This window comes from Rosa rugosa, chromosome 1, assembly GCF_958449725.1.
Source record: "Rosa rugosa chromosome 1, drRosRugo1.1, whole genome shotgun sequence".
Classification (NCBI taxonomy): domain Eukaryota; kingdom Viridiplantae; phylum Streptophyta; class Magnoliopsida; order Rosales; family Rosaceae; genus Rosa; species Rosa rugosa.
In genome coordinates this window covers 32,018,967-32,090,312 of record NC_084820.1, presented here as the reverse complement: position 1 = coordinate 32,090,312, position 71,346 = coordinate 32,018,967, and the positions used below count along the sequence as shown (strand labels likewise).

The window sequence follows — 71,346 nt, the reverse complement described above, 5'->3', positions numbered from 1 at the left end:
TTAATTTAATCTAGTTCCATACCTTAATGATCACCGATTTGACTGAAAATTTGCAGAGGTGATCTACACATCAGGACCTAAAAACTGAACGGTTAAGATTGTGAAATGTAATCGAAAAGTTTGTCTAATGTTATATCCCTAAAAAAGATCAAAAAAAGAATCCCTTAATGGAAGGGCCTTCGTATATATGTGTGTGTGTGTGTGATGCTTCTGTCCACTTTCATGTATTATCCCTGGCTGCTTTGACCAGGCAAAGAATATATACAATGACAACGTGTAAGTAGTTAAGTACACGATGTTTTATGTATCTGTTGAAACTTCTGGTCAATTGCAAAACCAATTGACTATATCAACTTTGTTACTTAATACATCTACATCATCTACTCAGAGTTATATACTACTAGCCTGCCTAATTAACCATGCTATGCAGATGTTACTGAAATGAAAGAGGTTTTTTTAATGGCGGAGAAATATAGTAAAATTATACAGGTGTACGTAAATCGATTTGCCGAATGAGGGAAATCTACACACACATATATATATATATATATATATATATATATATATATAGGTGTACGTAAATCGATTTGCCGAATGAGGGAAATCTACACACACACACACACACACACATATATATATATATATATATATATATATCTATCTGTTCTAGAGAGGTTCTCCTTACTTTAAGAATTTGAGAAATTTTACTATTTTACACTAATATATGACTTAATTTAATGAGTGATGTTTTTATTTTATATATTTCGTTACAATTAACTTTGTAATACATGGCTATGTAAAGCTAATAAGCAAAGAAAGGGAAAAGAAAGAACAAAAGACACTAATTGAAAAAAGTTCATTTATACTGACACATACCGAAGCTAGCAAATCTACTTTAAATGACACATATCACACATAATGCCAGTGTAAATTGATCCAGTAATCTCTACGGCATTAGTTATTTTAAACAACCAACAGCCACAACTTAAGAGCTAACACTCTTAAATACTTGGAGGTTTAGATTTATATCCACTACTCATGAATGAAAACGATAGGTGCAAGTGAAAAAGTGCCCCTCACATTCATGATTCATGTATTCATTGTTGTTGAGAGATTCCATGTATGGTCTATGTTGCATTTTTTGTTCTTGTATGGGTCATGCATTAGGCACATTGCTATCCTGTCCTCATATCTGATGTACTATCCGATTCAGGACAATCAAATTATATGTATTCACGAGCCTAGTAAAAGAGTAGTCTTGTGAAATTTGTCATTTTTCATTTCCAGGCCTGAAGAACTTAGGTCTTTATGCACGCAGTTAAGTGAGAAATGTAGGGTGTGTATATACCTACTCAATATGTTACGAAGAATTACTACGGAAGTATTAATGCATTAGTTACATGTCACACTTTCATCGACCAGTCAAGTACTTGATTGTTTCAGTGACATCTATCGAAGTGGCAGATTTGGTTGGCTTGTCTTCTCTGACCCGCGCCGTAAAATGAAAATGATCGAGTAACAGAATTTGAAGTGAGAGAATTGAAGTCAAGATTGTGTTTGATACGGAATGGAAGCCATATGCCTAGCGCCCTAGCTAGATATATAGTACAAAGTGAAATGAGACCAAAAAAAAAAAAAAAAAGATTAATTAGGCCTCATCAATTAGTTTCCAAAGCATGAAGCTAGGGAGCACTTAAAATGTATGTTGGTTCTTCATGTATTCTTCTGCCACAGATATTTAATAATTGTCACAAGAAGAATTGTCCATAACCAAAGGGGTGATTTAGTGGTCTATATACAACTTGATCTTTCTTAACTCATATTTATTCATTCGAAAATATCATGAAATCACAATATCACAACATAAAAGAAATTACAATAAACAGTTCAAAACCCATGAAAAAGAAGAAAGAAAATAAAACAATAATTATCTTGCCGTGATTCTTGTCTTCGATACACTACAATAAAAGTCCTCATTTCGGACGAAGATTTCCGACAGCAAAGAATTGCCTTCGCGCAAAAAAACTCCTTCCATGAACTCTCTGTAATTACCAAGTTGCAACCGGCAATCGAACAAGGCCAGCAGCTCGAGAGAGAGCTACTCGCGTTGCCAAGTAAACTGCTCCATACATACATCGCGGAATGAACGACGTATAATATCAGACAGCTCAGACAAATACCCTTCTTCAGATATTCAGTTCTTTCTATAGCATCAATCACAGGCGAGAGACGTATGAGTTATGGGGGAAGTGAGAAACTACTATGGGAGCTCTCGATGAGGACGATTTCAAAGATTTAATTTTTTTGGAATCCTTTGAGGAAGCGGCTTTAGCAATACTAGCATTTCCAGCACCATCGGAAACCTGTGAGGATGATGAAGGGATGAAGCAACTGAGAAGAGCTGAAAAAATGGCCACACTACAACAAATCTGGGCATTAATGACCTAATCATAGTGACCAACTATAAGTTGGTCATTAATAGAATAGAATTAGTGACCGACATTTTTCATTGGTCATTAAAATAGTTGCCGCTAGATTTTTCAGAACTCCCGCCCAATTATTATTTCGCAGTGACCAAATGCTTAATTAACAGTGACCAGCTTAGGTTTGGCCACTATAGGTTTTAATAACACTTGCACTTAGTGACCAACTACTTGCACTTGGTTTTAATAACACCACTAATGGCCATTAGTTGGTAATTTGAAGTACGTGGTTTTAGCTGATCGAGCAACTGAGCAACTAGTTTTGAATGAGCAGAAGATCGATATAACGGAAGACAATATATTTCTGAGAGGTAGATATTGATTTGATTGATGATGATCCGGCTGAAATATTTGGTTGGTAGCTAGCTAGCGATGTGGTTCATTTATTTATAGAGATGGATCCAGGGATTACCTGCTTGTTGATTACCTTGCAGGGCAAAGCTAAATCGAATTGAGCGCCGTGTGTTGTCATTATCCTTTGATTATATATCTGATGCTTCTTTCCACTTTCATGTAGCTATCCATGTCTGCTTTGACCAGGCAAAGAATTTATATTTTGACAACGTGTAACTACACAATGTTTCGTATATTATCTGTTGAAGTTTCTTGTCAATTAATTGGGATAATCAGTTTGACCATATCAACTTAGCTAGTGAATACATCATCTACGCAGAGTTATGTACCACTAGCCTGCAAAATTAACCATGCTAGCTATGCACCTGTTACTGAAATGAAAGAGTTTGTTAAATGGCGGAGAAATAGAGTAAGATTATATATACTAGTGTAAATCGATTTGGATTGAATAAGGGAAATCTGTTTCAACTTTTATTTTACCAAATATTATATGTTTCTACTGGTTTCTCCGGTGTAGCCTGATAGAATGCGGTACCCGCTGGCGGATAAGAAGATAACCCCGGGACCTTGTCAAAGGAAATACACAGTGTCAAAGGTATAGGCCGAACTGGTCGGTCTATGCCTCTTTGATGCTTAAGTAAGGCTATGTATGTAATTTGACAGAGTAACAATAAAGATGAGAAATTATTACTCTGAGTAAGGGGGAGGAGTTTCCCATTCCTTCGATGTGGGATGCAATTCCACAGTTTGCGACCAAATCTGCAATAAACATTTCGCCATAGGAAATTTTTGACTTTGTCTGTTGTGATAGCCAGCAGGGGTTCTGCTTCTACCCATTTGGTCTAGTAGTCAACTGCCATGATAGCATACTTGAACTACCCAGTTGTCGTAGGGAGATTACCGATGAGGTCCAGTCCCCATTGGCAGAAGGCCAAGGTGCAAGCAGAATGGAAAGGGCTATGGGTGGTGCCAGGGGAATATTGGCATACATCTGACATTTGTGGCAGGAGCTAGAGATCACTTCAGCCAATGCCAACATTGTTGGCCAGAAATATCCAGCCTCGAGGGCCTTGTGTGCTAGGGACTGAGCACTATCATGATTACTGCAGACCCCACCGTGAATGTCCTTCAGGATCTGGTGGCCTTCTGCCTCCATGACACACTTTAGATGGGGGAAAGAGTGACCTCTTTTATACAACTTCTCGATCAAGAGAGTGTACTGGCCAGATCTTAGTTGTAACCTTCGTGCTTCCACCTTGTCCTCAGGGTGAGACCATCAACCATGTACTTGAGTATTGGATCCATCCATGATGGGCCGGTCACCGTGGCAAATATCTCAGATATTGTCTTGGAAGTACTTGGCTTGTCCAGTATTTCCACTTTCGTGGCACTGTAGGATGTACTCGTTGGAGCTGCTGCCAGCTTGGCTAAAGCATCAGGCTTGTTATTCTTGGCCCTTAGTATCTGAGTGATTGTCACGTTGGTAAAGCGTTGCATTATTGGCTTCGCGAGGGCCTGATAAGATGACATTTGTGGCTCTTTAGCCTCAAAGTCCTCGTTGACCTGATTCACAACTAGCTGAGAATCGCTGAAGATGTGAAGGTGCTCGACACCTACCTCCAGAGAAATTTGTAGCCCGACGATGAGGGCCTCGTACTCAGCGACATTGTTAGATGCCCTGAATGCAAATTTCAGAGCATACTGATAAATTTGATCATCAGACTAACAAGCAAAATACTTGCCCCGCTAATCTTTCTGTTGGATGCCCCATCAATATAGAGTTGCCAGGTGCTCGGTCTATGTGAGCTTGGGGCCGGTGGTTCGATGTCATGAGCAGGTGTGTCTTGTTGAGGAATGATCTCATAAATAAAATCTACCGCTGCCTGGCCCTTGATGGCCGTCCGGGGCTTGTAATGAATATCAAACTCTCCCAGTTTGATGGCCCATTTCACAAGTCTACCTGAAGTTTCCGGCTTTCGCAATACCTTTCTCAATGGATGATTGGTGAAAACCGTGATAATGTGCTTGGAAATAGTGCCAGAGCTTCCTAGCAGAAACCAGGAGGGCCAAAGCTACCTTTTCAATGTCTGGGTACCTTGACTCTGCGCCTGTATAGCCCTCGCCTATGTAGTACACCGGGTACTCGCAGTCAGTGTCCCGTCTGATGAGTGTTGAGCTAACGGTTGTCCCAGATGTGGCTAAAGAGACGTACAACATCTCCCCCAGGATAGGCTTTAATAGCAGTGGTACTGCTGCCAAGTATGCTTTTATGCCTAGAAATGTTGTTTCATGCTTAGCGGTCCAGGTAATGTATTCAATTTGTTGTGTCTTCAGTAATTTAAAGAAAGGTGCACACTTATCGGTGAGTCGCGATACAAATCGTGAAAGGGCAGCGATCCTACCGGTAAGGGACTGGAGCTCGTTGGTGGAGGATGGGTGAGCTCAGATTCAGGATTGTCTGTACCTTCTCCGGGTTTGCCTCTATACCCATGTGGCTGATCATGTATCCAAGGAATTTCCCAACCTTGACTCCAAAGATGTATTTCTACGAGTTCAAGCACATACTGTTCCGTAGTATAATGGTGAACACGATTTCTAGGTTCTTGACATGGTCATCTGCTGTGAGACTTTTGACAAACATATCATCTACGTATACCTCCATAATCGCACCAATGACATCGGCAAACATGGAATTCACAAGCCTTTGATAAGTGGCTTCAGCGTTCTTCAATCCAAAAGTATGACTTGATAGTAATAGTCCTTTACCTATTGTGAAAGCAGTGTGCTCTTCATCTGCGACATTTATGATTATCTGGTTGTACCCACTGAAAGCGTCCATGAAACTCAGTAGTCTGTACCCGGGCGTGGAGTCAATCAGTTGATCGATCATTGGGAGATGGAACCTATCCTTGGGACAAGCTCGGTTGAGGTTTGTGTAATCAACACACATACGCTAAGCCCCCATTGACTTCTTAGGTACTATGACCACATTGGCCAGCCAGCATGCGTATGTTACCTCCCATATGAATTTAATGGCTTTTAGATTCTTCACTTCTGCCTGCATAGCTTTGTATTTGTCTTAATTGAAAGCTCTGCTTTTTTGTCTGACCGGGTCCGAGAAAGGGACGATGCTGAGGTTGTGCAAGGCCACATCAGTGAGGATCCCAGGCATATCCTCATACAACCAAGCGATTGCAAACGAGTTAGACTATCCTGGACAGTCACAGTTAACTTGGTACCGATTCGAACCGTCCTGTCCAGGTACTCTTCTGATAGTACGACCTCATCAATATCTTCTATGTCACCGGGCTGTTCTTCTTCAAAATCAGTGTCATCTCTGGGGTCCTCTTATCTATCAGATAGCAAGCGGTCTGTTGCTACTGATAGTATCTCGGTCTTTGCCTTGCCCCGGGGTTAGTACGCAGCAATGCCCGGCGATAGCTTAGTCCCCTCGTATCAGTACTACTCCCACCGAGGTTGGAATTTTTATCGTAAGCATGTGCCCGAAGATAAAAGTTTTTAGGCGCCATAGCACTAGGCAACTAAGTATGGCGTTGTATAATGAAACACAGTCGACCACGATGAACTCTGTTTTGATTGACAAGAAGTTTGAGCTTTCTCCCACCGTGATTGACAGATTGTCGGAACTGAGTGGCTAGACTATGTCACCTGAAAAATTGATAAGAGGCTCGTTGTTCTGAGAAAGCTTTGAGCATCCGCGCTTCAATGCCTTATACACATCTCGAAATCACACGCTGATAGAAGCACCGATGTCTATCAACACTCGTGATGTGATGTAATGATCAACCTGGAACGTGATGAGGAAGGGATCGTCATGAGGCATCTGAAGGTTTCCCTCTTCCTCCTCGAGGAACTTGATTGACTTCTATCCGGTAAAATAAGCCTGACCAGCTGGTTTGTGGAAGCCTTCGCTTCTTCTTGTGAGGTTGCTGGTCCTTTGGTCCCCCACCATGAATTGTTAGCATTCAGACCATATACGTCGATGGCGCCCACTTGTTTGGCCAGTAGATACCTTGTAAGCTTGTCATTCTGAATCAGTGACTCGATGGTGTTCTTCAAAGCCATTCAGAGATTGGTATTGTTTCCGGCGTCCTTGTGATAGGTACAATATTTGCCTCTGTCTAGCTGGGTAAGCTCTCTTTGGGAATTTCCAGGGTACGTGGAGGTCTGGGTATTTCATCCCTGTTCTCGATCCAGATTATTTTTACGAGGCATCCAAATTATTTCCAGTGAAGACCTCGTACCTTGGCGGGGTTATGGTTTTCGGATACTGCCGTTGTGACTTCTCCTCTCGGTGATAAGTTTTGTTGGAGTACTTGCTGGCCCCACTGGATGATTCTTTACTACACTTGCTTGCGGGATACGGATATCTGTTACCGTCCGAATTCTGTTCTCATTTCTTGGGCTCCTCCCTAGCCACCGGGGCCGGGTTTTGTATATTTTCCCTTTTCTCGGTCTTGGACTTACTGACGCTCCCGTACTCTTCAAACTCTGCCTTGATCGCGGTGGCCATCAACTCGTCATAATTGGCCCGAGGGTGGTGTGGTTGATCTCACAAAGAAAGTTTCATGGTCTGCAGTCTTGCCTGAATGCCATTTCAGCCAATTCTTTGTTGAGGTTTTTACAATAGGTTGTGACCGATTGCCACCTATTGACAAATGGCTTCAGTGTTTCACTTTGTTCTTGCTGTATTTTCAATAAACCCGTGGGTGTGTGGAATCCATCGATACGCAGAATAAACAAAGCTACGAACTTATCCGCCACCTCTTTGAAAGATCCTACTGAGCCAACCGGCAGTTCGTAGAACCAACTCAGAGCCTCCCTAGAGAATGTTTCTTGAAACATGTTGCAGCATACTTCGTTCGTATATCCCTTACCACCCGTTTGCGAGCGAAAAGCCTTCAAGTATTGATAAAGGTCACTGGTTTCGGTATAGTCAATTTTCAGCGACTTGGTGGCCTTCGAACGGACTGCATTCCGAACCACTGGCGTGAAAGGTCCCGGTCTATCCTCAAAAGTGGTTAGAGGACACCAGGCCTCTCAGTTCTCTCTAGCTTCAACTCTTGCTTGGAGGGCCGACCATGACTGGCTCATTTGTTTGAGAAGGGCAGTGTTGGGATTAGTTACCGGTGACTCGACTTCCTCCAATCTGGGTAGGGGTGGGGATGGCAACTCTCTTAGGCTCTCCAGGTAGAGATCAATATGCACATGTATCATCCACCGGCCTGTTGCGTTTATACGTGGCAGCCTTGCTTCGAGGGTCTTGGTAACTGCAGTTGTTGTCGACACCACTGCCTCTGATACAATTGGCTGTAATGCCTTGTGAGAGTTTGGGTAAAGGCCTCATTATGTTGGTGTCGCCTGTTTAGTGTGTGAGTCAGGGCCGTGTTTTCGTCTTCTAATTCTTGCAATCTTTGCTGCGAGAGGAGGTTTACCTCTCGGTCGATCTGATGTTGCTCTCGGTCAAGCCGACTCAGTTCTTGAAAAGCCACTATCTCAGCCCGCATAGCCTCTATTTCTGAGACTAGACAGAGCGGGTCACGGGCTGGTGACGAGTTGTTACCTTCCTCCGGGTTCAGAACTCCCCACCCGTGGGTCTCGATGGTAGCATTGAGAACTCTACACTGGAAGTTCCTGGTGTGAAGATAAGTTCCCAAGCGACACCTCTGGTGATGTTCGCTGCCTCATCCTGCTCAGCCATGGTACGGAGCGGGTGGAGTTACACGAGTTCCTACAGACAGCGCCAATGTTTCTGCTGGTTTCTCCGGTGTAGCCTGGCTGAATGAGGTACCCGCTAGCCGATAAGTAGATAACACTGGGACCTTGTTAAAAGAAATACACAGCATCAGAGGTATATGCCGAACTGGTCGGTCTATGCATCTCCGATGCTTAAGTAAGGCTATGTATGTAATTTAACAGAGTAACAATAAAGATGAGAAGTAAATTTAGTGAAACATTTTTTTTTATTTTCAGAGAAATAGCCAGTTCTTTGTATGCTAACTACCACACCACTATCGCTTGCCAATAAGGATCCTTCTACAAAAAAACCCCTACCGGTCTGATCTGGGAAGCACTACACTCCATCGAGAATCATGGTCGAGCAACCCATCTCAAGCCCTACCGGTACACCATCTTAAAGTCGCTCCCACCGTAGCCTCGCCGGACCACCCCCACACACTGCTGCCATCGAGAATGGAAAAGAAATCCTTCCCAGCACCGACCGAAATGGTAAGCCACAGAATTTCAACCTGTTGTGCAGACTTGCGATGCGCCCCCGTCGACCATCTTCCCCTTCAAACACACATGTTTGGGTATGATCCACTCAAAGAATTGGGTATGATCCCACCCCGATCGATTGACAACTTCGAACAATGATTATGATCCTAAAGATGGTTTCAGAAAGGTAACCCATCGAAAATGGGCGAAAATACTGGAGCAGCTAAGGCAAAGCCGGTGGACTCCCAACCCTAGCAAAGCTTTATTAGGTTTCAACATAATTTAGTGAAGCCTAAATATAATGTCAAATTTATGCCATTGCTTTATCTATACTAGCTAGCGTTATACCCGTGCAATGCCCGGAGTAATAACAAAAACTTTGATATGTTTTGGTCTCAAATTTCAGCTAGTAAAGAGAATAAAAGTTAAGAAACTACCTGCAACAATTTGTGGATTGAAATTGTGTTTCTAACATACTCTTTTCTTGTCAGGACCCACCCCGGAATTACCCTCCTAACTCCAAGATGGACCTGCGGGGCCCACTTTTCGGGAAAATTCGACAGAACTTCCCCTAAAAGTGGGCAACCCTAAACCTGCTGAAAACACTTCTAAGTATAAAAAACAATTTCAATGCTTGAAGCCACCCTGCTTCCTAGCAACAATCCGCAAATTTCCAAGTAAAAACACCATATTACACAAACATAACCACTTATATAAATTACAACCCAGCAATTCAAATCTTTCAACTTCCTCCAATATTATACAACTCCCATACACTCATAATTATACAAATGTATATATCCAACCTTTTAAGGTAATCAGAGCAATCTATAGAACACACTCTAAATATGATACATAAGGTAGGTTAATAGATAACCTACTGAGGATAGATGGCAAAGGTGGTGCTAGCCTCCACTCCTAAGCCGGTCAGCAACGCTGCGATCTGGGCAATTGAAACCAAAGGGCCCAGGGGGAAAGTACATAAAAACGTTAGCGTGAGTGGACAAAATAAATAAGCATAACGGAAGAAAAGTTTATACTTTCCCACAGATTTAAATTTATAAAATCTCGATGCATGCAACATTTATAAAACAAATCTCTTTAAACTCAAAACTCGTGAAAAACATACCAGCCCCGCTGGTTAAAAGAAATCGGACTAGCCCCGCTAGTCAAGTAACGATAAAATATGGGGAAGAAATTTCACCATACGAAAGAAGGGAGCCTCCCAGGCTCGGGTCGGAGTGTCCCACACTCTGGAGCATCCCATGCTCTGCTCTTACTCACCCACAAACACATAGTAAGCAGGGAGGAGTACTAATAGGCTAGCTAGCAATAAAATATGACGACCCAGGTATGGTGGGTAAAAACTATTCAAAACCAATAAATCTATAAGGCTTCCCCATGTCCCACAAATAAAGAAAAACACGGGTACGATTCCCAACCGTACCCAGAAATTCTCGTAAAACGTCGTATAAATCAACAGCGTGTCCCACACGCTAAGAAAATAATTAGATTAACAATAAGGCATTCCCAATGCCAAAACCGAAAGTCGATAAATAAATATGAAGATTTACTCCATCAAAAACTCAATTCGAAAATAAAGTCTCAAATCGACGAATATAAATATAATAAAAATAGTATAAATCCAGAAATCACATCGGAAATAATAATTCGTCGAATAGGATTATAAATCATAACCAACTTCAGAAACCAATAAATATCGAAAGTAATTATATGGGATAAAGCGAAATCAATCTTCGAAAATAAATCATATGCTTGAAATGTAATATGTCAATTAAATAGAGCATACAGTAATAAATAAGTGCATGCATCATTTATTTGAAAACAAAAGTCCACTCACAGTGTACGACTAAGCCTGCCGTCGATCCGAACCCTCCTCGAGGGAATCCTCCTCACGTCCTGTACAATATAATGTTCGTAAACCCATAATTACTGGATGGAAAACTAAATTACGATAAATAAAAACCAAACCCTAACATTGTCTTTATATGCCCAAAATCTCCCAAACTTCTTCACTAATGTCATTCCCTTAATGTATGGGCTTTAGGGCCGAATCAAGGAAATCCGGTGGATAGATTCCTCGTAATTCAATTAACAATTTCCACCCTTGAACAATATATCAAAATCCATACTCACACTTCTCCAAAATTCACCAAACTTCACATACAAGCTCTACAACATCTCTACAATTTAATGGGCTAAAAACTGAAATTAAAACACTGCCCTACACGCCTCCACGCGCCACCAACAGTGGCAGCGCGTGGGCCCCACTCGCCGGCGACCACCACCTCCGATGGCCATCAAATTCTGGCAGCACCACCTACTCAATAGACCCAACATTTTTCACAACTACAACAAGTTCCAATTTTACCTTGAAGGGCTCCAAACTGGCCGGTGAAGTTTTTTCCAGAAAAACCCAAGAACCCTAGATATTGCAATTGTCAATCCGGCCTCCAGACAGCAAATTGGAATGCAAGACCTTAGGGGAAATGATCCTTGGCAAAAACCCGACCTTCGATGTCCGTTTGGTGACCAGAGGTGGCCGGAATCGCCAGAAATCGACGAAAACTCCAAACTGGAGCTGTGAAGAATTTTGCTTCGATCCGAGGTTTCTTGGCCAAATCGTCACAACCCAAGGCCGCTAGGGTGCAGGGAGGAAGGAGGCGCTCTTGTGGTTGCCGGCTGTTCGCCGGTTGGTGGCCGGACGGTGAAAAATCGAGGGGGAGGCAGAGTGACAGAAAGGGAAAGAGAGAGTTCGGGGGAGAGGAGAGAGAAGAGGGTGGGTTTCCAGTTTTGGAAACCTACCACAGTAATTTCTTCTTTTATAACCAAATGTTACCATGAATAGTAATATTTACATTTCCGGCCATAACTTTCACATACTAAGTCCAAATTTTACGCACCACATATGCACGCGCTCGGTTTAAAGTCCTCTACAACTTTCATGAAGGAAATTTTCTCATAAACGGCCCCGAACAAAAGTCAACCTTTTAGGGCCACTAAAGTATCAATAAAAAGTAAAAATTGAAAGTAATCGACACTTACCGTCTAAATAGTGAGTAAATCGTTAATTCTAGGTTCGGGACGTAACATTTCTTCTATTCTGATATTCTTTTATTTGATTTTGATATTTTACCATAATAACATTTAGATGTGTTTATTTTATTCAAAGAGCATATATGTCAATTTAAATTTTGGTGAAGCCTTTGATACCAAAAGAATGGCTTCCATTTAGGCCCCGTTTGGATAGTAGAAAATCATGGTATGAAATTGAAATTAATGACAGGACCCGCCCCGGATTTCACCCTGAAATCCGAAGTGCCCTGCAGGGCCCACCTTAGAAGAAATTCTACAAAAAATTTGGCAGAACTTCCCCTAAAAATGGACTACCCAAAATCTGTAGAAAGACATTTACACTTCTAAGCAATCCATCCTTATTCTCCTGGAGCCACCCTGCTCTCCAAATCACAACATCTTCCAATTCACATTACACAAATCTCAACTTAATAACATTAATCCCACAGGTTATCAGAGCAATTCTAAAACAGAAGGTATAATAGAAATAAAAGTAAAGAGGGTGAAGGATCGATAGATCCTACAATGCGGAAGCAGTGACAACTATGCCTCAACTCCGTGTACGCCCGACCTCAACTAATTTCGCCTGCAAACTAGGCATTTGAAACGGAAGGGCCCCGAGGAAAGTATTGAAAAACACATTAGTGTAAGTGGACAAAAATAAATAATCAAGATAATTTAAAAGAAGCGACTTGAATACTTTCCCACGTATTTAAACTTATAAAACCTCGATGCATGCAACGTTTATAAAACGTATTTTTTTAAACTCAAAATCTCGTGAAAACATACCAGCCCCGCTGGTTAAGAGAAATCGGACTAGCCCCGCTAGTCAAGTAATAATAGGATATGGGGAAGAAATATCACCATATGGGTAAAGGAGCCCCTTAGGCTCTACCTACCCTCGACTGCCACTCACACATAGATTGTGTGAGTTGGAGAACTAATAACCTCGACTACCACTCACGTGAGGAGGAGAATAAATCACCTCGACTGCCACTCACAAACACAAAGTAAGTGAGGAGGAGACACAATCCGAACGACCCGAGTATGGTGAGGAAAACAATCGAAAACCAGTAAATCCGTAAAGCTTCCCCAATATCTCAAGAGAAAAATAAGTATATTCCAACGACGTGGCCCTGCACGCCAAAATATTCTCAAAATCATAACAAATAGGCGAGATCAAATTATAAATCGTAACTCAAAAACAAAACCAAATCCACAATCATCAATAAGGCATTCCCAATGCCACAACCGAAAGTCGATGAGTAAATAAGAAAAATATCTCCATCGAAATCCCATTTCGAAAATCTTTTAAAAAAAATCTCAAATCGATGAATAGAAATATAATATATAATTCCAGAAATCACATCGGAAAATAATTCGTCGAAAAATCATTATAAATCGTAAATTCAAATTCGAGCGTAGAAAACTCTCGTTCTAAAATCATGATGGAAAATCCGATCAATATTCCAAATATATACTCCAAAACCAAATAATATCCGAAACTAAAAATAATATGCTCGACAATATATTATGATAATTAAATAAAGCATTAATTCAAGAAACAACGCATGCATCAACATTTAAAACAAACCACGTGGTGTGGTGTGTTTGTCGAATCGCCTAGTCTGGAACCCCCAGGTCTAGCGTTTGAACCCTAGCTTCATCCCGTGGCCAGCAGATTTGAGAGACCCTTTGGCTTTCGCCGCAATGTCGGTGCAGGTGTCCTGGCGCTGTGATACCACTGCATGGGTGTGTGAGTTACTAACAACTAACCCGATCAAAAAAAAAAAAACATTTAAAACAAAAGTCCACTCACAATACTATTTAGGCGATCACGCATAAGGGCTTCTTCGCCAATTAGTAGTTTGATACGTCACCCTGTACAATTATAATCCGTAAACGAATAAATATAGGACTGAAATTTAATTTACGATAAATAGGAATTGAATTTCTAATCCTCTCCTCTACGTCCAAAGCCTTCGATTCTCGTTGGATTCCCACCAAATTTCACCAAAATCACGTCTATAAAATCTAAAACTCACAAGAAATTAATCTAGCTAAAAACAGAAATTAAATCACTGTTCACACACCGCAATCACTGTTCATGCACCGGCAACCTCCACCTCCGCCCACCAAATTTTGGCAGCAGCTTCGTCTCAACCATCCAAACATCTTCCTCAACTACCACAAGGTCAGAAAACACATGAAAATACCCGAAACTAAGCTCAAATACTAAAACCCGATTTCCAAATAGTACCCAGAAATTCAAACCTTCGATTCGTGCTCCACACTTTGAATCCGACCAAGAAACTTTAAGGGATGGTTGTATGATCCAAGTACTCCAAGACCCAATAAGAATCGTCGCCGGAGGTGGCCGGAAACTCAAGTGTCGACCAAAAACCCAAGAAAACAGCTACACCGCCCTCTTCTTCTCCTTGCTGCACCTTCCACAGTTCAAATTAAGCTACCAAAACATCCCAGAAATTAAGAGAATGAAGAGAGCTTTCCAACAATACCTTATGCGTCAAAATCTGTCGCCCGGTGAAGGAGTTATGGCCGGAAGAAGGTGAAGAGGTCGGAGAGGGAGAGAAAATCGGGGAGAGAGAAAGAGGGAGGAGAGAAAAATTCTGAGTTACCACAGGAACTCGTCCTATTTATAGAAAGTTATCATGAACAGTACATTTAGTATTTTGGCCATAACTTTCGTATACATACTCCGATTTTTACGTACCATATATGCACACGTTCGGTTTAACGTCCTCTACGACTTTCATGAAGAAAAGTTTCTCAAATTTTGACCCAAATAAAAAGTCATCTTTTAGAGCACCCTAAAAGTACCGAAACGACAGTAAAAGTGAAAGTAAAGGTCTTTTACAGTTCAAATGACTAGTAAATCGGTAAATTCAGGTTCGGGACGTTATAATTAATTCCATTTTCCATTCATATATGCCGTTTGCTTGAAATTATAGAGAATGAAAAGGAAATAAAAAATGAGATTTGACTGAAAATTGACCCCCCTCATAAGGCTTGAAAAGAAATACCTAGTCAAGGGTCGTATTTTAAGTCTATTTCCCATTATCAAAGGCAAAATTACATTAATTATCCCTCTCAAAAATTTATATTCCCCCACCAATATTCTTTATAATTAAGTTGATGTCATATCTGTACTTTAATTAGTAAAAGGGCGTTATTGAAAATTATAATTTTATATTGCATTCTTATGACTTACCAAACACTACAATAGGAATGGAAAATTAATTTCATAATTTAATTTCCAGTAATGTTTCAAACACCCACATGAAAATATCAAAACATATATATTCCATTCGATATCGATCTGGAAAGGAAATAAATCATTTTTCTATTTTGACATTCCTGCTAGCCAAACGGAGCCTTAAGTAGTAGAGAGATATATATATATTGGAGAGTCCAATTCAAACTTCTCATTTTACAATCCACACTCTTTTTTATTTTTTTTATTTTTTTTTTAGTTAGTTAAATTTAGTCTTTTTATAAATATTTCAACCAAAAGATGAAAGAAGTAGTGTGGATTGCAACTTGGACAGTGTGAATTTCATTTTCTTATATCTTTTAGGCAAAATAGCCAAATTACCCCCTAACTTTTCTCATGACTGCCGATTTACCCCCTGATATTGCAATTTTGATTATTTACACCCTCACTTTTCTAAATGTTGCCAATTTACACCCTATAGTTAAATTTTAGACTTTCCATCCAATTTCTCCGTTAATTTGGTTAGCATGTGAGGGGCCTTTTCATCTCTGCAATTGTCACCAAAAAAAAAAAAACAAGAAAAGAATACAAAATTACTTCGTCAAAAAATAAAATACTGCTATTCGTCTCCCACAACTGTTTTTTTTTTTTTCCCTCAGCCTCTCATCTTCTTCTCTATCTGTCTCGCAATTATCTTCTTCTCAGCATGACCGCTTCCTCTATGTTCCTTTTATCGAGATCAATATAAAACAATCCCAACTTGAATCAATCAAGATGACTTTCACATGCTTGCTGTAATTTTAATTTTCATATTCCATACATATAAATATTTTAGTTTGTTCGATGGCTTCTCAATCTTATACACAATACAAACCCCTCCAACTGGAAACATGGAAGATCAAATTCTCATATGAATGTTTGAAATATTAATCACCAGTCCGGCCTTCAAAGAAAAAGAAAACCAGAAACCTAAATGATCAAAGACCGTTTCTCCTTCAGTGATATGATTATCCAATCATTTGATGTGACTAGTAAATATTAATTAAGCGATCAGTTGCAAGCTAACGACTAATCTTGAAATAAAGCGAGTGAAGAAGAAGAAGAGATGGACAAGGAAGAAGTGACCAAGGGCAAGTTTTTTTGTTTTTTTTCCTTTTTTAACGAAGAACAGTTTTGTATATTTTTTTTTTATTTCTTTGACAATGTGTTGGTTTGTTTAATTTTTTTTTGGTGATAGTTGAAAAGACGAAAAAGCCCCTCACTTGCTAACCAAATTAATGGAAAATTGGATGGAAAGTCTAAAAAATAACGATAGGGTGTAAATTGGCAACAATTAGAAAAGTGAGGGTGTAGATAATCAAAATTAAAATATTAGGGGTTAAATCGGCAGCCATGAGAAAAGTCAGGGGGTAATTTGGTTATTTTGCCTATCTTTTATTACAATTAACTTAGTAATACATGGCTATGTATAGCTAATATGCAAAGAAAAGGAAAGGAATATCAACAAAGAAGGAAAATCTCTAATTGAAAAAAGTTCATTTATACTGACACATACCCATGGTAGCATATCAACATTACACTCTAGAAAACTCATAGGGGTCTTGACCATTTACCCTATTTGAGCCCAACAAATGCTCACTTACTCCATTAAAAGATTTGTGTGCCCACTTACCCAATTTAAATATAAAAATACAAGATTTCCCTTTAAATAATTAAAAAGTTATTTGAGACTTCACCGGACTCTGGTCACCGGCTACAGGAATCCAGTCACCAGCCACGGGAATCCGGTGACGATAGTCGGAATCTAGTCACAGTCACCAGCCGCCGGAATCCGATCACCGGTCGCCGGAGGTTTCCAAAGTGGTCGCGAAGACTTTTATTACCCCCCAATAAATTTTTGTAAAGTTTATTGGGTATTATTGGAGGGCAATAAAATAGAACACTGGACTCCAGTCACCGGTTCGGAGGTTGCCGAAAGTTCGCAAAGAGGTCGTCGGAGACTTTTATTACCCCTCAATAAATTTTTATTGGGGGACAATAAAAAGTTTATTAGGGGACAATAAAGTTTATTGGGGGGCAGTAGAAAATTTATTAGGGGCTAATAAAGTTTATTGAGGGGTAGTAAAAAGTTTATTGGGGGCAATAAAATCGGTCACTAGTCGTCGGATTCCAGCAGCCGGTCACCGGAGTCCAGTGAAGTATCTTTCTCCAAGTGACAAAAGGAGAGAGGGCAAAATTGTCCCCAAAAAAAAACAAAAGTTGATAAAAAATAACTTAATTGGGTATTAGGGCAAAAAATATGTAATTTGTTGGGTAAGTGGGCAATCTTATAAGATGTTTGGGTAAATGAAATTAGTGTAGCTCAAATTTGGGTAAATTGACATTTTCCCAAACTCATAAGAGCATCTTTAGCAGACTCTCTATTTTGGCTCTTTAACTATTTTGGAGATCATGTTTAGCTTTTTATCTATTTTAGCAGCTACACCAGACTCCTAAGTGACTCTCTATTATAACTTTTAGCTATCTCGCTCCTAAATATAGAGAGCCGGATGAGGCTCTCTATAATTTAAAACAGTCCTTTTAAGTTATTTTATGTAATTTATATATACATTTAAACTATTTAATCTTAATTTAAAAAATAATATAAATTCAAAACTAGCTATAATAGAGAGCATTGATGCAGACGTAATTCTAAATTGGCTAGCTAAAATAACTTTTTAGCTACTTTAGCTAAAATTTAACTCAAAAATGGCTAGCATTGCTAAAGATGCTCTAATAGTAGCTAAGTTGATCCCTAATCTCCACGATATTAGTTAAATTTAACCAATTTGTCAAAATATAGGCTAACACTATTAAATACATGAAAGTTAAGATTTGTATCCGCCACTAAACTTCAGATGCCAACACTGGCGGATCCAAGCATAGACTAGGACGGGCTTGAGCCCGTCCGAGATTTTGAAGCCCAAAAAAAAAATTAGATGTATGCATTTTTTTTTTTAATTGGGGTTTGTCCAGACAATAGAAGTCCGCAGTAGCCGACCCGAACTAACTCCCCACTCCACTCATCGACATCGACTACGGGTCATCTCCATTCTCCAGTGAATCATCTATCGTCTCTCACTCTCTCACAGAGTCACAGTCTCTGAGTCTCACTCAGTCACTCTCTCCCACTTCCTCCTCCTCTCACCTCCTGCGGCTCAGCCGGCTCTCCTGACTCCACTAGTCCACTCATCGACTACAGGTCTACGGCAATCGTCTCTCACAGTCTCACTCTCTCCCACTTCCTCCTCCTCTCGCCGCCTATGGCTCAGCCGGTTCTCTCTTCTCCACTTCTCTCAAAGAGTCAGAGATCAACTGATGAACTGATCAAGTTCAATTTTGTTTAATTTTGTAAGTTCATGCAATTTTGTTTAATTGAATCAATCCAATTTGGGGAAATTTTTAGGGTTAAGGATTGATGTGAAATTCAATTTCGTAGGTTGTATTGGATATTTGGATTGAAGCTTTCGTGGATTGAAGAATGAAGGTTGCAGACTGGAAATCAGGTAGGCTGTAGTCAGGATGATTCGTCTTGTGATTCGTCTTCGGTTTCAATTTCTTGGAATTTGAGTTAGATTTGTGGGCTGATTCGGTGACTTGAAGATTTGCACCTTTTCTACTTCAAGATTCGCTGCTTTCTTGGGATTTCTTTGTTTTAATTTCTTGTTCATGTAATCATGTGTGCATCTATGTATGATCTTGTGCAGGATCCATAATATATATATATATATATATATATATATATATATATATATATATATATATATATATACAGTCCGGCTACACTAAGGACGTCCTTACCTAGCCTTAGGTACGGATTTCCGGTTTTCACCCACTTTCCGATCACATTTTCACATCTTAACCGTTTTGTTTTTAGGTCCTAATGTATAGATCACCTCTGCAAAATTTCAGCCAATTTGGTGATCGTTAAGACATCCAAAACTGCAATTTACCATTATAAATACGAACGGTTCCGGTTCGACAGATTCGGTCTGTTCGTGTAAATTGCAGTTTTGGAAGCCTTAATGATCACCAATTTGGCTGAAATTTTGCAGAGGTGATCTATACATTAGGACCTAAAAACTGAACGGTTAAGATGTGAAAATGTGATCAGAAACTGGGTGAAAACACCAAATCCGTACCTAAACCTTAGGTAAGGACATCCTTACCTGAGAAAAATCCTATATATATATATATATATATAATTTTTTTTTTGTTTAAGAAATCCAGTCCGTCCAAGGTTCCAATCCTGGATCCGCCATTGGGTGCCAAGTGCCCCTCACATTCTTGATTCATGTATTCGTTAATGTTGAGAGATAACATGTCATGGATTAGCTACATTATCTATCCTGCCCTCATATCTGATGTACCATCCAATTCATGAAAATCAAATGACATGTACATGTGAGCCTAATAAAACATTACTCTTGTGAAATTGGTCATTTTTCATTTCCATGCCTGCAGAACTTAGGACTCTATGCACGCAGTTAAGTACTAATATCCTCAAAAACTTGCTGATTAGACTTAGGCAGGTGGCAGCATCCGCGGCTGTAATATCTGCAGTGGATGAGAAGAAGGCTGCTTCGCTACTGTACCTGAATAAAAATAAATGATTTTTCATTAATCAAGATACATGACATATTCTAACCCAAAAAGCTAATTCCAAAAGAATTATCGACACTTCCGTTATTCTTTTTTCCGAAATAAGTTACAGCAATATAGAACTACATTTAAACAACACAAACCCAGAATTTAAGCAATAAAAAATAAAGAATATTACATTTTTGCATAGTCAAGGTACACTATATCAACCATGCGTGCTACTTATACATATAATTTTACAGATTCCATTAAGCTATTATTCGATTAATTCTTGGCTGCAGGCGGCCGAGCAGACCAGCTTGAGCTCCGGTTGAGGCGTGAAATGAACTCCATACGGCCTTAAATCATGTTCATCATAGTACGGTCGGAATATGAGAAAACTCAGAGAAAGATTCTCTTCTGTCTGATAATCGGCCGGTATTCACTTTCTTTGTTGTAGTAAAACATGTAATCACAACTCACAAGCGAGAAATATATGAATTATGGGGAAAGTGAGAAACTACAATGGGAGCTCCTGACAGTGACGACTTTGAAGATTTGCTTTTGAAATTTGATTCCTTTGATGAATGAGGTGCTTTTGCATCATCGGATACCTGTGATGATGATGATGATAATGGAGCACACATGAAGCAATTGAGAAAAGCTGAGAAAATGGCCATTGCTACTGCTCGAAATGAAGAGTTTGATGTGGAAGCTATAGCTGAAGAAAGGTATAGAAATGGATGAGAGCAAGAAGAAAGTGATGAAAGTAAAAAGGCTGATCGAGTTGCTATTGGCTATTGCTATGGCTATGCAGCTCTCATCAATATATAGAGAAGACAGAATTGTTGATTGCTTTACTTGGAGACCAAGGAAGATTTGAAAGACCATGTCAATGTTCTCTGTCAACCTTCTTAGAACTACACGGTTCCTTTTGACCACAAATAAAATATGGGCAATGACAGAACTGTGATGAAATTCAGCCAATACGAAAGCTGGTTGATGTGTTGGACCAGACAAAATAGATGGAGCTTATTGATCAAAGTAAAAGAAATGCATCACTTATTCACTTTCAAGTTGACTAGACATACGAATATTCACCAAACAAATGCAAGGGATAATTATATGTTTATTATTTCATGTTTTAGGTCAGTTTTTATTCGTACATTAATTTCTTGTTTCGTCATACTTAAGCTTCAACATACTGTTTTATAGTACTAATACATTTACGCTGAACAATTTATTTTAATAATCAACCGATAACATATAAACGACACAACATGCACAATGATATTGTACTGCTCATTAGCTAGACACTTTGACCCTGATTAAAATTAAACTCTAGAAAGAGTTTAAAATGGTCGTAAACATGCTCAAGGAACTCTTGACGACTACACCTAAAAGTGGGTAGTATTTAATTGGGCCAATTATTTAATCCCGAAAAATTACACATGTAACACTTTTTTTTTTTTTGGCAAATGACGTTAATTATCCATGATTTAGAGAAATCACCTATTCTGACGACATGTTGGATAGTATGCATGTCCCACTTCGATCGATCAGTCTAGTAAATTAACGACACTTAATTTAATTGGTTTGAGTGGTCTCTACCTGTTGGTGACGAAAAATTCTAAAGAGAATTTTGACTCACCAATAAATGCGGACTGGAGCAGGAGCTGACCAGGAACAATCGAGAAGCTTCCTTGGATGATTGACTCGAAAGTTTGACCGTCGGCTCGAAGATAAGGGGGATACCTGCAGAAAACTCTCTGATGCCTAAGTCAGTACGTTTCTTAGTTTAGTGGAGTAGAAAGAGTCGGAATGGGATGGTTTACCTTGACGTCGGGCTGCCTTTATATAGGCAATGACTTACTTGGGAGACAAACCGCCTTTATTCCCGCTTTTATGGTTGCATTTGCTTACTCACTCATGATGATAATCATTGCTGCATTAACGACAGTTAATCATGACTCATTTATGACGGTCATTCATCGCGCATTCATAACCGTGATCATTGCGCGTAATTATTATCGTAGTGAAGGATGTAATAATCGCCATTTTTATGACCGACATTTATCGCCGTACTAATTGCGAAGTTAATTGCCTTAATTGCAGGTCTAGTGGTGGTTGACCACTCCCACAATGCCCCTAAATTTTCTCTTTGGGAATTCATCCCAAGAGAAAATTTCCAAAGCTCAAATTTCCTCTCTGTGCTCCACATATTTAAATTTCTCTTTGGGTACCCTTCTTTGAATTTCATTTAGGCCTTCCTTGCGTTGCAAGCATAGATGTGCTTCTATAAGAAGATCCTCGTTCCTTTTTCATAGCCTGCATCTTATCTCGTTGACGACGCCGATGCCGACATGCCCAAACCAGGACTTAGATCTGCGTTTGTCTTGCAGCCAGTCCAGTTTCGGGTCTTCACGTCCCGGACTCGTCTACTGGTGGCATCTCCAGCGGCGCACGCGGTGCCCCTGGTGAGCTGCCTTATTCTTGAACCGTGTCCCTAGCGCAACTCAAACCAGACGCCATGCATGAGGCACCGTGCTGTGAAACTCTCCCTCTTCTCCTTGTGGTTTTTTTTTTTGGCTTCTGACACCGTCATCGAGTACTGCCAACGCATGATACTGAATTTCTGTGGGATAGACGAGTCTGTCCTGCCATACTATGTGGGCTCCGACGGCGCCCCCTGACTTTGAAGCTTCTCGACCTCGAATGTTTTATTTTTCCTTTAATTTTAATGTTATGTCCATGTAAGAAGGTTGTGTGGGAGACGATTGCTTTGATTTCTTTCAATTTTCAGCTTTGAATGTTCTCCTTATGCTCAAATAATATAAGTTCTTTAATTCAAGTACAATAAAATTATGGGCTGACCTTCTGAACCGCTTAATCCCTTGAACGTTTGGTTTCTTTAGCCATGATTGTTAGTCCTGATGTCCATGATGCTTATGCCAACGACGGCGATGCTAATCTCGATGGTAACGCTGACCCTGATGTCAGTGACGCCTTTCTCGATGACGGCGTTGTCGGCCTCAATATTGGTGGCGCCTTCCTCAATGACAGCGAAGTCGACTCTGATGTCGGTGACACCTTTCACTATGACCCCGGCGCCGGCCCCGACGTCGGTGACGCCTTTCTCAATGACCACAACGCAGTCCCCGAAGTCGATGATGCCTCTCTCAATACGGCGACTCCTGCTTCGACGTCGATGACCTCATCGGTGTTTCCATGGCTGCGACGTATATTTCACTTCCTTATATGCCCCTTGTTTTTCTTTTCTGTGCGCGTTGTCTCTCAGAAAGATAAAACAAAACAAAAGCATAATGCAATGGGCAATTCGAAATTGAGAATCAATATCATGGGCGATAAGCAGTTAAAAAACAATGTATTGAAGAATTTGAAACCAAACTGCATAGGACGATTCTCTCTCCACGGACCGGTGCTTATCGTCTTCTGAGGACAGGATTGCCCCAATTCCCTAAGGGGCTCGGCTTCATTACCAATTTCATAACCTCCACGTCCTGCAAGGATAAAATCCATCACCGTGTCCCACCCTCGCCTGCAACGAGGGCGAGGTCCATCATCCCATTCCCGCCTACAGCGAGGGTGAGGCACGCCATCCCACTTCAGCCTGTAGCGAGGGTGTGGTCCATCATCCCACCCCCACTGCCGGCGAGGGTGAGGTCCAAAAGTCGCACAAGTTAAGCGAACAATATTTTAGTCATTCCGGCCACTGGCCTTAATTGCATTTTGAGATCAATTGTAAACCAAAATCATAGGAGTAACTGCTAAATGTTGATCGGTGTTACCTGGGTTGATGCCCATTTGCTAATTGGAATAGAGGCTTACCAACGTCCCTTTAGATTTCGGCTGCGAGCCCTCAGGACCGGCTTAGTTACAATAATTGATCATTTTCTTCAGTGCATGTCTTCTTCGATTGGCCTGTACTGGTTCCTCTAGTTATATATCCAGTCAGTTTGTCGCATGGCCCCTCGGCGAGAGGTTCGTCGAAACCCTCACTGGTGACGCTTTCTGCGTCCGTGTTTTGTTACCTTGTTGGTTTGGAAAGTGCCGCCACTGGCTTCGCCATGGCCTTAGCGAGGCAGGTCTGTTCGAGGGTTGGATTTCATCATTGCTTGTCCTCAGTGACAGAAATTGGATTCCTCAAGGTGCGGCTCCCGCCATCACTTTTTAGGAAAAAGCGCTTCCTACAGACGGCGCCACTTGTTGGTGACAAAAATTTCCGAAGAGGATTTTGACTCACCAATGAATGGGGACTGGAGTGGGAGCTGACTAGAAACAATCGAGAAGCTTCCTTGGGGGGTCGACTTGGAAATTTGACAGTCGGCTTGAAGAGGAGGGGGGTACCTGCAGAAAACCTTCTGATGCTTAAGTCAGTACGTTTCTTAGTCGAGTGGAGTAGAAAGAGTTGGTATGAGATGGTTTACCTTGATGTCGGGCCGCCTTTATATAGACAATGACTTACTTGGGAGACAAGCCGCCATTATTTCCACTTTTATGGTCGCATTTGCTTACTCACTCATGATGATAATCATTGCTGCATTAACGACGGTTAATCATGACTCATTTACGACGGTCATTCATCGCGCATTTAGAACCGTAATCATTGCGCGTAGTTATTATCGTAGTTAAGGCCATAATAATCGCCGCTTCTATGACCGACATTTATCACCATACTAACTGTGGAGTTAATTGCCTTAAATGTAGGTCTAATGGTAGTTGATCACTCCCACACTACCCAAGTTTGCTAATTGCAGGTTGGCCTTCCTTGGGATGAAACCAGCTGTCCCCAATTACACTATACACATTCTGTCCTATGCATTCATTGGTCCACAAAGAATAAAAAATGGAACAAAAGATTTTCTTAATCTTTGTGGATCAATGAATGCATGGGGACAGAATAGGAATAGTATATTGGAGACAGCTGATTTCATCCCGCCTTCCTTACCCGAAAATGAAAATCATCGAGTAACAGAACATGAAAATGAGAATGCTAGGTTAATTAGATACATAATATAAAGGGCTAAATACTAGTTAGTACCCTGTGGTTTAGGTTCAAAATCAATTCAGTCCCTGGACTTCTAATTTCATCAAAAACACCCCTGCACTTTCAATTTTGATCTAATAGGTCCAATTCATTAATATTCTTTCAAATAGTTGGATTATTTGTTGAAAAATATTTATTTTTAATAGTAGGACTCACTCCTAAATTGACAATGCAGACCATCTTGACACCGCATCATAAAACATAGGCCATATATGATCCACATTAACAAGTTAAATAACTCAATTGTCGGAAAACTAACAAATTGGACCTATTAGATCAAAATTGAAAGTGCAGGGGTGTTTTTGATGAAATTAGAAGTTCAGGGACTGAATTGATTTTGGACCTAAACCACAGGGTAGTCATTTGTGTTTAGCCCTAATATAAAGTGACGTGAAAGATGAAAGATCAATGAGAACTTCAAAATGTTTGGTGGTTCTCAATATACACAGCTTAATTAATACTGGCCACAACTCACAACAATAATAATTGTCCTAAACCAAATGGGTGATTCAGAAATTTGGTCCTTTATTTCAAGGAATATAGTACTCATGCAACTTGATTCAGAACATTCTTAATTTATTGGCTTGAAAAGATCATGAAACAACAATATCGCTACATTAAAGAATCTGAGACCCAAATTTTATAATAAACACAGTACTTGAAAACAGAACAATTAAATGAAATTAAACTATAATCCTCAATCTGTGATTCTTGTCTTCCGGCTTCATGGCTAGCTTCAGGCTTCAGTTCCATCCATAAACTCTGTAATTACATAGTTACAACAGGCGACAGAACAAGGCCAGCAGCTCGTGATTGAGAGAGCTGCCTCGAGCTGCTGGCCTTGTGAAGTAAACTATTCCATACATAAATGGCGATACAAAACGATCGACAGTCTCAGACAACTCAGAGAAACACACTCTTCAGGTATTCAGTTCTTTCACTAGCATCAATCACAGGCGAGAGATGTATGAGTTTTGGGGAAAGTGAGAAACTACTAGGGGAGCTTTCGACGAAGATTTACTTTTGCTGGAATGCTTTGAGGAATCAGGAGCTTTGGCAATACTAGCATTTCCTGCATCATCGGAAACCTGTGACGATGATGAAGGGATGAAGCACTCGAGAAGAGCTGAAAAAATGGCCATCAATTGGTACTGTGTACTGCGTGGTTTCTTAATATTTTCGCTGATTGATCGAGCAGGTGCTATTGAAATGAATAGGCCGAAGATATAGCAGAAGAGAAAAATACTGATGAAAGCGGAGAGGTAGATATGGATTTGATTGATGATTAGGCCGGGCTTCCCACTAATTTATAGAGGTGGAGAGAGATACCTGCTTGTTGATTAACTTGCGGGGCAGACAATCTAGAAATTGAGGACCATAATATCTTATAAGATCGATGCTTCTGTCCACTTTCATGTGTAACTATCCATGGCTGCTTTGACCAGGCATAGAAAATATACAACGACTAAGTCGCGTATGTACATGTTTCATCTATATGTGGAAAGGGAATGAGGGATCCCACGTTGAAGTTTGGTGTGTCATCAATCGCTAACACCAAATTTGTAAAAATAATTTGACTACATTAACTAATTAAACTAAATAATTGACATCGATCATCTACGCGCAGAGTTATATATTACTAGCGTGTATTACCATGCATTGCACGTGTTTCAATATTTATTTTGAATGGTATTATAGACATCATATAATTTGGTGAAGTCTATTATATTAAATTTCGTTTGCTACACTTCAGTTTGTGATAGCTTGTTAGCAAAGAAAACAAAAGGAAATTGCAGAAAAATCTAACAAAGAAGAAGAAAAACATTAAAGCGTATCTTTTGGAATTAACTTCCATTGTAACGGGAACGACTAGTACAGCACAGCATATGTTGAGGTACACCGCAGAGAGATCAAACTTTGGAAATGGAACTTGGATGATATTGGAGTTACATATCCATGTTAATAATGTTTCTTCAGAGCTCTAATCCTAAAATTTATCAATTGTGTCCCCTGATAGGTGAATTTGGCCAGTTTCGAAATACAAGCTTTGCAAAAGCATTACAAATTAGTGTTGGACAAATTTTGTGTAGAATGTTTTAGTGCAGTACACTCGTGTGCAAAAGTGAAATCAGCCCCAATATGATAATCTCCAGGTTTGAATTTTTCTTATTTCCGACCATATGGAAAGATCAATAAGCTTGCTAAATATTCTTGCAACGTTAACTCACCTTACTCATTTTGTTTCTTTAATGATTGGCTTGCAGCTTCAGAATGTTTCTCTAGTTAACTTGCAAATTTTTCTCCACCACTTGATGCTTCTAGCTAGGGACTTGTTATTCCCTCGTAATTGCTTGACTCTAGCTAGTGAAGGTACAAATGCAGAATTGGCTGTACGTCGAGCTTCCCATTACAAAGCCAAACTGGAGTGATCCGATAATAATTGATTGCACAAAAATGGGAGTTGAACCCAATATCATATCGCTACAAATTTTCCTATTTATAAGCTCTCATCTAACTCTCTTTCTCACTCGCTATGGGGTTTACAAAAACTGCTTCTACAAATAAGCAATGTGTATAGACAACTGAAACAGCCGATATATATATATGGGGCAAGAAGATCAGCTAAAAATAAGTGGAAGAAAATTGAAAAGGAGAACAAAATTTGAACGTGAGATCAAGCAAGCTGGAGAGCCATCTGCTGGAGAAGTGTTTTCTTCTGAGATGCATTAATGATGCCTTTACACTCGGCGTCTAATAAAACCTCCGTCATGATTGCAGCTGCATGCCCTCTCGGCTCCTCTGAAGCCCTCCTCAACATAAACACCTGAGAATAAAATGACAATACCCACAACTTTAGGTCTCCTTGAACATTTACTTTCGGTTTTCAGGTTGTGCTCATCCTGTTTTTCAATCAAAAGCTAGAGAGGGTAGCTAGATTTGGCAGAAAGAATGGGTGAATTAATATCTGATCAGCAAAAAATGAGAGAGTACACCTACTAAAGTTTAAGTTCTTTAAAGCTATTAAAAAAACCTATTAGTTTTGCTCTACATATATCTTTTATAGTTATTATCTCGTTTCCTTCGCATCTATCATCTCCCTTCATAGAATATCAAAGAATATATTAAAATTAATGCTATAAGAATACTCAGAAGACCATATGTACACCAGTATGTGCAGGGTCCAACCGTAAATAATCCAACAATTGTGTTTTCCCAACTCAAACCCACTAAAGACTGATTCTTAGCTCCAAACATGGAAGATAAGAACATCAATATAGCGAAACAAGCTCAAGATAAACCCAAACACTACAACTGAAATAGAATATCTTAGGGATAAAGATTATGGGAATAGTTTGGAGTTTTGAATAGATATAGAATGAAAGTGGTGTAACATAAGAGAGCAAAACCCAGATTGACTGATGGTTTTGGCTCGTTTACATTAGGAGGATGACATGGGGTATTGTGGTGGATACGCTCAGAACAATGCGATAACTCTAAAACTATATTACACATATTTGTAGGCCCTTCTTAGATTACACCTACATTTTTATCATGGGACTACATTGAGGGTGCGTCCCAACAATGTGATTCTTACTTTACTCAAAAAGCAGTCATAAGATGAATTCTATATACTGCTAACAGGTCTGTGTTCTGATATGGTAAATCATTGAAAAGCAAGTATTCCAAGCATGCTAAATTTACACAACTTTCTACCACATCCATAAAGAGTTATTGTATTACATTATCAGGCATATGAGTTTGACTTGAATTTAATAGATTGCATAGGGGAATTCAAATCATACCTGCCCATGATGTGTTATCTCTATACAGCCAGGTTGTTGTATATATGGCTCCCCATCTATTTGGACTGGAAAAGGACTAGATGCATGTATTCTTATGATATTCCCCTGGGCTAGTCTCCTAGCTTGTGATAGTCCAACCTGTACAGCAAATTACAAATTTGATTATTAAAGAACAGTTCCCCAGAGAAAGATGATAATTGTTTTTTGGGCTAAATACAAATTACTACCCTGTGGTTTAGGTCTAAAATCAATTCAGTCCCTGAACTTCTAATTTCATCAAAAACAACCCTGCACTTTCAATTTTGATCTAATAGGTCCAATTTGTTAGTTTTCCGACAATTGAGTTATTTAACTTGTTAATGTGGATCATATATGGTCTATGTTTTATGATGTGGTGTCGAGGTGGTCTACATTGTCAATTTAGGAGTGAGTCCTACTATTAAAAATAAATAGTTTTTCAACAAATAATCCAACTATTTGAAAGAATATTAACGAATTGGACCTATTAGATCAAAATTGAAAGTGCAGGGGTGTTTTTGATGAAATTAGAAGTCCAGGGATTGAAATGATTTTGGACCTAAACCACAGGGTACTAACTAGTATTTAGCCCTTGTTTTTTACTAAGATGCTAAATTGTCTTAACAATTAAAACATCAAAACATTCTGTTAATAACTTAACATCCACTTTGTATGTAGATTTTGTAAATAAATATTTTTTCTTCTTCTGATAATAGTAATAGAAAAGGCATCCTGTTAATAACATAATGAGGAGCATGGCTACAAAATCCACTAGTGACAGATACTACAGTTTTTCTAGACATAGACCAAAAACCATATCTGATAAAACTTTTTTTTTTTTTTTTCACTTAATCTAGTTCTAAGAAGTCAGGATACCACATGGTTATGGGGCTAAGGCCAAGTTTAGAAAAACAACGAATGCCTACAGCAGATCCAATGATGACAGATAAATAGTAAAATACTGGATTGAAAGTAAGTTAAGATCCACCCTTCCTGCTGTTAATTCTGCCAGCGGTGGCAGGGTGCTAAGTAACAGAGATGGAGGTTCTACATAAAAATTCAAACACAGTTAAATGAAGAAATAGAAGTTGTTTAAATGTCACAGACCTGTAGTTTGCCAAGGTGCCACGATCCACATATGCATACAACTTCAAGCATTTTATCATGCATTGACTGAAGACTAAAGTCATCATCATGATCAATATCATTTTGCCAAAGATCCACCCCACCCATGTAGCTGCCAATGTTGAGCACGATTAGACCCTCAGAATCCTGGGAAGCAGAAAAAGAGAAAACATAAGGAAAAGGCATCCCTTGATATATGAAAGAATTAACTTAAATCATAAAAAAGAATCAGTGACTGATGTATTACCTTTGGAATATCTATGTCTTTCCCATCAACTTCAAGCCAAACTTGCCATGGTAAGTCGGCACAAGTTCGGTCCATTATATCTCTAGCACCTTCTTTGGCATATCGCAGTTTATTCACAAACTGTTAATATAGCAATCATCAGTAAAGTGAAAATCAGAGAAGGAAAGCACAAGATTATTTCTTTCTCTGTAAAATTTTAATTACAACTTCTGCAAATTAGAAATTGCAATGTTTAACCAAAAGCATTTTAACAACTGTAACTACATAGCATATAGCTCTAACAGAAGAATTTCTTAATTTGGGTTTCTCTCACACATCTATCATCCCCTTCCTGCCCCTTAATAATTCCAATTCTACTCTTCTGTTATTCTCCAAATAAACAAGGTCTGTGTATTTAAAACTATTCTTTCGTGACCAAGATGTTGATGTTGTTCTTCTTTCTTTTGGGTGGGGGAACAAATAGAATTGAATGCTTTAGCTCCCGATACAATACGACTCAAAAATCCACACATAAAATTAAGTAGACCATGTACATATTAGTAAACAATTGAAAAAGGACCAGTGCCAGAAATATAATTATAAAACAATAAGGCAGTGCCACCCGAATATAAATACAGGTACCTGACTACTGAACTTCTCAGGATTTATTTCTCTCATCACATGAAATTCATAAGCAACCTTCGCATCACATCCAATACCTTTCAAAGTGCAATATTGAAATGTCAGACAGATCCTACAATCTCTAACCAGAAAATTGAAGCTTCAGAGATATACCTAAATAGTTCATCATAAACTTGGACTGCACTTTATTTGGATCAGCTTCTGATTTGATGTTTACCTTCCAGCGATCTAGCATTGTAACTGCAGCATGGTTAATGTCATGTAAAAGCGTGGTTAAGCCACCTTGTCCATCAACGATAGAGAAGCCTCTTCCCCATTGCAGAACCCTTGACAAATCATTTCCTGTGCCAAGGGGAATAATAGCAACAGGTGGGGGTGACTCGAATTTGTGCTTCTCAATCGCATCAAGGACCCATGCAACAGTGCCATCTCCACCACATACCAAAACTCTAAAGTATTGCACATCATTGAACAATTCCAAACCAACCTCAGGCCCTTGAGAAGAACTCAATTCAAAAACCTGCATTTTAAAGAAGAACTCAGCTGATTAAGAACATAATATGCAAAACGGAAAGCCATATATAGCATACCAATATCAATGGCTGCAAACAATTATCAGTTCTTGATGATGTAATATCCAGTAAATACTTATCACTTAAATACTAACCTACAAGATTTAAACAGCTAACTAATTGAAGAAAAATATTAAATGGCAACTACAATAATGCTAGCTTTAGACTCCAGCAAGGAGAGCAATTTTATCATTCTCCATACTTCTCCTTGATAAGTTTTGTTTTATTTTTTTTTTTTTGATAGGATCTTTTATGACTTTTAGAAATTAAAATAATGACTTTGAACAGGTCTAATTGGCCAAGATTGATGGTGCTAAGGCTAAAGGAATATTACCTGTGCAGGATTCAATTGCATGTTCAACCTCCTCCTTAAAGAAGCCCCATTTTGGCCTCCACTCCTGGCATTTATAAAAACCAAAAGAGGCCTTGCATCCTTTGGTAAATTAACCACTTTATATTTCTTAAATTGACCATAGGTGACGATTCCACCCTTTTTCTGCATAAAGCCATTATGGTTACCCTTAACGCTCAGTGCCCTGCCATCCTTCAAGTGGTCAAAACTCTTCTCACTACGGGATTTCTTCATACCAGTAAGCCCATTGAACAGATACTCCAGAGCATCATTGGATGGGTTACAATTAGCTGAATGACCACTACCATGTTTAGAACGATGACGCTTTCTTCTAAACTGGCCACGAACAGATGAAGTTATAAACTCATCTGTTATTGAACGCAGCACTCCACCTCCATTTAAGTGACCGACTTCTTTTACACATAAAGGAGAAAGGATGACCCTCCTAAGAGTACCAAGATCACAAACATCACCAGACTCTTTTGCCATTTTATTGTGACATCTGACATGTATGAGGTTCTGACACCATAGACAATGCCATGTTGGAGAAGCATCAAGGAAAGGAACACCACATGGCTCATCGCAATAGAAGCAGCAGGCAGAAATCTCAGGATTATCATCCATATTAACCCATTTTTCTGACCAGTGGTGTCGAACATGGGTAGAACCGGCTTGTGCCACACACTTGCAATCTTTTACTGCAAAATCAGAACAATAAGAATGAGCTGCCACACCACAAACTACACAACGATGGACAGAAGTGCGCGATGAAGCTTTAGTGCCTAGGTTCTGAAGAAACACCAAGGAAGTCAAGCAAACACAGCATGTAGATGGCTGTTCACCATTAGTAATATCTTCTATCCATGTATGGGTTGACAGAGGAGCTCTTAGCTTCTTCCAGACTTTCTTCTTTTCTCTAGCCGCAGCTTTAACCCAATCCAGAGATGTCCTTCTCTCCCATTTAAGAAATGCAAAGATGATAGCTAGAAGACCAAATGAACCGGTGACCAGCCATCCCAGAAGAAATGGACCATAACTGTCCGAGCTGGTCACAAATCTTGCAAGTGAGATGCCTAAATCGACCATCATGGTCTTAAAATTTTTTTTACATCAAATATAGTGCTTCTCCCAGATTACAGATTTGGAATTGCTCGGCAACATCTAGATTATGCATAGGAAACCTGGTTGTCAAAAGAAATCATAAAAAAAGAAACTAAATGATTAAAACGTAGAGACCAGATCGAGCAGATAGAAGGAAATAATTACACAGTGAAGACAAAATAATAGTCACCACTACTTCAAAGTGATAGAATGATGCAGCACTGTAACGTAAAGGCTGCAATCTACAATTCTAGCTCCAGATAAAAAAAAAGAAAAACAGAAAATGTCAAACTAAAAATCATACGGTCAATGTTTATGCTAAACTAAACTTTACAGTAAGAGCCGTAATAGATTAGCTTCCTAGTTCCAGTGTAAGCATCTATCTATCTATGTATCTTCTGAGTTCTACTCGGTACTCTACCAATTGCTGAACAGTCAAATGTGTGTGCAAAATCTCAAACTTATCAATCAATACTGAAACACTTCAAGTCCTTCGATTCACAAACTAGGCGAACGAATACGGTAATGTGCGCGGGAATTTCAAGTTTAGCTCTACCAAATTGAATGAAAATTATCAATACATGAGTTTCTACCTTTTTCCAAAAACAGTAACAACACATAATTCAAACCACAAATCTATAAGAAAAAAAATATAAAATATAAAAACACAGCACAAACGAAAACATAGAACGATCAATTCAAACCACAAATCTACAAGATAAAATTCCGACTATTCAGAAATCAAATGATCCTAGGCTGAATTAGCTCCGGAGATATGCGATCTGGAAATAGAAGATGCAATTGAACAGATCTAGAGAAACATACCTGGAGAGAGCGAAGGTGGAGATGAGAGAAACCCTAGGAATGGAGGAATGGGAGAACAAGGAGAGAGGATTTTTTTTTTTTTGGGGTGGAGAGAAAAGGAATTGAATTGGAGAGGAGGTTTCAATAAAAAAGTAATATATAAGGGAGGGGGCTTTTTTCACATCATGTTACGGGTAAAAGGAACAGAGAGAGAGAGAGAGAAAGAAAAGCGCGGGATTTTCATTTAACGCAGCCAACGAGCGAACCAACACGGCTTGCATGTTTTTGCCTTTTGGAATGTCCGTAGCAAATGCGCGTTGCCAAACTCACTAAGGTCTTGGAATTACCTTCCGCGATTTGGATTCTTTTACAACTAAAAATTAATGAGCTACATGACACACCGGGTGAGAGTTATGCTAGGATTAGCAATAAGAGGTTAAACGCGCGTTGGCTATTTCCAAGTACTGTAGTGTGCAAGAGAGGGCACGAGTACATGCGAGTACCGACCTGGTTTGGAAGAAATACTAGTGAGAGCGATCGGTGAGCCTCGAGTATGTCATGTGTGATGTGGTTGAGCCTTTGACCAGGAAGAAAAAAACATAGGCCGATTTTTTTGGATTAAGTGCTACAAGCTCTAAGTTGAAAGCTAAGGCCTATTCATAATTGTTGGAAGCTTAATACCAACACACCACAGCTCAATGGAAAAATATGCAATTAATTTAATATATGAACTGTTTAAGGAAAACTAAAAAACAAGAGTCGTACTTTAATTGATAATAGGGGCCCTCTTTATATAGAGGATTATAAGACATACAGAATCAGAGTTGTACAAGGAAAGATAATCGTACAATTAATCGGATATCTATGAATATCTCCGAGTATATCTCTAATTCTAAACCCTATTACAACTAGGTCAAGTAACCTAGAGTTTGGGCCAGACACATATTCTAGATTTACTTAAACACTCCCCCTTGTGTCACCCAAACGTGGTGCTCCTCTCGTTGCCTCATTAAAAACCTTACCGAGTAACAAAAACCCTGTGGGACAAAAATAACCTCGGTCGAAGGGGAAAAATAGCACAACACACCCTTCACGTTTCGAGACCATACATGTAGACATCTCCCCCTGATGTCAGCATCTCCCCCTGATGACTACGGTCATGGGAGTTTGGATAACTTCCGCAAACGATGCTACCAACATGTTTCTTGAAAGTGAAATTTAGGCAATGACTTAGGGAGCAAGCCTGCCAGACTGTCCTCAGATTAAACCTAGTTCACTTTGATCTTGAGAAGAGTCTGTTGTTGCTGATTATCCTTGGTGTTGTCGCTTTAGATGTAGCCTTGCTTCATTTGTTCAAAACAAGCAGCATTATCCTAAATGCTCGTAGGCTCATTTGTGGTAGACTTCAAACCACAATTTTTTTAACATGCGTAATTATGGATCCAATCCATATACATTCACGAACCACTTCGTGAAGAGCAATGATCTCTGCATTGTTCGAAGATATAGCGACTAGGGTCTGTTATGTATCATGGTCTTTACTCATGGTGAACACTTAACCAGTTTGGGAATGACCTTTGTGTGGGTCAGAGAGATACCCAATATCAGCAAAACCTTCCAAAACGCTTATCGTTTTGGGATGGGGATAGTGCACGCAGGTCAGTGTTGGCAGCGTTCCTGGTGTGTAATGGGTTCGAATCCATCATCTCTCTGTAGGGATAGAACAAGCCCATATCAATTATACATCTCAAGTATCAAAAGATATCTTTTACACCAATCTAATGGCGACGCATTGGCGCAAAGCTATACCCTAGCTAACAAGTTCACTGCAAATGAGATGTCTGGTCTTGTGCATTGAGCTAAGTACAATAATGCGCCTATTGTACTTAACTAGGGCATTTCTGCCCTTAGCGCATCTTCGTCATCATCCTTCGGACGAGGAGGATCCTTTTCAGAATCAAGACTATGGACGATCATGGGGGTGCTTGAAGGCTTGACCTTGTCAAAATGCCTAAGCATCTATCAACACGATGTTCAAGTTCCAAACCGAGACATAATTGTGTTCTCCCAAAATCCTTCATCTCAAAATCGGATTTCAAGTGTTCAGCGGTTGCCCTTAACTCTTTAAGGGCTTCTAATGAAGATCATGTCCAACATGAACAACGATAGAATCCGGAACTTGTTATGGAAACGCGCGGGCATATCCCTTCCCAATCAAGTAGTCACTTTAGTGAGCGTTTCAACCTTATTGTAAACGCGCTCCGTGGTCTAGAGCCACTTGACTTGGGTAGATGAAGTTCACCATAAACCTTCATGTATATTCCGTATCTAGATCCCCATAGAGATACGTAGTGACCACATTTGTAAGCTGCATGTTCAGTTATTCGAAAACTACCAAACTGACAGGGTAGTGGAGTGCAGTGACATCCATTACGAGAGAATATGTCTCATCGTAGTCGATTCCATGGCGATTGCCATCTCTTTTTCTCGTCACACTTTCTAACGAAGACCCATTAGTCAACAGGTTTTATGTCAGGAGGTGTTGGCATCACTGGCTTAAAAACCTTCCTCTTCGTTAGAGAATCCAACTTAACATGGATCGCATCTTTCCATTTATGCCAGATTTCTCTACGTTGGCATTCATTCATCAACGGAGCGTGGTTCGATATCATCTGACTCAACAAACTCATGCGCAACGAAATGCGCAACTACATCATCAATTATGATGGAGTTTCTATCCCACGTCTCATGTACACTAGTGTAATTTTCATAGAGCTCTATATTCTCAGGAATAGGTTCTGACATTGAGCCATCCCCCAACGATAACCATAATCCAGAAGATTCTCATGAGATGGATTTTGAGTCTTGATGATCAAAGGATTGGAATGTGCCAAAGTATCCTTCGACCCACGGGCCTCCCACGCATCTTAGCTGGGGATATGACCTATAACGCCAGAGTGCCACTCTCTTTGGCGTTGGCGCCATGCCTACCTCCGTGTAGGGTGGCGCTACGTCCTCTCGTAAGGACGTCCTTCCTTGTAGGCATATTTGCAGCAAATGTGTGATCTCGTCAGAGTTGTACAAGGAAAGATAATCGTACAATTAATCGGATATCTATGAATATCTCCGAGAATATCTCTAATTCTAAACCCTATTACAACTAGGTCAAGTAACCTAGAGTTTGGGCCAGACACATATTCTGGATTTACTTGAACACGTTATCAGCACGACGCCCAAACCCTAAAACCTAATAGCCAAAACCCTAAATCCGAATACAAAACCTTAAAACCCTTTCGGTCCTCACCACACATCTTGAAGCCCTCCATCCCAGGAGTCCAGAACCGGCAGCGCCACCCCAAGAATCGGCCGGAAACCTATCAAACTGGCCACCGGAAGCTCCAAACCATCCGCAGCAAATATTCCACTGGTTCACCACCTTTCAGACCTCCAATTGCTACCAAATTTTTTCACAAGCAGCGTCTCGATCCCAGAATCCGGGAACCGGAAAAATTTTCCCCTGAACCGGCATAAAAATTCCCGAACCGGCCCCGAATTTACCAAATTACTGAACTAGCAGAATAAATTTCAGAAAGGAAGAAATAAAAAAGAAGAAGCAGCCCAGCCCAGAAAGGGAAGGAGAAGCCCAGAAGGAAGAAGTCAAAGCCCAACCTGTAGGTCAACGGCCCAGAAGAAGTCAAAGTCCACTAACACAGGCCCACAACCACGTCATCAGCCACATCAGATCCACCATGTCAGCAGATTTCTGCCGCTACAGCAGCCACGTCAGCATATCTGCCACGCCAGCAACTCGGTCAACTCTAGTCAACACCGTCGGTGACTTTTCCGGTCACTTTCAGGCAACTTTCCGACCAAATTTTCCGGCGACCTATTTCAAGGTATTTTTTACTAAAAGTTTCCGTTTTTGAGTTTTTATTCATTTTCTCTTCTTTTTATCGGGGACTTGCAAACTCCCTTCTTCTACCCCCCTTTCTTAATCATAGGGGAGACCTAATTAAGTAGAACTGTGGGGGTTCGTGCTCGCTCCAAGCTTGGAGCTTATTGAGATCTCCAAACTTAAAGTTTGTAGAGAATTTATGATCGACCACTTACGTCATTGTTTCGATCTAATCCAATACCTCTTGGAATTGAATTTCTTGAAAGTGATTACGCTCATAAATTCCTAATTTCTTAGAAGCGATTACGCTAAAAAAATTTATATGTTTTCGTGGTAGCCTTTCACGCTCTGGAACTAACCCTAATTTCTTGTTCTCTTTCAGGATGAGTAACCTGAACAAATTGGACTTTGCTCAATTGGGAACAACTGGCTCTGGATATCACAGGTGGGTTCGTGAAGTCCGCCAGCATCTCAAGGCTGATGGAATCCTGGATACGATTCTTGAGCCTAGCCAGGACGTGCTAACTGTTGAACAAGCTTAAGCTTTGGAAGCAAATAGAGCAGTCTTAGAGGCAAATAAGGCAAAAACCATCCTCCTAATGACTCGTCATGTAACGTCCCGAACCCAAATTCACCGGTTTACTAGTCATTTGGACAGTAAACGGTAATTTGTTTTACTTTTACTCTTTTTCAGCAACTTTAGTGGCCCTAAAAGTTGATTTTTTGTTCGGGTCAAAATTTGGGAAAATGTTCTTCATGGAAGTTGTAGAGGACGTTAAACCGAGCGCGTGCATATGTGGTTCGTAAAAATCGGAGCTCGTATGCGATAGTTATAAGCGAAATAGTAAAGTTACTGTTTACGGTTACTGTTCATGGTAAGTTTCTATAAATAGCCAAGTTACTGTGGTAAGTTTCCATTTTTGGAAACTTACCCGGCCTTTTCTCTCTCTTCTCCCCCGACATTTTCTTCCTCTTCGGCCCGATTTCTTCTCCCTCCGGTTTCTTCCTTCTCCGGCCGACCCACGACGGAATCCGGGCACCGGCAGGTTCGCCTCCTCCTCCTTGTCACGCCTGGGGTGGTGTTTGGCGGTGGCTCGACCGGTGGAGCTCGGAATTGAGCTGTGAAGGTTACTGTAGCCGATCGGAACTTTCATCGATTTCCGGCGATTCCGGCCGTTTCCGGCCACGAAATTGGCATCGAAGGTTCGGTTTTCATCACTGATCATTTCCCCTATGGCCTTGTGTCACGATTTGTTGTGTAGAAGTCGAATTGATGAATTGAAATTTTAGGGTTCTTGAGAAATTTCTGGGCTTGTGTTCATCGGCCGAATTGGAGCTCTTTCAGGTAAAATTGGAACTTGTTGTAGTTGAATGAATGGTTGGGTGTGTTGAGTAGATGCTACTGTCCAAAGTTGGTGGCCATCGGAGGTGGTGGCCGCCGGCGCGTGGGGCCCACGCGCCGCCACTGTTGGTGGCGCGTGGAGGCGTGTAGGGCAGTGTTTTAATTCCAGTTTTTAGCCCATTAAATTCTATAAATGTTGTAGAGCTTGTATGTGAAGTTTGGTGATTTTTGGAGAAGCTTGGAATTAACTATGAATTTTTGAAGTTTAGGGTTTCGATTATCGAATTACGAGAATCCGACCGTCGGATATCTCTCGGTTCTGCTTTGGAACCTTTAAATTAACGAATTGGTATTAGTGGTATAATTTGGGCTGAATCCGAGGAGAATGGGAGATGTAAATTATGAGGAATTGAGTTTAGGAATTATATTAAATTGTTGAATAATTATTCACGGAATATAATCGTGTACAGGATGTCGTACCGAGCCCTGGCTCGATGAAGGAACTCGTATACGTGATCGTCGGAATAGTACTGTGAGTGGACTTTTGTTTTTAAGTAATTGATGCATGCATTATTTCTTAAAGTATGCTCTATTTATTCATCAATTTACATTTCGAGTATGAGATTATAAATTGATTTCGTATTATCTCATATAAATACTTTCATTATTGATTCGTTTCCAAAATTGCTTTTGATTTATAATCTTAATGGTGAATTATCTTATTTCCGAGGTTATTTCCGGAATTATTCTCTAATTATATTTTATTTCGATTTGGGACTTTTAAAGGAGTTTCGAAATGGGATTTCGATGGAATTATTTCTTGTTTATTTATTTGATCTTTGGTTTTGGCATTGGGAATGCCTTAGTAATGATTTCGGTTTGAGAATTGTGATTTTGTTTAATCTCGCTTTTCTGCTATTGATTTGGAGATACTTTTGGCGTGTGGGACACGTCGTTGGAAATTCTTTAACGAGAGATGGGGGAAGCCTTATGTATTTTGGATTTACTGGATTTTCGGTTATGTTTCCCTGTGCCATACTGAGGGGTGATTTTATCATGCTAGCATTGATTTTCCGCCTTTGTGGCGCGGTGATGGGATCACCGTAGCCCTTCCGCCTTTGTGTGGCAGGTTACTGTCTCTGTGACAGTAATTCTGTAGCCCAGTATCCTATCGCTACACTTAGTGGCGTAAGGGTATATTACGGGAGTTATGGGAGTTCTTTAGCCTGGGAGGCTATCACCCAACCAAGCCTGAGTGGCTTATTCGTATGGCTATCATCTTCCCCTACTTATACTATTTTTGACTAGCGGGGACTAGTCTGAGTTTTCTTAACCAGCGGGGCTGGACTTTTATTTTCGAGTATTGAAATTTCAATCTTTTACTCTGTCGTTGTGACTAGCGAGGCTAGTCGGTTTTCTGGAGTTCAACGTTTTTCGGATTATTTTCGTAAGTGTTTTATAAATGTTGCATGCATCCGGATTTTATATATATCGAAAAATGTGGGAAAGTATGAAGTTTTATTTTGTTTTATTCATATTAAATTATTTATTTTTGTCCACTCACGCTAACGTTTTTATGTACTTTCCCCTGGGCCCTTCGGTTTCAAATGCCCAGTGTGCAGGAGAAATTAGTTGAGGTCGGGCGTACATGGAGTCGAGGCATAGTCAACAGTATGGCTTCCGCAATTGCCTTGAATTAGGTTTTCCTCATTTACCTTTCTATTAGAATTGCTCTGATTACCTGCGGAATTAAGGTTATTAAGTCCAGATTTGTGTGTTGTGAATCTGGTTGATGTTGTTTGAGGGAGCAGGGTGGCTCCAGGAGAATAAGGATGGGTGATTTAGAAGTGTAAATTCTCTTTCTACAGGTTTTGGGTTGTCCACTTTAGGGGAAGTTCTGCCTAATTTTCGGTAGAATTTCTTCTAAGGTGGGCCCCGCAGGTCCACTTCGGATTTCAGGGTGAAATTCGGGGCGGGTCCTGTCACGTCATATGGATGATTCGCTCCAGTACGAGTGTATGAATGAAGAAGACCCCAGAAGGCTGTGGGTCTCACTCGAAGAAAGATTTGGCAACGTCCGTGACTCCCTGCTTCCTGACCTAGAAGTGAGATGACATAGCCTCCGCTTCTGTGATTTCAAGTCAGTTCTTGACTACAACTCGGAAGCACTTCGCATTAAATCTTTAATGGAATTCTGTGGTAAAGAGATCACAGATGCGATGTTGATTGAGAAGACTCTCTCTACCTTCCCCGTCTCTGCATTGATGGTTGCTAAGAACTATCGAATCGATGTTACTACAGGACGGATCACAAGGTTTCATGAGCTCATTGGAGCTATGAATGTAGCTGAAAAGCAAGACAACATCCTTGTGAAGAACTATAATTCGAGATCCGTAGAAACAGAGCTTATTCCGGAATCCAATTATAGTCGCGCCCCTAAGAGAGGGCGCCAAGAGCGAAACCCTAATCTTTGGGATACTTCTGGACGTTCTGCTCCATATAATCGCTCTACTTGGAAAAGTAACCGCCAAAATAGGCGAACACGAAACAGAAGAGGTCAACGTGGAAAGATAGAGGGAGGCAACGCCTCTGGCCATGTTGGTGCCGCCACCAACACTAAGAGCCATCTAAATGACGCTTTCAAAGCGCCTCAATCAATGGAGTCTGAGCAAAGAGATGTATGTTCTCGATGTGGAGTATCCGATCATTGGGCACACATTTGTAGAGCTCGTGAAGAAATTGTCACCGCCTACAAAGCATATTGTGAAGCAAGAGAAGCTCACTATGTGGAACAAGAAGATCAAGAAGATGATCTAGAGTGAAGGGTTGAAGACTACAAATCTGGCTGGGATCGATAGATCGACAATTCTATTTAAGTCTTTATTTTTCCAAGAGATGTAATAGGCAATTGCCATATACTTTGTAGTAAATGCCACTGGTTTCGTTTTTCTTCACATAGGCTCATCCAAAATGAGTACGATGTTTAGGAAGGTTTTGAGATAAGTGGTACTTAAGCGAGCTTTGCTCCATCGACATCTCTCTACTCACCTGGTCATATTTATTTTGGAGTTACCGAAAGAAGTCAAACGACTACCTTTGTTTTGCATTAGCTAGCATTTGGATTAGATTCTCCTAATGGTGAAGAGACAATGATGTACTCCGTTGGCTTGTGAATAAAATTTTGAGTTCTTTTCATTATGATTCCATTTTGATTCTGAGCATATTACTTTGTGACTACGATAGCTGGGCCATCAGTATTAATTCAAGGACATGGAATACCCCAAGTTCTTTTTGCCAAATGGCACCTTGATTACTGTCACATAAACTCTCTACGCTCCTAGGACAAATCGCACCTATGAATAGCCAACGGATTCCATGCGAAAACGCATGTAGAGAACGGAAATGAGTTCATTTGCAATGCCTATAACGATTGCGAACAAAGGCGCATCTTAGAGAAGTTTATGTGTCTCTCTAGTGGACTCTATGTCACTATTCGTGCTGATAACGTGTTTAAGGAAAACCAAAATTGAGAGAGAATTGAGTCGTACTTTCATTGATAATATATAGGGGCCTCTTTATATAGAGGATTACAAGACATAGAATCAGAGTTGTACAAGGAAAGATAATCGTACAATTAATCGGATATCTATGAATATCTCCGAGAATATCTCTAATTCTAAATCCTATTATAACTAGGTCAAGTAACTTAGAGTTTGGGCCAGACACATATTCTGGATTTACTTGAACATGAACAAATTTATTACTAATTATTGAAAAACTCTATGTAAAATAAGTCACTCAGGTTAACCCAAGTGATGATGAGGAGTTGAGAATTAGGTTAGAACTAGACTAGCGTAGCAGATTTTATCTCTTATCCAATGTAACGAAGAAAACAAAAAAACGTTACTTAAAATGTAAATTTTATGTGAACATTGTGATTTTTTCTGCAGGCCTAAAAATACTCAAAACCGGTCTTAAAGTCCTTGACAACTCAACAACTTTTCAAACCCTTGATTAGAAACCACTAGATTAGCTCCCCACTTCATTTTGAATTATATCCCCCAAGCTATTAAGCATGTCGACCACGCATCGACTAGTAGAAACTTTGCAATAAGATTTAAAGTAATAAACACCAAAGTCTGAGTAACAATAAATTTATTTTCAAATATCACGATCGATCAAACCACTTGTGAGTGCTTTAAAGAAAAACAAAAGTCTTGCAATTACGAATCGAACTACTCACCTAGGCATGCAATTGTGGTTGATTAGAAAAGAAACATAATGAAACTTATCAGACAATAGAGCAATCACCAGCATCCTACAGTATTGCTAGTAGAATTCATGTCGACAAAGAATGACCTCACAAAACTAAGCTCCTCTCTTGGATCCCAAACACGGGACCCTAAGAAGTATAGGCCAAACTGAGAAGCCCAGACCTGGCACCACCGAGTCCTCATATCCCCAAGAATACTTTGGCACCTAAAGAAGGGACAATCACTAAGAGAAGAAGATTATTCCAAATATGTCCGAAGAGGAAGGAAAACATACGATTAGCAATCCGAATACATTGTTTGATTGTTGTTTATATGTTTAGCATATAGATAACCAGTCAATAATGGAGGAGATCAAAGAAGGCTCTTCCTCCATTCAAACTGAGAACCGAGTAAATGACAATGCAGCTCTAGCTACATTATGAGTAGCTCCATGACAGACCCGTGCAGTGTAGATCCAACTACAGTACACAAGACTTGGCTAACTCTCTGATTTCGTCTAGGATCAAGCATTCATGCCTGAGGATGACTTCTGATTTGCCAATCACTTCAATTACTGCTTTAGCATCTCTACTTAACATGATTTAAGATACTCAAAAGTAGAAATCAAAATTGGCACCAGACCACCACAAAAACAAAGAAAGATTTGACCAGAAAATATTGACACCAACTTAGAAGGATCTCATTATCAGTATAGGATTGTGGCTGTCTCTATTACTATAGAAAAGATACAATGTATGAAAAAAAGACACTCAGAGTCAATGGTGAATGGTGATGATCCTTTTAATCATAGTGGACAGCAATAGGATCAAGAAATTCTGGAGTATCTGGTACTTGTACACAAGTAAACACAAAGTCAGCATTGATATTCCAAAGAATGATTATGTACACGTGCAGATTAATCTATACACTAGCATCATTTGCAGCACCAGCCCTCATCTTCATCAGCTATAGCTTTTCCAAAATGGATAGGCAGTACGCATGAATCTGAAACAGCTTTTTCAGGACATGACCCCAGAAGCGATCTCTCCCTCATTCATTCCAAGGGAAGTCAAAGCTGACAGTCTATAGAGGCTTTTCCCCAGCGTCTGATTGTATTTTCAATTTGAGAACAGGAGTTGCAAGATCTCTGGACAGAACAAAGTTTCCTTCCAGATCTGATCTTCCATGATTCAGTAAAACAGGACCTGTCACAATTTTGCACGGTCTCCATGTCTCGTCCATTAATTTGACACCATAATAAACTAAATGGTCTGAAATGCTGTCCCCTATCACTGACCTGCACAGACGTCTCAAAAATTGTAACATCGAAACTGACAATAAGATTGTATTTTCCAACTTTTGTATTATGTTACTCATCTAAGATTGTTCAAGGGAGCTATAATGTAGAAGAACATTTAAAAAAAAAAAAAAAACTGAGACGACAAATCTCCATGTTATCGCTGCACAAGAGGGGTTACCTGCTACAGGTTGGGTCCTCACCAGAGGCATCACATATTTTCTCAACCTGATAAACAAGACTTCGCAATCCAATGTTATAAAGCCACACCTACAATAAGAATAAGGCTCTCTCAATGGTATAAAAAAGAAAGACACTTGCTACAACACGATCATCAACACACATGTCAAAATTGAGCTCTCACAAGGGGTACAGGTAAGAGAAGGATTTGATTACATGGGTAATCCCCCCCCCCCCCCCCCCCCAAAAAAAAAAATTAATAATAATGTCAAAAAGTTTACAGAAATAAAACATTGAAACACTGAGATTGTGCATTTCATTTCATCACTACAGCAGACAATGTAGGGTTAGAACTCATAAACCATTCTAGTATTCTGTAAAACCAGAACTATTTATTCTCTTAGATTGGAGAGCACCATATACAATATGTCAACATTGCATGCATCAGGCGTGTACAACAGTTGATCAATAAACATACTAAATTCATCTTAAAGTGTCAACCCGACTCAGCTCAGGTATAATGTCACCCCTGTGGATTTCTAGAGTGCACATGCAAAACTAAAAAGTGCCGTGTGACAAGTATTCTTGAAAAAGATCAGGGACAAAGCATAAATATTTGTTTACATGTAACGTAAATTTATTTAGAAATCACTGATTACATATGATTAAGGAGCACAAAAACATTAACAGCTTGACCACAAAGAGAGATCAAAGGTTTAAAAGTAAATAAACACGTAATCCACCTCTGTGGGCTAAAAAATACCTCCGTTGGGAAGTGGTGGTATGTCTTCTGAGGAAAATAAGTGTAGTATGGAGGCATATGAGGCACAACATCATTTCCATTTGTTACTCGTATAGTCTGTGGCAGAATTTCGCTATAGTAAGTAGCAAAAATTGCATTACCGATTCGAGGTTGTCCAAATGTCATAACTTGAACATTATTCTCCTTTTGATTAACCTGGGAATTCGGAAAACAAAAAGAAAAGAGAAAAAGGATCCTTCGTTACAATGTCACTGGCTTGAAGAATATGCTTCCGGTGAAAACTACAATAAACATATAAAGAAATAACACGTACGCATCAGGCACAACAAAACCAACAAGCAGCGAAATGCAAATTACATTCAAAACTTCAAGTCAGGTAGGCTTCTGACATAAGTTTACACTCTTTTACACCATTCAAGAAATTTCATTTGACCCATGGAAGTATCTTGATCAGTAAAACTTCAAAAGCAACTAATTATATTTTCATCAAGTTCTATATCACTAATGTGACATAAGATATGACTGGCTCTGGCAGGATAAGATAACCATACCACTCAAGTGCTACTACGGCTAATGCATACTACCACTGACAGGACTTCTATTTCCCTGCCTACTAGAATATTATAAGTAACTTTTGTCCTGAAGAACTGTTACAAGTTATCATTTTATATACCATGTGGACATTTATGCCTTAGGCCATCATGTTCTGCCCACAAACTACTCCAGCAAAGACACATGACACTAGTCACCCAGTACACTCCCCTCCAGAAAGCTAACACAAATTGAGCCCCATTTCTCATCAATTCAAGATTATATGAAGTATGAAACAAAAATGATGGACTGAAACTAAGAAAGTTTGTATGATGAAACGTGCGTAATGGAGACTGGCTTAGTTATGATTACCCTTAAATCAAGAGCACAAAATGAAGCCATTGCCCCTCCCATTGAATGCCCTGTCACTATGATGCCAATATCTCCATAAAACTCTTTGGCTCTTGCAACAGCATTTAGAATTCCAGGTCGTATGGTTGTGTTGTGGTAAGCATTATAAAAACCATGGTGCACCTGAAACAACCAAAAAAGCATGAAAATCAAAACTTCACTGCAAGCAAACAAGTGGAGAAAACTTCACTGCAGTAAGTACCATTGCATCAGGCATGCCAGGGTAATCTATATCAAGTTGTTTCCAAAATAAGTCTTCGATCCAATTCTGTATACTGTACACACAAAATCATTATTAATCAACAAACAACTCTGGTCAAAGAACAGATCAGATAGATTGCCGGTGGAGATGCATATAATTCGAGAAAACCCACAACAAATACAACTGTTAGTTTGTAGCTAAGTTCTATAGAAGGCACCAAATATGTAATTGCCCACAATGGACCAGCACACAACCAATCAGCATGCTTCCTTCTACTGGTCAGTCAATAATTTGGGCTTAATAATAATGAAATTAGAAAAAAAAAAAAAAAAATCAAGCAGGAAGGATATAAGCAGTCAAGTATTCTACCTGTTTCCCTGAGTCCCTTTAAATGCAATTATAATAGCATTTGGATCTGTTGCCACCCCAACAAATGCCTGGTTAAGTAATGACAATGTGAAAATGAGGCAGCTAAGAGAAAAACAACAACAGTATAAAACCAGAGAGAAGTAAGAAATTGCACCTGTAAGCAATGCTGGACGTCCACAATTATCTCTATCATTTGAAAATCCTGTTTCCATCAAACGAAGGAATAAGGCCCACAACTTTTAGATAAAAGAAGTTTATTTTATCATCTAAATGTTAGTACCTTAATCAAGCCATCACATCTGTCGCATGTCCAAGAAAACAGCTCTGTCAAATCTGACAAATACACCTACAATAGCAGAAGTATAATTACAATTGCTACAGAACGTATAGCGGCTACGTACTAGTGATTGAAATCTTGACATCTAATCCAGCAAATGTCATAAGCTTTGTTTCCCATTTAAGAAAAAAGATTGAATACTCCACTAAATCAACCTCCCTCAGTCACATTTACAGCACTCCAGGAACCAATTATATCATGTAAATTTATAACGAACATAGTGATATGCTTAGAAACATACATCCCATGAAACTTACCGTAGAGGCATAGCGAACCAATATTGTGGCAAGCGTATGATTGTAGATGGCGCTCTGGCTATCAACCTTGTGCTTGAACTTCCATTCTGCGTTTGGAAGAAACATAACTTCACTATTAAACATGGGCCTAGAAGTTCAACAATAACAAAGACTTGGGATATAAATTCCAACACCCACAAAATACCCTCAATCTATATTCCGCCAATTTACATTGAGTATAATTCTCAACCTTTCACACCTCTCTTCTCCTAATTAAATGTTATGACCTTTCAAGTATCTATCACACTAAAATCACCAACATCCTTGAAGCAAATTCTAGTTAGGTAAACCCAACAACAACATTTTGTAGTGTACCAAATCAATCAATTACAGTATTACACTAGTGAACCTTGCCCATTGTGACTCTTGAACCAATTCTTCTCCAACCAATTACAGTTTCAATGTAAAGTGTCCCTAATTTGAACTTGACTATACTTAATGCAATAGAAAAGGAAGAAACTTTTAGTGGGTAAATTGAAATTTCACCTCTCCCAGCAGAAGAAGCAAAGAGGCAAGTAAGTAGTGCCAACAACAGCAACCATCTCCTTCCTCTCTCCACGATCATCTGCCCCAAATACAAAAATCAAATCTTTGTGGCAAAGTTTCTAACTTTCGGGAACAATTCACCAATAATCACAGGGGCGGATTTGAGGTGGGCAACTGCGCCAATTTTCAATTTTTCTACAGGAGCTTTCCGTGCAAAAATGGTCGACAAGCTGATGCGTGAGCAAGAAGAAGACCAAAAGAGTGAAAAGACGTCGTTTTGGCGTTAAACTCGTTAGCTCGTCCGCAAACGCCGTCGTTTTTGTCGAAGAAAAATAGTGGCAGCAAATAGAAAACAACAATCCCAAACAACAAACAAAAATCATTACAGCAAGTCAGCAACTCTCTCTCTCTCACACCCATTACCGGTTTCAGTCGTAGCTTGTTGGTTATTTGAAATAACTAATATCGTGGAGGTTACGGTTTAAAATTTGAATAATATCATGGAATGAGTGGGGTAGAAGAAAAAAAATTATCGATTCTACACACCAAAAATAAGCATTTGAACCCAAAATAAAATTTTGGAGGCCAAGATGGTACAATGTTCCCGGCAGCCTAAGTAATACGTAACCCAATGAACCTAACTCTTAGTCGAGGCTATGTCGTGAGCAACCCGGAATGTTTCAGGACGAAGTGGTGTTAGCTCAGTGGTTAGAGCGCCCACTACCTATGTACGAAGTCATGGGTTCGAGTCACCATGGGAGCAGGCTAAATGAAGCCTACGTACCTACTTGGAAATCAAGTAAGAATAAGGTAATTATGGCTATATAATCAAGACAATTATTAAGCATGAGGCTTATTAGATTTTTGGATGTGTATATATGCAGCCATGGCTTGGGAAATTTTCTCTTGTGTACACCAATTTTAAAAATTACTAGAGAGTGTGAAATTTAGAGGCAGGAAATATATACTTTTGTTTTTGTTTCTACAATTACACAAGAATAAAATAGGTCTCAACTCTCAAGTGGTCTCCTGGAAGTACTTCTTTGCTTGTACCAGTAAGATGATTAGGCCAATCTGGCCAAGTTATCACACACACACCTCATAGAAGGTCTTCTTTCAGGGGCTCTAGCAACACAAGCAAGAGCAATATTCATTACTGTAACAATTTCCTCTTCCATGTCTACATCCGGAGCTAAGAAACGGTCTAATACATCAATGACTGCCTTCCTTTCCTCAATGCTGATCTGGAACCATTCAACTAAATCAATTTCCACAGAACCAACTCTGCTGAATGGCATTTTTGCAGAAATCATCTCCAGCATAATCACCCCAAATGAGTAAACATCGCTTTTCTGGGATGGCTTGGCAACTTTGGAGGCTTCAGGAGCTTTATAGCAAGGCTCTGCTGCCGCTATCGAGCTTGCAGCCCTCTGCACATATGGAGAATTCTGAAGGGATGATGTGTCAGTTGTGATTTGTTCAAGTTGAAAGGATGAGGATTCTTCAGTTACTTTGGCGAGGCGGCCTAGTCCGAAATTGGAGATATGGGGTTCCATGTTTTGTCCAAGATGTACATTGCTAGGCCTCAAGTCACCGTGGACATATTTTCTTGGACTATATTCATGAATATAAGCCAAACCTTTTGCCAAGCCTATCATGATTCTGAGACGTACAGGCCAAGAAAGAGGTGTGAAAGATATCATGCCTGCTTTTCCTAGCAAAATCATATATTACATGTGTCAGAATAAGCATTGATAATCACAAAGAAAAATTTTAGTCTGTCTGAAGTTTGATTTTAGTAGGGCTTGGTTACCAACTTACCATGAATTGCAGTAGCAAGGTCACCGTTCGGAATGTAATCATATATGAGCAGCTTCTCATCTATGGACCAGCAATATGCCAGAAGAGTGGTGATATTTGGATGCTTCATCTTTCCAATTGCTTCAATTTCAGTTTGAAATTCCTTAAATCTTTGGGAACCTTCATCTCCAAGTCTTCTCACTGCCAAGGTTCGTCCATCTTCAAGAACAACTTTATACACAATCCCAGTTTTACTCTTACCAAGGAAGAAAGCAGAGGCTTTCAGCAGTTTGTCAAGATCTAAATTGACATGCAGGTCCAATTGCACAAATTGGTAATGCTCCGGATACTCTGAACCGTGTTTAGCAATGCAGAGAAAGTCCTTTGTGGGCGTCAGTGTCTGTTCAAAATGTTGACTGACTTTACAAGCACAGATCTTCTTATACCATTTGGAGAACAATAGACCAGAAAGACAAATCCCAATAATGATACCTGCAATGACAAAGACCACAGCACATGTACTAGAGTTGCTGCTCCGACCTGAATTACGAGGCGGATTGTGAAACAAGGATTGACAATTTGAGGCTTGAGTGCTTGAACAACATGAGGTCTTCAACGGCGGTCCACAAAGAAAAAGATTGCCTACAAAAGCTGTTGGTCCTAGATTGATAAGAGATCCAATCTGTGGAATTGGTCCGCTTAGATTGTTGTAACTGAGATCAATATAAACTCTCTGAGGAAGGTTTCCTAGGCTTGCTGGTATAGAACCATTAAACAAGTTGTGAGACATGTCGAGAGTTGCTCTCAAAGTCGACAAGTTGCTAATGCCCTTGGGGATGGAACCGCTGAGCCGGTTGAAGGAAATGTTGAGCTTTTGAAGACTTGCCAAGCTGGTGATACCATATGGAAGGGAACCAGAGAAATGGTTTTGAGCAAGGACAATACTCTTTAGTCTCCTGCACCGAGCTATAGATAAAGGTATGGAGTTATTGAATGAATTTTGTGAGAGATCTAGTGTATGTAGGGAACTGAGCATCTGTATCTCAGCTGGAACAGACCCGGATAATGAGTTTGCTGATAGTACCACACTCTGGAGCTCCTTTGCATGGAACAAATCTAATGGCAGTCTTCCCAAAAGCCTGTTGTTCCTGAGATTCAGACGGCGGAGGGCAGAGAGGTTCCCAAGAGCAGAAGGGAAAGTCCCGGAAAGATTTTTGTTTGGAAGACTGAGAGATACAACTTTCTCTTGTTTGCATGTGACTCCATCCCATGAACATGGGCTTTGGTCTGAAGAGTTCCAGTTATTCATAGAGCCTTCGGCATACTCAGTTAAGGATGCTTTGAACGAAAGTAGTGCTAAACCTTCCTCATTTACACAGCTTACAAATGCAAGAGAGTTGAATACAAGCAAAACCAGGAGAAGCACTCGCAAAACCATGGTACAAATAGGCAAACTTGACACAGTTCAAAATGGGGTTTGGTATGGAAAGCAGAAGATGGTGGAGGGAGAGACTCACAATATATGACAGGTCTGTACTTGCTGCTGGTTCTTCAATGACATGTAACTAAAACTTCTAATGAAGCTGATCGAATTACACCTTTTGGATAAATGAACTTCTTTTTTTTCTTTTTTTTCTTTTTTGAATAAATGGACTTCTTTTAAGATAAGCCTGAATGTATGATCAACTGGATTCATAAGTAGGCATGTAGTAAGTCAATTATGTAAAACCAAGGCACTTTAATTGATTGCTTAGCCATGAATAGGTCTTATTAAAGGTGTCAAATCTGGTCTGGACCATCCTTATCACTTGAACGCAATTGGAGGCGATGTATGTGTCTTGATTGGCGGTGAAAGGGCAATTAGATTATATTTGGTATGATGTGTTTGACCAGCAAATTGAGTCTCGCAAATGCCAGTTTTACTTGTGAAATATTCAGCAAGAGCTTCTGTTTTTTTTTTTTTGGGTATGGTTGCGGAAATTCGTGTATCACAATACAATGGAGCAGACCTTTGTTATGACTCATGTTTTGGAAGAGGAAAAGTTATATCGTACATCAAAATATAGACCAATTTTTTATGGTCATAGAGCAGTTCGAAATTAAGCTAAGTTAGTCTATTAATGTATAAAGCCAGTTTATTTTTATATCAATCTAGTCAAATTAATATACTGGACGAACAACACGTATGATGGTATCATCAATCTTCTACTCTGGTGGTATTCGATTAGATAGGACAAAATTTGCTAGGCATGCCGTATGCTTAATTAAGCATAGGAAACTTATATAAATATGTCGTATATAAATAATGTTGTATGATTAAAGTATATATGTGTTACTTTGTTCTTCTAACACAACCAACACGTAGACAATCAATGTGAAAAACAATCATTGCACTTACAGGACGAGAATGGACCCAATTGGAGACCTCACGATGATGTCTGGTAGCTGTCACTACATCCGCCACGAAGTTGGCTTCATGATGAACAGGGCTTAAAGAAACTGTTGTGCAGCACAAAACAAGATCAATTCGACCAAAAATTTAGTCCTCCAAGGAACTTGAATATGACCATTGACACTATCTAGAAGGGTATTTGAGTCTCCTTCAACTTGAATACTACGATACCCTTGAAATTAAAGATAGCTTGACGAAAACCTTCCCGAAGAACCAAGCCTTTATTAACTTGGTTCTAGAATGAACAGGCAAATCATTAGTTTGCCATAGAGAGGCTGATGAATTTAATAGAAAACCTGCCATTTCCAGCAGGAGTGCAGGACCCCAATTAAAAGGCGGTAGTAAAGCTATAGAAAAAAATCTTATGAACAAAATATCATTAGGTAAATAGATAGGAAGCTTAGGAACAATCCAGGCACCACTATATAATCACAAACTCTATCATTCAGATCAATTTGTGATCAGTAGTAGGAGACCCAATTAAAGTGCCAGTAGTAAATTTCAGTTCCACTACCCACAATCCATCTTATAACTTTAGTTAGCAAAGTTCTAGACTACTTCTAGCTTCTAGAATACAATCCATCTTATAACTTTTGTTAGCAAAGCTCTAACTTCTAGAATGCATTTCAAAGCAGAAGAAGCAGCATGTTTTCTTTAGTCAAGACTCAAGAGAAAAGAGCTATATATGCCTAAGATATTTAGCAGTGGTAACTTTAACCCACTAATTATCAGGTTCAGTAAGGAGTTTCCAACCATGTTTAGCTATGCTGCCTTATAAATCTATCTGTAGACCTTAGACCAAGTCCTCCTCTAGTTTTAGGTGAGCAAATGGCAGACCAAGCAAGATAGGAGGGTTTTTGGATCGTTGACACCAAAGAACTTCTTCAACAGTATGAATCTCATGAAGTTGATAAGAAATAGATCTCTCTAATGGTAGCAAGTTAAACCCCTTGGTAATGGTGTGCGTAGTCATATTGAACCTGCAGTAAATGCTCATGAAAAGAATTTTTTCCTTTGAAACAAGTTACCAAAGACTGTAAAGTTCCAGGTCTTAGCTAAATTTGTGTTTAATTAAACCTAGATAACTACACAAACGGAGAATTAGAGGTTGAAGAACGCGTGCTTGCTGTATGATTATGACTAGCATGCTTACAACTCTAATCTCTTGTATTACAGACATGAAACCTTCACAGCTATGGCATTATTGTACATGGATACTCTCTCACACACTACTAGATCATTCAGAGTACATATTTTTGGAAACCAAAAGCTTTATTGAGGAGCACTTACTAAAGTGGACTAGGCTTCGCATAAACTTGAAACAGCTCACACATCTTTTGCAATTCTCTTACCCCCAAAAAACTTGCCCAGATTAGGCATTACCTTCGTCTTTTTCTGAATGGGGAAATTATTCATATGCCGAGCTCCAGGAGAGGCAGATTTTCGGAACTTGGCTCGCCTTGATGGAGTTAAATTTCCATTAGTTCGCCGGTTTCCAGATGCTGCATTTCTGTCCCTCTTTTGTCTCCAAATTTGTAATTCTTGTCCCTCAAGCATCCTCTGTCCAGAAGGTTGTCTTTCAGGTCTAGAGGCCTTCGTTTCTTTCAGCTCTTTCTCAGCTAAGTCCATCTTTATCAATATTTCCTTCTCACTGGCCTTTATAGCTTCAACCCAAGCCTGAGCAGCTGCTACCTTTTTATCAGCAATTTCTTCAGCCCCAACTGCACGTCCAGTCAAGTACTCATATTCAAACTTGGATATGGTAATTGAAGAACTACTCTGAGCTGCAGAAGCTCTAGCTCTCATGGTATTCTCAATAAGTGTTTTGAGGTTTTCAAGAGCTACAGCCTCTGAAGATTTTACTGCTTCAAGCTCTTGCATTGCAGCCTCAAATTTTTCCTCAGCTATGTCTATATCCGATTCAATCTTGAGTATTTCCGACTTAATGGTTGCAGCTTCTTCACTGGAATGCTCCTTCTCTTTGTTTGCGGCATCAGCATCTTTCTTAAGCTGTTCAAGAGTGAGTGAGAGACTGGATTGAATTGATTTTGCTTTTTCTTCAGATGCAGTTACAGCTTCCAACTTGACTTTGGCTCTGAGAAGCTTTGAATTGAGATTTTGAACAGTTAAATCTGCTTTATCCTCTGCCTTCTTTATCCGAGCTGTCTGATCTGTGATATGCTTCATCTCGTTTCTTATAACATCCATGGAGGCCATGTACTGGAATCCTTCTTCCTTTACTGCAGCCAGTTCTTTCTTTGCCGCCTCTAGTTCTTCTGTGATTGAGTGTAACAAGGGTGAAGCTTCCGAGTCCTCTGCTCTTTGGAAACTGGTTTCCGAAAGCTGAAAGCTATCAGTCATTTGACTACTACTTTTGTTCATTCCTTTAACTAGCTTTAGTTCATTCTGTAACGCATCGACATTAGACAATGTGACAGACAATTTGGTTTCAACTTGTTTTGAGTGATCAATCTCTTCAGTAATATCTTTCACTTTTTTCCTGGTTTCCTCCACTGCAGATGAGAGTTGATTGGCTTCTTGTTGTCTCTGAGCTTCAATATCTCCAAATTCTTTCAAGGCTTCAATCTGAGCCAACTCAACTAGCACTTGCTCTTCATCAGCTTCCTCAATCTCCTTCCTGATAGCTTCCGCCGAGCTTGTATAAAACATCATCTTTTCATTTGCGGCTTCTGCTTGCTTCTCTGCCTGCGATTTCTCTTCCAAAACATTAGCCATATCGATCTTGAGCATGCTCAGTTCCTGTTTCAAAAGCTGCAATTCTCTCATGACTTGTTCATAATTTTTGTTATTCTCCACATGATCATTCCCAACAGGCAATAATACTCGATTATCTCCACGCCTTCTCGGTCTCCTTAGTGCTTCAATCTCTCTCGTGTGTCCTCTGGCCATCAAGTTTGATTCCTCAATTACTGAGGAGAGATCTTTGGCTATCTTCTTTGCATCATATAACTCAATTTGCGCCTGTTCTTTGACCGAGTCTGTGTCAGTTCTGGTTTCTCTGTATCGACCTATGTCCCTCCGTGCCATATGGAGTTCTCTTGCTCTTGAAGGGGACTTTGGTTGTAGACAAAAAAATGCAAATGTTTTACATACATTAAATACGGCATACTTACATTTACAATACAGACTAGTACATGAATGCAACTCAAATTAAGTCCGAAAGAAACTAGATATGAAAATGTGATTATACCTCTGGGGAATCAAATGGGGGCTGTTGTCTCTTGAGCAAAGGAGAAGGACTACCTTCAAGTGTTCTATCTCCATATACTAGACTGTTAGCAGATCGAACTGACCCAAATCTTCTTCTGCTCATCCTAACCTGTAAGTTCAACACAATTCTGTTAATTTCCACTAAAAGATTTAGCTCAAATTTGAATGTGGACGGAAACAAACATGAAACTGAATCCTTACTTGCAAATGTGCATGCGTTCAGGAAGAGCTAGCTGCTTGTTATCCGCAAGGAAGAGCTTGCCTGAGGCTTGATGCTGGTTCTTGTTCTTGGTTTTGTTTCTAATACAGACCGTTATATTATTCGTTTCCATTTGAGAAGGGAACAAATTAGGGCAGCTCATTCATTAACTGGGTCTGAAGAACTGATGATTGGCTTATATTGGAACTATCGCCAGCCACATATCTCCTCCCAATTCCCCATCATCTAGTCCGTTTTCATTTTATCCCTTTCCATTTAAATTATGACTTTTTCTTTGGTGTGAAGTGAGTGAGTGAATTCAAAAGGTCGTTTGGAAATACTGACTACTGGCTTTCTTTGTTGGTATTGCTATTGGTATTTCATTAAGAGAGGAATCAGAACGCACCATCTCCAACATGTCACGACCCACTGGCGATACAAATTTACAAGCTTAGCTAATGAACAGCCGTTATAAAGGTTAACTGTGTTGGAGTTTTAACACTGTAAAAATAGAAAGGAAATGAAATGGAGCCTCAATTTTGATCAAATGAAACAATAATATTATTACACACAATGAAACTGAAGTGGGTATAGACTAAAGACAAGTCACAGACGACGACAAATTTGGCAGGGAGTGAGAGAAAGGACACATTTTCAAGATTTGGAGGCATATGTGCCACGTTTTCAGAGGCCAAACCACCCAAGTAGCCAATAAATAATAGAAAAATAAAAAAGGCCAAACCACTATGAATCAAAGTATGAAGGTGTGCCTAAATGATGATATCAAGGCATTTACGAAGGATAATAGGAAGCATCGTTTTTTAATCTCATTATGACCGGAAGAGATTCTTTCTCGATCAGAATAGTGGTTCCTGGTGCTCATGTTAGTCATGTGTACCGAGAAGCAAATGGTATTACGCATAGACTTGCTCACCTTGTTAGTGGTGTTGATGAGGAGTACATGTGGTTGGGAGAGTCCTGATATCATTGGAGATGTACTTCTCGAGGACTATAATACTCTTCCCACGGGGTTTAGGCACCATGTCCCTTGGGTGTATGCTTTCAATTCACATGAATACACTATGCGGGAGCTCCACATACCTATTTTCAAAAACAAAACAAAAAAATATTAATAATAATAATAAATATGAAGGTGAACCACGTACAGTGAGAGACACAGAACTCCAATTTTGGTAAAATTTTCCTTTCATCTCATCAGAAATCTAACCTTTTCTCGTTGTAGTGATCTCAAATGGTCCAGCAAATCATTCTTTTCTTCCCCTACAAGTATTGCATTTGAAGTTCAGCATTTTTCCTTTTGACATCATGGAATTTCTTCAAGAAACGGAAAAAGAAGATGTGAGACGCCCTTGAAACACAAACAAAGCATCTGTTGTTGAGAAAATGGAGAAAATCTCAATCAATGCCACGTGAAAATGAACTTGAAAGTGAAAAACACTAAGAGCTTAAGCTTTCCCTAATCCCTAGAAAGAGTAACCATAGAACAACAAAAATCGTATATTGGATTGTAAACAAACCTGATTCAAATATTAAAAGTATTAATTACATGAATAAGATCCAATGCAAGTTGCCCTATTGCGTAATACGTTCAACTCTTTAGGAACCAGGCTTTGATCGCATCATAGAGCCTTTACTTTCCACTTTTCCTTATGTCATTTTTCTGAAAAACTTGTAGAACTGCAAACTACTTCCTTTCAGTGCAAGGATTGTAATGATTGAAAGAGAAGTAAAAGAAAAAAAAAAGAGAATTTATTTTATGTAAAATCCACCCAGGGGATAAGAAAATGTCCAAAGAATAAAAATTACAAAAGAAAGAGATAAATAAATGTAGCATCAATACTCCACAAATAAGAGGGAGATCTACCCAGTTCACATTTCCAGACATACGCAAACTTGAATCACAATCTACTTAGTCCCAACATCCTTGCAGAAAACTAAGTGGGTTGGGTTACGTTTCATAACATGAGTCACACACAACCAAAGTCTCAACCAGTTGGTTTCCTACTTCCTTGTACCCAATTATGTACAAAAATCTCCCCAACACCACACCTGTTACACCACTCAACATAAACCCTTGCAGGGTGTCATAATTACAGTGCATTTTATAGTAAAACTAAATACCATGTGGCAAGTTTTCCTAAAATTACCCTTTTAAATTTCAACTTAGAGAAGATATTAAGAGTGAACATTTTGAATGCTTAGGAGGTATTAAGAGTGAACATTTTGAATGCTTAGTTATGGCGAGTGAAAGCTAAGAAGATGTACTGAGAGTCATTTTAGGGGAAAGAGTCATCTTAGGGAAAGACAACAATTCATGTTGCGCGTGAATGGAAGAGAAAAAGGACATTTATGTATCCTTATAGACTGAAAAGGATTTTAACCATATTGAAACACATTATGAACACTCAAGTTGAAGGATAAGTGACAAACTGTGAGAATAGGGAAGAACTTTATTTGTAATGCAGTGGTCCCATCTAACATATGGACACAGTGACTTCTCGTTAATTATACATTTTATATAAACAAAATAGGGCACAATCATGAAAATCTTTAAATTTCACACAATTCAGGAATCCAATCAATCAGAAGGCAAAAGATTGAATGCATTTCAAAACAATGTCAATACATATACCTGATCATCAGAAATTTTTCAGAATGATTGACCCCAAACTCTCGGTCTTTCCCGGACTCTTCTCCTATGACTTCCTTTGCCATAGCCGACTCCGCCACTCATTGAAATTCAGCAATGTGGCAGCTCAGTAGGCACCCTCCGAGACTTCACCTGCATTATCATAAAAACATGAACCATCATTGCATCATTGGCAAGCAGGACATGACACAACAGATTTGAACCCTTTTGCTTGAAATTATATGATATCTCAGAATTCAGATCTGTCAAAAGGTTCTATCAATCATAATAAAGGAGTTTGGTTTGTATTGGGAAATTTTGAGCTTCTAAACAATGCAGAAGAAAATTTCACAACCAAAAGGGAAGATTCTGGTAAATTTACTCTCACCTTCACTTGGACATCACTTCCTACTTTTCCTACAGTGGAAGATTCCATATATGCTAGTGCATACCTTTTGATACAAGATAAATGAGCATGGAAATGGAGAATATATTTTGAACCTCAGGACACACTTTACCCAGGCCTCGAATCCCCAGATTCTCCAATGGGCATTCAGTAACTACTCCAGCTTTGGGTGAAACTCATCTTTTGAGGAGACTTTGAATATATTTGCACTTTTAAGCGACATCCTTGTAAGTCAACATCTGATGTTTTTGATGTTTATTTTTCAATTCTTTTTCTTTGCAAATGTCAAAACTGTGTTCTAGGCAAAGCCCTATATTCAGCATTCGTTGATGTATACCTGTGGCAAAAGAAGAAAAACCATACTATGATCAATAGACCTCCAAAGTGATATCGGTTAGTGGCGGGAAAAAAAAAAAGCATACTTTTAACATAAATGTCTCATAGTATGTCAATTGCTATCTTCATTTGTTTCACCAATCCATTTAGTATGCTACTTATACTTTCACTTTGAGAATGTGACGAGCATCCAACAAGAAATTCATGCACAACACCATTAATGCTGATCCAACTACAGCCAGGCTGCTTGGTCACTCCCTTTTCCCTCATAAACCGCCTCAGAGAAGAGACATCACCCCATCGATGATCAGACGCAAATGCGTTAGCCAGCATGACATAACCCCCGGTATTGTTGGGGTCAGATTGAACAAGTTTACGGGAAACATATTCAGCATAGTCTAATCTAGAGTGGAGCAGGCAACCTCCAAGCAGAGCACCCCACACAATACTGTTAGGCTCAAAAGGCATGGAAGTTACAACCTCGAGAGCTTCTTCAACTAGGCCTACTCGGGCAAGGAGATCAATATAGCAGGCATAATGTTCTAATTTAGGTGCAATAGAAAAGCCTGAGGTCATATCCTTGAATATTTGACGCCCTTCCTCTGAAAAACCTGAGTGGTTGCATGCACATAAAGCACCAAGGAAGGTACCAGCATTGGGTTGTAAACCAAAATCTTGGATTTTTGAGAATAGCCTGAGGGCTTCCTCTCCTTCACTGTTAACTGCAAGACCCATGATCATAGCATTGAATGAAACAATGTCTTTCGACACCATCTGATGAAAAACCTCTTTTGCCTTCTCCAAACTCCCACATTTGGAATACATGTCAATCAATGCAGTGGCTAGAATTCTGTTTGATCCAATCACACCTCTATTTCCTTTAGATTTCAAGTATTCATGAACCCACCTACCAAGCTCTAAATCGCCAACTTGAGCACAAGCTGAAAGCACACTGACCATAGTAACATGGTTAGGTTTACGAGTGGGATCTCCCACCATTACACGGAAAACACTTAAAGACTCCACAGGAAAACCATTCTGAACATATGCACCGATAATAGCATTCCAAGGCAGCACACTTCGCTTCCCACTGTCAGAAATTCCATCAAATGTTTCCCTGCTCTTCTCTATTTCCCCCCATTTCCCATACAGATATACCAGTACAGCGTTAACGGAGTCCGAACCAACATTCTTAGAATCCACATTGTCGAAAACTCGGGACAGAATCAAAACCCATTTCTCAATCTTTGACATGTCAAGATTCGAACAAGCTGATAAAACACTGACCATTGTATCATCCTCCGGCCGCAAATTTCCCTCAACCATCACCACGAATAACCGCAAAGCTTCCTCAGCCTTCCCTGACTGAGCATAACCCGCAATTAAAGACGTCCAACAGCAAACCACGCCCTTGTCAGGCATTTCATCAAACACCTGGCGTGCAGAACCCAAATCCCTGAGTCCCTTAGCATACACAGCAAGCAGGCCATTACAGACGAACTCGTTGCGAAGAAAGCCCATCTTCACAACATGGGTGTGAATTTGCTTGACATAAACAGAATCCCCGCAACGAAAGCTACACGACTTGAGAAGGAAAGAGAAGGTGAAGTCATTGGGCGAAGGGGAGCTCTGTTTCAGGGTTTTGAAGAGGGAGAAGGCATTGGAGAAGAGACCCTGTTCGGAGTAGACCCTGATGATGGCGTTGAAAGGGAACACATTGGGTTTTCGGAGGCCATGAAAGACACGGAGAGCAATGTGAGATGGGTAGTGGCCAATGAGACGAGTGGCTATCAAGTCGTTGTGGTGAGCACCAAGAACAAAGATTTGGGCATGGATTTGAAGGAGATGAGAGTGGGAGATACGACCTTGTAGCAGAGCAGCTAAGTCGGCAGAGATGTGAAGGGCAGAGTGAGATGAATAGCAGCAAGTCTTGAGCTTTTGAGATGAGAGAAACGAGTTCATGCTTTTTTTGGTGTATCCCCCAAGTTTGAAAAGCCATTGGTTATATTTGGGACATTTATGAGCAAAACTACGTCGTTTCATTCCGTCTTACCTATGACAGTTTGTGACTTTGTGTGTTTAAAAAGACACTGGTAGGTAATTTGCTATATTAATTTTCATTCTCATTAATGTATGGTAAAAACTGCGACCATATTCAATATGATCTGAAAATTTGGTATTGATATCTCGTGTGTTGCAGCTGTTGCTCAATTATTGTCTTTCTCGTCCCTAGATCTAGATTTGATTTTCGACTTGATTCTTGACCTTGATCGGACCCAAATCCACCACCTTCAATGAAATTCTTTGCCACAACTTTGTTTGTTTAGTCAACTCGTATGTTTCTTTGAGAAGGACTGAAGACATTTTTCTACTTCATATTTGACAATGTTCTACATGGCCAAGTCCAAAGGCTGCAAAGCCTATATATCTGGGCATGTTTTTTTCTTTCTGTTTTTGTTTAGAATGAAATTGATTCTTGGGTTAGATTTATTTTCTTTTTGTGTAGGTTTCTACGTTCTTTTTAAGAAAAAATAAGAAAGTGCCGTTTTGATGTATTAATTTACTTTTAGTATAGTAAGAATAATTATTAATAAAAAGAAAATATATGGTAAGAATAATTAGGTTGATTGTTTATCAAGTCAATACGGTATCAAGTGTACAGGAGTAGTTTGGTTTTCTTTCCTGGTTTGGTTCATTATGTGTGTTTTATTTATTTTTCTTCCGAGAGAGATAGAGGACAATTGGAACAAAATAAGATTGTTTCAATCTAGACTCGTCTTTTTGCTGAATTAATTAGGTCGATTGCTTGTCAAGCCAAGTAAAGCTGAATTGTAGGATTTAACTTTAATTCTTTTCTCTGCGCGCAGTCTTTGTTTTGCCGACCACCATGAGAGAGAGTACAATTGCTATTGATACCAAAAGAGTTTGCAGTAGTTCCCAATCGTCACTTGTAGCTGTACCCGTCTCTGATCATATTCATCACTCGAAAACAATAAAACGATCATCATCAATAGCAGTAGCAACAAGACCATCATCAATATTGATGAATAATACTACTAATATTGGTGATCTTCCGGAGGATGTGTTGGTTGAAATCCTGAGTCGACTTCCTCGCTATAAATATGTTTCTGAGTGCAAGTGTGTATCCAAGCGTTGGTGCAGTCTCATGTCTGATCCTAGTTTTATTGGTCGCTTTCTGTGTCTCCAAAGTGATCATAAACAGACACAAATAATACGTACTCTGATAAACAGAGACGGGGTGGAATTCCTTACTAGACTATCATCGTCGGGCAAGCCGCTAACCCCGATATTCGAAAGACTTGTGAGTTTTCACCATTTGAAAGAAGAGCCAATTGTGGTAGGTACGTATAATGACTTGGTTTTGTGCTGTGCCAGCAATTATTATCAACGTGATTACTACATCTGCAATCCATACACATGCCAATGGGTACCTCTTCCTCCCCCTCCTCAACTCTGCGAGTTCGCACCAGTGGGATTCATCTGCGATCTTCCCTACTACCAGTATAGGAAAGACGATGACAATCACGACCAGAAAAGACAATGCATCCAACTTAATGCTGATTTTAGGTACAGGGTTGTGAGATTAATTACTGATCGTAGAAATATATCCTGCAAATTCAAAGTACAGATCTTCTCTTCTGAGACCGGTGAATGGACTGAATCAATTGTATCAACCCAATCACTTGTCAGGTATGGTGACATCAATAGCCACATAAACTTTCCGTACAATGGGGTGTTGTATTGGATGAGTCATGATTGCACCTTTCTTATTGGGGTGGATCCATTCATGATCACCGACAGGAACAGTACTAGTTTACCTAGCACTAGCAGTTGTAGTACTCCTGATGATAGTATTGATCACTACAGATGTCGTTTCATTGAATTTGATAAGCGTGACAACAATTATGATCTTGAGTGTGTAGGTGTGAATAGAGGGTGTCTACAGATGTTAGATTATGACTGTGAAAACCATGTTTTGTCTGTTTTGGAGTTGAATGAAGAAGAAATCTCTGCAGGAGCCGGCAAATTTTGTTTGGATCAGAGGGTGAGGGATTATGCACTAGATTGGGAAATGGTTCCAGAAGATGATGATGCTGATCAGTACCTAGTTTTTCTTCTTCCTTTTGACCCTAATGATGATGGTACCTTGTACTTGCATATACGTGACAATTCAAGAATTGGACCGATTTTCACGTACAACATTCATACAGCAGAGTGGTCAAAAATAGTTGAAAAGATTTCACTCGAGCGCTATTGCTTCTACCCACTGGCGCTCCCCTGGTGGCCAACACCAGTTCCAAGTAGGGCTGGGATTGGGCCCGGCCCGTGTAAAATTTATAGAGCCCGGACCCGGACCGGAATTTTCGGGCCGGGCCTAAATAACATTTTTTCAGTTTTGGGACCGAGTTGGGCCCGGACCGTTTTTTTCGGGCCGGGTTTTCGGGTTTTTCGGGCCCAAAAGGCTTAAAAAAAAAAAAACTAAAAAAAAAAAAAAAATAGCCAGATCTGAGAACAGATCTGCTCCAAACCCAAATTCTTCTCAGATCTGCTCCAAACCCAAATTCCTCCGCCCCCCAAAGCCGCCTAACCACTACCATCCAAATTCCAAAGTCGGGTTTATCCGTATTGATCAGCAATTAGTATACAAAATAATCATTTTATAATTTTATTGCTTGATGTGAACAAGGGTTCTGAGACTGCTCAAGGAGGAGAATCCAAAAGCCAGGAGCAAGAAGAGAGATGGATGAAACCAGTTGAAAAGGAATCTCAACATATGCAAAGAGAAGGTGGCAGACCAAGTGAAAAAACCAGCCAACCATTCAATTACAAAGGGAGGGAGCGCGAGAGGGGTACTGGGTCTCTAATGATCTATAATTAATCTGATGGAGAATGAGGACTAGGAAGAGAAGGGAAAAGAAAAAGAAAAGAGAAAGGAGGCGTATGGGAAAAGAAGAAGAAGAAGATAAGAAGAGAGAAGAAAAAAATAAAAAAAGGGGGAGAAAGGGAACAAGAAGAGACATGATTCTCTTGAAAGAAGAGAAAGAAGAGAGAGAAGAGGAGAATGTCAGAACAGAGAAGAAAGAAGAGAGAAAAGAATAAAATAGTTGTAACAAAAAAAAAATGATAAAATAATCTATGCAATTATACATGATTCGGGCCTTTGGGCTTTTTTCTTCTTCTAAATCTAAGGCCCGAGCCCGGCCCGTTATATAATGATTTCGGGCCGGGTTTTATAAAACTGACAAAAAAAAATTTAAGGGCCCGGACCGTTCGGGCCGGTCCCGGGCCGGTTCCGGGTCGGGTTCCGGGTTTCCGGGCTAAAATCCCAGCCCTAGTTCCAAGACTACCAGTTCGGCTTTTGAGATGAGAGAAACAAGTTCATGCTTTTTTGGTATATCCCCGAGTTTGAAAAGCCAATGAGTATATTTGGGACATTTATGAGCAAAACTACGTCGTTTCATTCCGTCTTACCTATGACGTTTGTGTGGCGTACTTTATTGTCTTTCTCGTCCCTAGATCTAGATTTGTTTTTCTACTTGATTCTTGACCTTGATTGGATCCAACCACCTGCTTTGTGGTATTGGTTTCTTTAAGGTTTTAATGAAGCCGAACTGAAGACATTTTTCTACTTCTTTAATTATACTTGACTATGTTCTATGTACATGGTGTAAGAATACATGATGCACACAAGATCATATCACAAATCACATAACACACAACCTGCACAAGAACAAAACAATTTTGCAGCACACCAGAAGCTTTCCTAGTCCCAGTAGGAGTAATCACCTGGATTGACACTTTCAATCCCTGCAGCCACAGCTTGTCCAAGAGCATTCATCGAGGCAGACATCTTCTGAGATCACGAATGAGCAGCTGCACAATGGAAGAAAGTCTTCTATGTTTCAACACCAGATGCTTCAGAATGGGGCTGAGAATGTATGCAAAAATGCAGTGTTGAACATAGGGACTTTCTCCTCCTTATATATTGGCCAAAACCTTATCTCGGACTCATCCCATAAGGAGCCCTCGTTTTACTTCATGTTTATCAGTTTAGGAGACTTAAAACTTATCACAACACTTCATGTTAATCAGGTTATTAACAATGAGAGTCCTACTCCTATCAAGAGATATACATCTCGATAGGTGACTGGTATTAGAGTTATAATCACATATTTCTTGTTATTTATTTAGCTAGATCAATTGTTCTATTTACTTAATGCTTTTAGATAATGTTGAGTCCACTTAATTCCAACATTCTCCCACTTGGACTAACATTGTCTATTTGCAGAACAATTCAACTAATAACTTGAATTAAACAACAACTGAAGTGTGCACTTGAAACATGTAAAAACTCAGATCTCATTCAGCTCGGCCAAATACAGAAACTAATGCAGAATTCAGAACCAACTAAGTTTGGAACAAACACATTGGTTAAAAATCACTAACATCAGCTACTGTATTCACATGAGCTCTAAGTGATAACAAGAGAGCTATATGGCAAGTATATCTACCTGTAATGCCATTCTGCTCACAGTCCATCAGAATGATTTTGATAAAACAAAATCTTGACAACAACCTCTAAACACCAGTGAACTTGTAGTTGTCTTCTGTAACTGTAAATCTATGCAAGCATAGCAGTTCACTTGATAACACACAGATATTCAAAATGAAATAACTAAAATAAATGCCTCACACAAGTTAACTATCAATGAAACAATTTCTTTCTGGAATACCTCAATTTTATTGATAAATTGCAGATGCAAAATACAAGTGTCTGAAAAATTCAAAAACTGTGATGGAATTATTACACAGAAATAAAAATTCAAAAAATGACTCAACACTCCCACTGAACTCAAGATCTCAAATAAGGTAATACTCCCATGTTCTCAGTATGTCTCTTAAAATTCACAACTGATAAAGCCTTGGTAAATGGATCTGCAAGTTGAGATTCTGTGTCAATATTCAAAACAGTGACTTCACCATGCTTCACTCTCTCTCTCACACTATAGTACTTCAAATCAATATGCTTGGAGTTGTTGGATCTCTTACTGTTCTTGCCAAAAAATATTGCAGCTTCATTATCACAGTAAATCTTAAGTGCATCTGACACAATCGAACTTAAAACTTTGGTCTGCATTAAAAAGTTTTTAATCCATAACCCTTCACACATTCCTTCATAAATGGCTATGAATTCAGCCTGCATAGTGGAGGTAGAGACTAATGACTGTTTCATGGTTTTCCATGCCACAGCCCCTCCTGCAAGCATGAACACATAACCAGATGTTGATTCTTTGAATCTGGATAATTTCCTGCAAAGTCTGAGTCAGTATAGCCAACTAGTTCCAACTGTTTGACTTGCCTATATACCAACATGTGGGATTTGGTCCTCTGCAAGTATCTAAGTACCTTTTTTCCTGCAGTCCAATGTTCTTAAGTAGGGTTTGATTGAAATCTAGACAAAATTCCAACTGCAAAAGCTAAATCAGGTCGAGTACAGACCTGTGCATACATGAGGCTGCCTATTAGTCTAGCATAAGGCTTGCTATCCATATCAGACATCTTCCCCCCATTTTTGTAATTTTTATTCTTTGACAGTTTGTCTCCTTTTGTCATAGGAGCTTCACCTGATGCACAAGTTTCCATCCCAAATCTCTTTAAAACTTTTAAAATGTAGTTTTGTTGAGATAAGCCTAATAAACCATGTGCCCTGTCTCTCTTGATTTCAATACCTAGAACATAAGAGGCTTCTCCTAAATCTTTCATGTCAAAATTATTTGACAGAAAGATTTTGGTGTCTTTAAGCAACTTAATGTTGCTGCTAGCCAAAAGAATATCATCCACATACAGTATGAGAAAAATAAAATTATTTCCAACTGTTTTCATGTACACACATTCATCAACTATATTTTCTGTAAAACCAAATGATGAAATCACATAGTCAAACTTCTTATACCATTGCCTAGAAGCTTGTTTAAGTCCATAAATGGATTTCTTTCGTCTGCATACATGGTTTTCTTTTCCAGATTTCACAAAACCCTCAGGCTGCTTCATATAAACGACTTCATCTAATTCCCCATTTAAAAATGCTGTTTTAACATCCATTCGGTGCAATTCCATATTATAATGTGCCACTAAATCCATTATAATTATGAATGAATCTTTTGTGGATACAGGAGAAAAAGTTTCAGTATAGTCTATGCCTTCCTTTTGTGTGAAACCCTTGGCTACTAATCTAGCTTTATGCCTCTCTATGTTACCATTAACATCCCTTTTTGTCTTGAACACCCATTTGCATCCTATGGCTTTCTGGTTTGGATCAGGTTTAACTAGCTCCCATACTTTGTTTTGACTCATGGATGAAATCTCAGCTTCCATAGCTTTCTGCCATTCTTCAACTTCACTGCTTTCTAATGCATGTTTAAAACTCAATGGATCATTGTCTTCTGCAAGGACATCAATTTCTTGCAAGTAAACTGCATAAACTGGTCTTCTTTCTCTCTGGGATCACCTAAGCTGAGGGTTAACATTTTCTAATTGCATATTTTGAGCCATATCAGGTGCTTGATCATCTAAGGCTACTGGTTCTACTGAATTTTGATTTTCAACTTCATTTTCTGAACAAACAGTTTGCATTTCATCTTCACATATTAAGGGTGAAAAATTTTCTAAAGTCTCATTATCTATAATTTCTTCAAATTTTGAAGATAAATCTTCAAAACTTGTATTACAGACCACTTCATCTAAGAACTTTGCTTGATTTGTTTCAAAAGTCCTGGTTGTATGATGAGCTGAATAAAATTTATATCCCTTTGATTTTTCACAATATCCTATGAAATAGCAACTCACTATTTTTGGATCTAACTTCTGTGTTAAGGCATTAGGTGTTTTAGCCTCAGCTTTTCATCCCCAAACATGACAGTGATGCAAACTTGGCTGTTTTCCACACCAAAGCTCATAAGGTGTCTTTTCTACAGATTTACTAGGTGATCTATTGCAAATGTAATTTGCAGTCTTAAGAGCCTCACCCCATAAATATTTTGGCAGACCTGAAGTACACATCATACTCCTCACCATGTTTAACAAGGTTCTATTTTTTCTTTCTGCTGTTCCATTTTGTTGAGGGTTGTAGGGAGTTGTATACTGAGCCTTAATGCCATTTTCTTGTAAATAAAGTGCAAAAGGTCCCTTTTGCTGGCCTGTTTCAGTATGTCTACCATAGAACTCACCTCCTCTATCATATCTCACTACTTTAATTTTCTTTTCAAGTTGCAATTCAACTTCAGTTTTGTATATTTTGAATGCATCAAGAGCTTGTGATTTTTCTGATAACAAGTAAATATAGCAGTATCTAGAGAAGTCGTCTATAAATGTGATGAAATAAAAATTTGGGCTAAATACAAATTACTACCCTGTGGTTTAGGTCCAAAATCAATTCAGTCCCTGAACTTCTAATTTCATCAAAAACACCCCTGCACTTTCAATTTTGATCTAATAGGTCCAATTTGTTAGTTTTCCGACAATTGAGTTATTTAACTTGTTAATGTGGCTCATATATGGCCTATGTTTTATGATGTGGTGTCGAGGTGGTCTGCATAGTCAATTTAGGAGTGAGTTCTACTATTAAAAATAAATAGTTTTTCAACAAATAATCCAACTATAACTTGAACCCATAACAGAATATTAACGAATTGGACCTATTAGATCAAAATTGAAAGTGCAGGGGTGTTTTTGATGAAATATGAAGTCCAGGGACTGAATTGATTTTGGACCTAAACCACAGGGTACTAACTAGTATTTAGCCCTAAAAATTTCCACAGAGTGTCTTATATTTGAATGGACCACATATATCTGTATGAATGAGTTCGAAGAGATTTTGACTTCTTAAAGCCTTTTTCTTTCTGCAGTTTGTCAATTTTCCCTTAAAACATTCAATGCAATCATTCAAGTCTGTATAATCCAATGCAAGCAAAAACTTATTTTTCTCAAGTGTTTTAAGTCTTTCTTTAGATATATGGCCTAGTCTCCTGTGCCATAACTTTGCAGACTTATTATTGAATAGAGTTCTTTTAGTACCTGTAATGTTGTTATCTGCATTCATGTTTTCATTGTTCTCAATTAAAAGAATTTCCTGTTTAATAACAGAACAATCCAATCTCAAATAATTATTTGAAAACATTCCACAACCAATGTATTCAGAACCCTGAAATAATTTTATTCCACTAAAATCAATAATGAGTTTGCATCCAATACTAACTAAAAGACCTACTGAAATAAGATTCCTTTTTGAAGAAGGAATATAATAAACATTGTCCAGAAAAATAAATTTGCCTAATCCTAAATCGATCTTCAGAGTTCCAATAGCCTTAACTGCTACCCTTGTTCCATTTCCCACACAGACCTGCTGCTCACTTTTCCTTGGTGCCCTCCTCTTTGTTATACCCTGCAGTGAGGTGGTAATATGAATAGGTGAGCCTGAATCTAACCAATAAGTGTGTGAATCTACATTTATAAAATTAACTTCTAGGAAAAGACTGAATTAGGAAATGACTCACCCTTCTTGATCATCCAAGCTTTAAAGCCACTGCAGTCCCTCTTCATGTGCCCTATCTTTTTACAGAAATAGCACTTATACTTAAAGACTTTTCCAGTTCTAGCTTCTACAGGTTTCCCAGCTACTTTAGTGATGGTGGTCTTCTTAGGCGTAAGTTTATTCTGCTTTTTCCACTTTGGTTTCTCAACCAGATTAACTGTAGTGGTTGGTACTCCCTCTCTCTTAATTCTTTCCTCCTCATCCACACAGATCGAGATTAGCTTGTTCAGGTTCCATTTGGTCTCTAAGGCATTATAGGAAGTTCTCAGGTTGCTGTAGGTGTTTGGCAGAGAATGACGTGCCACATGCACCACCTGTTCATCTTTAACTCCCATGTCTAGGTCTATGAGCCTAGAGTTAATGTCAATTAGCTGCATAATGTGCTCCCTCACACTGCCCTTACCAGAGAAACTCAGTTCATTAAATTTCCTAGACAACCTAGCTGCTTTAGCCTTGTCACTCTCTCTATATTTGTCTGCAATTTCTTCCAGAAAGTCCATGGCTAACTCGGGCTCCACTATAGACCCTTTCACTGTGTCTGACATAGTGCACCTAATCACATTTTTGGCTTTCCTGTTGCTGCTATACCACTCCTTATAATGCCTCCTATCCTCATTGGTACTTTCAGAATCTAGTTCAGAAGGCTGATCCTCTATAAGGCAAAGATCCATGTTTTGATGCATGGACAGATAAAATTCCACCTGATTTCTCCACTTCTTATAGTTCCACCCATTAAGCATCTCAACCTGACCTAAGGTTACAACAAGAGGTCCTAGACAAAAGAAAAATAAAAAACATGTAAGTTACTGCAGTATTTCATTTTCTGTGTGTTAAGACTGTATTTTAAATTTTATGTGTTTCATGCATAAGTTCAAAAGTAGGCAAACATCACAGAAACACAATCACAAACAATAACCCCATAAACTGCAGTAATATCAAGTAATGCCTTTGTGGCATAAAATTTAACATTCTTAAGGTTCTAAATCATCATGCTATATCCTACATATACCAGTTATTAGTTGAAACAGTCATACCTTTAGATAAGAAAAGTTTCAAAAAATCAATATAGGTATTTGTGTTTATACATGATGCTGTACCATAATCAAGATTACACAGTGAACATCTTCTTTGGAAGAACAAAATATAAGTGTAATTTTAAAAATAGCAACACAAGTGTTAATTTGTTTAATCTTTAAGAATTTCTCTGAAAAAGATGGATTGCTTTGTGCAACATGATCAAACCGTAACCAGAAATTCACAAATCAAAAGTTAATAATGTGTTTTGCCTAATTGTTCACAGTTTATTAACTATATTCTGCATATATGATCATGAGAACATAACAAGATTGCAAAAATTTACATACTGGGAGATTTGTATTGAATTCTTGTTAGTTTCAAAATCATATTCAACTGAAGGCAAGATTATCAAGGATATCAAGCATAGACATATTTGTGCATCAGAAACATCACATCCATACATTTATCAACAATCGCAGATTCAATCCATATTCCACACATGATATTTATATGCAATATGACAACCCTTTCCATATGCTAAATAG

At 39.2% G+C, this 71,346-nt stretch overlaps 5 protein-coding genes and 1 long non-coding RNA gene across 10 annotated transcripts; all 6 read right to left on the bottom strand.

The window, feature by feature from the left end:
* Window positions 1-9,786: 9,786 nt before the first annotated feature.
* LOC133735482 (uncharacterized) lies at window positions 9,787-14,791 on the bottom strand. Of its 4 annotated transcripts, XR_009859052.1 has the most exons (7): window positions 14,690-14,791; window positions 14,445-14,611; window positions 14,264-14,354; window positions 13,990-14,051; window positions 13,765-13,914; window positions 10,936-10,994; window positions 9,787-10,017 (listed from the first exon to the last, which is right to left on the bottom strand). It is a non-coding gene; the product is annotated as an uncharacterized LOC133735482 (long non-coding RNA). The 4 variants fall into 4 exon arrangements; XR_009859056.1 differs by lacking the exon at window positions 10,936-10,994; XR_009859058.1 differs by lacking the exons at window positions 13,765-13,914; window positions 13,990-14,051.
* Window positions 14,792-25,684: 10,893 nt separating this feature from the next.
* Window positions 25,685-33,908, bottom strand: LOC133724673 (diacylglycerol kinase 2). 2 transcript variants are annotated; one of them, XM_062151458.1, is made up of 9 exons: window positions 33,758-33,908; window positions 32,674-33,012; window positions 31,814-32,529; window positions 31,061-31,427; window positions 30,908-30,984; window positions 30,287-30,406; window positions 30,022-30,186; window positions 28,897-29,034; window positions 25,685-27,917 (listed from the first exon to the last, which is right to left on the bottom strand). In XM_062151458.1, exons 2-9 carry the CDS (start codon window positions 32,918-32,920, stop codon window positions 27,768-27,770), a joined length of 1,980 nt encoding a protein of 659 aa, XP_062007442.1. In that variant the 5' UTR covers window positions 32,921-33,012; window positions 33,758-33,908; the 3' UTR covers window positions 25,685-27,767. The 2 variants fall into 2 exon arrangements, with proteins under 2 accessions (XP_062007442.1, XP_062007441.1); XM_062151457.1 differs by having other exon boundaries at window positions 31,814-33,012.
* Window positions 33,909-43,902: 9,994 nt separating this feature from the next.
* On the bottom strand, window positions 43,903-48,413 carry LOC133724672 (lipase-like). Its single transcript, XM_062151456.1, has 10 exons — window positions 48,099-48,413; window positions 47,574-47,659; window positions 47,260-47,325; window positions 47,134-47,181; window positions 46,980-47,047; window positions 46,611-46,683; window positions 46,370-46,531; window positions 45,467-45,661; window positions 44,705-44,793; window positions 43,903-44,523 (listed from the first exon to the last, which is right to left on the bottom strand). The coding sequence occupies exons 1-10, from the start codon at window positions 48,175-48,177 to the stop codon at window positions 44,310-44,312; spliced, it is 1,080 nt and encodes a 359-aa protein (XP_062007440.1). The 5' UTR covers window positions 48,178-48,413; the 3' UTR covers window positions 43,903-44,309.
* A 576-nt stretch (window positions 48,414-48,989) lies between these two features.
* Window positions 48,990-51,611, bottom strand: LOC133735476 (receptor protein kinase-like protein ZAR1). The gene is made up of 2 exons (XM_062162882.1): window positions 49,920-51,611; window positions 48,990-49,812 (listed from the first exon to the last, which is right to left on the bottom strand). Exons 1-2 carry the CDS (start codon window positions 51,334-51,336, stop codon window positions 49,163-49,165), a joined length of 2,067 nt encoding a protein of 688 aa, XP_062018866.1. The 5' UTR covers window positions 51,337-51,611; the 3' UTR covers window positions 48,990-49,162.
* Window positions 51,612-53,458: 1,847 nt separating this feature from the next.
* Window positions 53,459-55,940, bottom strand: LOC133724670 (protein PLASTID MOVEMENT IMPAIRED 2). The gene is made up of 3 exons (XM_062151454.1): window positions 55,783-55,940; window positions 55,562-55,690; window positions 53,459-55,425 (listed from the first exon to the last, which is right to left on the bottom strand). The coding sequence occupies exons 2-3, from the start codon at window positions 55,682-55,684 to the stop codon at window positions 53,677-53,679; spliced, it is 1,872 nt and encodes a 623-aa protein (XP_062007438.1). The 5' UTR covers window positions 55,685-55,690; window positions 55,783-55,940; the 3' UTR covers window positions 53,459-53,676.
* Window positions 55,941-56,070: 130 nt separating this feature from the next.
* Window positions 56,071-61,202, bottom strand: LOC133724671 (pentatricopeptide repeat-containing protein At3g12770-like). Its single transcript, XM_062151455.1, has 6 exons — window positions 59,259-61,202; window positions 58,434-59,173; window positions 57,319-57,478; window positions 57,009-57,170; window positions 56,715-56,881; window positions 56,071-56,209 (listed from the first exon to the last, which is right to left on the bottom strand). Exon 1 carries the CDS (start codon window positions 61,132-61,134, stop codon window positions 59,275-59,277), a length of 1,860 nt encoding a protein of 619 aa, XP_062007439.1. The 5' UTR covers window positions 61,135-61,202; the 3' UTR covers window positions 56,071-56,209; window positions 56,715-56,881; window positions 57,009-57,170; window positions 57,319-57,478; window positions 58,434-59,173; window positions 59,259-59,274.
* Window positions 61,203-71,346: the final 10,144 nt, after the last annotated feature.

What these genes read in the sequence shown, in the direction of transcription:
- LOC133724672 (XM_062151456.1), bottom strand. Translation starts at nt 48,177, where the DNA reads ATGATCGTGGAGAGAGGAAGGAGATGGTTGCTGTTGTTGGCACTACTT. An exon ending in TGCTTCTTCTGCTGGGAGAG is followed by an intron (nt 47,660 to 48,098) that starts GTGAAATTTCAA and finishes TTCCAAACGCAG; the next exon opens with AATGGAAGTTCAAGCACAAG. An exon ending in GAGGACCCAACCTGTAGCAG is followed by an intron (nt 44,524 to 44,704) that starts GTAACCCCTCTT and finishes ACGTCTGTGCAG; the next exon opens with GTCAGTGATAGGGGACAGCA.
- LOC133724673 (XM_062151457.1), bottom strand. Translation starts at nt 32,920, where the DNA reads ATGATGGTCGATTTAGGCATCTCACTTGCAAGATTTGTGACCAGCTCG. An exon ending in TGCAATTGAATCCTGCACAG is followed by an intron (nt 31,428 to 31,813) that starts GTAATATTCCTT and finishes TTTAAAATGCAG; the next exon opens with GTTTTTGAATTGAGTTCTTC. An exon ending in AAGACATAGATATTCCAAAG is followed by an intron (nt 30,187 to 30,286) that starts GTAATACATCAG and finishes TCTGCTTCCCAG; the next exon opens with GATTCTGAGGGTCTAATCGT.
- LOC133724671 (XM_062151455.1), bottom strand. Translation starts at nt 61,134, where the DNA reads ATGAACTCGTTTCTCTCATCTCAAAAGCTCAAGACTTGCTGCTATTCA.
- LOC133724670 (XM_062151454.1), bottom strand. Translation starts at nt 55,684, where the DNA reads ATGAGCAGAAGAAGATTTGGGTCAGTTCGATCTGCTAACAGTCTAGTA. An exon ending in CCCCATTTGATTCCCCAGAG is followed by an intron (nt 55,426 to 55,561) that starts GTATAATCACAT and finishes CTACAACCAAAG; the next exon opens with TCCCCTTCAAGAGCAAGAGA.
- LOC133735476 (XM_062162882.1), bottom strand. Translation starts at nt 51,336, where the DNA reads ATGGTTTTGCGAGTGCTTCTCCTGGTTTTGCTTGTATTCAACTCTCTT. An exon ending in CCTTGCTACTGCAATTCATG is followed by an intron (nt 49,813 to 49,919) that starts GTAAGTTGGTAA and finishes TGATTTTGCTAG; the next exon opens with GAAAAGCAGGCATGATATCT.